Source organism: Oncorhynchus gorbuscha, linkage group LG07 (assembly GCF_021184085.1).
Source record: "Oncorhynchus gorbuscha isolate QuinsamMale2020 ecotype Even-year linkage group LG07, OgorEven_v1.0, whole genome shotgun sequence".
In the NCBI taxonomy this organism is placed as follows: domain Eukaryota; kingdom Metazoa; phylum Chordata; class Actinopteri; order Salmoniformes; family Salmonidae; genus Oncorhynchus; species Oncorhynchus gorbuscha.
In genome coordinates, this window is record NC_060179.1 from 61820840 (window position 1) to 61892928 (window position 72089).

At 45.0% G+C, this 72089-nt stretch overlaps 2 protein-coding genes across 2 annotated transcripts; one reads left to right on the top strand and one right to left on the bottom strand.

The window, feature by feature from the left end:
- Window positions 1–5091: 5091 nt before the first annotated feature.
- On the bottom strand, window positions 5092–37333 carry LOC124040168 (UBA-like domain-containing protein 1). The gene is made up of 3 exons (XM_046357086.1): window positions 37088–37333; window positions 36397–36456; window positions 5092–6303 (listed from the first exon to the last, which is right to left on the bottom strand). Exons 1-3 carry the CDS (start codon window positions 37193–37195, stop codon window positions 5971–5973), a joined length of 501 nt encoding a protein of 166 aa, XP_046213042.1. The 5' UTR covers window positions 37196–37333; the 3' UTR covers window positions 5092–5970.
- A 22369-nt stretch (window positions 37334–59702) lies between these two features.
- LOC124039311 (forkhead box protein J1-B-like) lies at window positions 59703–63825 on the top strand. The gene is made up of 3 exons (XM_046355255.1): window positions 59703–60001; window positions 60184–60845; window positions 61743–63825. Exons 2-3 carry the CDS (start codon window positions 60255–60257, stop codon window positions 62586–62588), a joined length of 1437 nt encoding a protein of 478 aa, XP_046211211.1. The 5' UTR covers window positions 59703–60001; window positions 60184–60254; the 3' UTR covers window positions 62589–63825.
- Window positions 63826–72089: the final 8264 nt, after the last annotated feature.

Sequence of the window (72089 nt, forward strand, 5' to 3'; positions counted from 1 at the left end):
GTTAAGAAAAAACAACAGACATTTACACCTCAGGTGCTGACTGGTTGCACCCTCTATAAACACAGTTCTGGTTATTTGACCCTGCTGGTCGTCTATGAACATTTGATCATCTTGAAGACTGGTCTGGCCTTAATAGCCATGTAGTCTTACAATCTCCACCCGGCACAGCCAGAAGAGCGCTGACCACCCCTTCGAGTCTGGTTCCTCTCCAGGTTTTGTTCTAGCTACTGTGCTTCTACATTTGCATTGCTTGCCGTTTGGGGATTTAGGCTGGGTATCTGTGTGACAACTGCTGATATAAAAAGGGCTTTATAAAAATAGATTTGATTGATACTCTCCCTTTATCTCTCCTGCCTGGCTGGCCTACTCAGCCTATGATGAAATTACCCCTAGGACACCAAGGTCCGTTTTGAGTTTCCCACCCTAGGATTAGGGTTGGGTAGGCTGATCCTAGATCTGTGGTGAAGGGCAATTTGCGCCTGAAACGGCTATCTCAGTGTGGTCCAGTGCCAGCTCCAGTGAAAGCGTACACTAAAGTCCAGCACTCCTGACTGGAGTGGTTGGACTCGAAGGCTGCTTTCTAATATTGGTGGCCTTGCAAATGGTTTGCCCGCTGAATAAGAGAAGCCTATGTATGAAACTCTGACTTTGTCATTATTAGATTATATGCAATTTTCCTGTAAGCGTTGCTATAAGGTTTTAGTCTAACATTGGATATGCTGTATTGAGTTTCTGTGAGCAGTGTGCTACTGTGCTGTGTAATGTGGTTGGCTGTGTCATGGAAAATCTACACCATAGCCTACTCTTCTATAGCAACCAACTAAACAGGTACCCAACCTGGGTGGTCTGGTCTGCGTGACTCAGTACCGTGTTAGCACGCTGAGCTAAAGCCTTGATGTTAGTCTTCGGGTCTCATTATCATGCGAGTGTATTTTGGCCAACTGCCTCCACTGCACCATACTGTACCAGGCTGTGCTGTTCGGTGGTGCTCTAAACACAACAGTGTGTGTGTGTTATGGTGTGTGTGTGTGTGAACGAGACAGAATACTCTGGGTACTGTTAGTCAGGCTGGGTCCCATGCCTGCTCCCACAGGCTCAGAGCCGCAGCCCAGTGCCAAGTTGGCAGTGCTTTGAATCACTCACACACACACAACGCTGTGTTGGGAAGGGCAGGGCTCACAGGAATCAAAGGCGCTCTCACTCATTTCCTGCTGAGGAGTGTGAAGCAAGCAGCGGTGAGCTGAGGACAAACTCAAAACTCAGTGACCTCACCGTTACTATGACGATAGGACGGATGTGTTTGTGTGTGTCTGTTTATGAGTGTGCGTCTCGTGTGTATGTGTGTGTGTGTTGGAAACAGCTGGTGTTTGTGTTTACATGTACAACTCTTTTATTCTGGGAGGTAAAAGGAGGGATGGCTGCCTTCTTGATCAAACCCTCTATTACATCAAATGACGCTCTCTCTCCTACTCTTTAATCTATTCTCTGTCGGACTCCACACCTTCCCTTTTTATGTGTCATTCTTTCCGTCTGTTGGATCAGTTGTATCTCATCCAATACTTACAGCTCAGCGTTGCTACAGTAGGTATGTATGTGGCTCCTTCTAATAAGGTGGTAGTGAGGAAGAAAAACTCACACAAACGGATCTCGGGAAACCCTGAACCTAATCTTGTACGTTACCAGCCTGTCACGAGAGCCTACACACGTCCACACACATCCCCTCCCCCTCCCCACAGCATTGATGACCTCACATGCAGGAGAGCCTAAACATAATCATCAGTGCCCAGTCAGCGTAGTTGTCAGACCAGTATTGAGGGAAAAGCAGGCGGTAGCCTACTGGTTAAACGGGAGTTAGGAGTCTTTCTGTCTGACACTGGTCTGGTGGATTAAATGCCTTTTCCACGCTTGAGTAGCCAGGCGTGATAATTAGGATTCATCCATCTTCTCTGTGTTACTGTTAACACATTTCGGTTCACCCAAGCTGACTCTCCTCCAACTCTTTTCTCTATCTATACTGAACAACATTATAAACACAACATGTAAAGTGTTGGTTTCATGAGCTGAAATAAAAGATCCCAGAAATGTTCCATACCCACTAAAAGTGTATTTCTCTCAAATTCTGTGCACAAATTTGCATCAAATCAAATGTTATTTGTCACATACACATGGTTAGCAGATGTTAATGCAAGTGTAGTGAAATGCTTGTGCTTCTAGTTCTGACAGTGTAGTAATATCTAACAAGTAATCAAACAAGTTCCGAACAACAACCTAATACACACAAATCTAAAGAGGTGAATGAGAATATGTACATATAAGTATATGGATGAGCGGCCAAGCGGCATAGGCAAGGTGCAATAGATGATATAAAATACAGTATATACATGTGATATGAGTAATGTAAGATATGTAAACATGATTAAAGTGGCATTATTTAGAGTGCATTGTATAAAGTGACTAGTGATCCATTTATTAAAGTGGCCAGTGATTGGGTCTCAATGTAGGCAGCAGCCTCTCTGAGTTAGTGATGGCTGTTTAGCAGTCTGATGACCTTGAGATAGAAGCTGTTTTTCAATCTCTCGGTCCAGCTTTGATGCACCTGTACTGACCTCGCCTTCTGGATGGTAGTGGTGTGAACAGGCAGTGGCTCGGGTGGTTGATATCCTTGATGATCTTTTTGGCCTTCCTGTGACATCGGGTGCTGTATGGAGGGCAGGTAATTTGCCCCCGGTGATGCTTTGTTGAGCATTTCTCCTATGCCAAGATACTCCATCCACCTGACAGCTGTGGCATATCAAGAATCTGATGAAACAGCATGATAATTACACAGGTGCACCTTGTACTGGGGACAATAAAAGGTCACTCTAAAATGTGCAGTTTTGTCACACAACACAATTCTACAGATGTCTCAAGTTTTGAGAGAACGTGCAATTGGCATGCTGACTACAGGAATGTTTACCAGAGTTGTTGCCAGATGTTAATTTCTACCATAACCCGCCTCTAACGTTGTTTTAGAGAATTCGGCAGTACGTCCAACTGAACTAAGTACCGCAGACCGTGTGTAACCATGCCAGCCCAGGACCTCCATATCCGGCTTCTTCACCTGTGTGACTAGGGTGGGCATTCTATGTTCATTTTCTATGTTTTGGATTTCTGTGTTTGGCCGGGTGTGGTTCTCAATCAGAGGCATCTGTCTTTCGTTGTCTCTGATTAAGAACCATACTTAGGTAGCCTGTTTTCCCAGTTAGTTGTGGGTGGTTATTTTCTGTTTAGTGTTTGTTGCACCTGTCAGAACTGTTTCGGCTATTCTTTTTGTTATTTTGTAATCAGTGTTCAGTCAAAATAAATAATATGAACACGTACCACCCTGCACCTTAGTCTTCACCTTCTTCTAATGAATGCCGTGACACTGTGGGATCGTCTGAGACCAGCCACCTGAACAGCTGATGAAACTCAGGAGTATTTCTGTCTGTAATAAATCCCTCTTTGTGGGGAAAAAACTCATTCTGATTGGCTGGACCTGACACCCCAGTGGGTGGGCATATGCCCTCCCAGGCCCACCCATGGCTGTGCCACTGCCCAGTTATGTGAAATCCATAGAATAGGGCCTAAATGAAATTATTTCAATTGACTGATTCCCTTCTATGAACTGTAAATTAGTAAAATCTTGAAATTGTTGCATTTATATTTTTGTTCAGTATATATCAATCTCTCTACCCCTCTCGTCTCTAAATCTCCATCTCTCTTTCACCCACCAGCTAGAGTAAATTCAGTCACAACTAAAGAGACATACATCATACCTTGGAAGGTCAACATACAATATTTATTTAGGAACACAAAAAATGATAAGTTAATTATCAGGTAGTCCACAAATATTGTGGAAATGGTATATCAATACAGTCATACAGGGGGAAACCATCCCGAGACGCCCGGATTCAAACAAAATGGTGGATAAGGGATGAACTGAAACATTATTTTAGTCAATTTAAAGATGTTTTACTCATAATCATTATTATATTGTCCAAATAAGTTATTCCTAGTTTATTTATTTCTTCCTAAAAAAAAATATATATATATATTTCTAGCTAGGTTTTATTTTATATACTTTATTCAATTTAAATAACCCAATGACAACAGAACTGAATGGGGCCGACCCTGCATGTGAATATTGCCTTGAATCAATGCCTTTCATAGCCTGCTATAGGCAGGACCACGGTGCACGGGATGCCCAGTTGTATAATACTGCAATACAAATGATACGCCAGAGGGAATGGAAAACACCATGTAGACCGTCATTGTGAATAAGAATTTGTTCTTAACTGACGTGCCTAGTAAAATAAACGTTGAAATGTAGTATCCCCTACCCCCACAGCCAGAAACACATCTCGGTTTCATGTACGTTTGCTACAAAAAAACAGTATACATTATGAGCACATCATGCAAAGTGGCAAGTTCTGCTTTACAAATAGTATAGTAGTCTGTTTTTTCTGTAGATATTATTTTTCCCTCACCGATCAGCTCTTCCCAAACACAACCTAGAGAAACCCCGCCCACTCCCAAATCCCACCCACCAAGAAAAAAAAACATATTAAACTATAATATATCAAACCATGATTTTTATATAATACCCAAATCTGCAGAAACCTTGCAGTGGACAGTTCTATCTTCCAGACCAGGTTAATAGCAAAGCATCACCCCTCGTTGGAAAGAAAAGCTATAGCAGTGAACAATATTATCGTCAACATGAGCAAATACCAGAGCTGAAAAATCACAATTGGTTTAAAAAAAAAGTTCTGTGTTGTCAAACAGTTGAGAATCCCTGATAGGCTGAAAGAAGTCAGGTGACGACTAGGTGAGGTAAGAAGAGTCCCACCTTACGATGGGTAATGAAAACTAGGTCGCTGTTTCTTCTGCTCTGCTGTGCGTGTTTGTGTGAGATGGTAACACACTGCACACAAACACGTTCGTGATGAGTAGAGTATAAACACTGTACTGCCAGATCCCCTCTCTCCATGCAGTGCACACACTCTTTATACCATGTTCTATAAACATGCTGCCAGTCCCCTCTCTCCATGCAGTGCACACTCTTTATACCATGTTCCTAGTAGAGTATAAACACTGTACTGCCAGATCCCCTCTCTCCATGCAGTGCACACACTCTTTATACCATGTTCCTAGTAGAGTATAAACACTGTACTGCCAGATCCCCTCTCTCCATGCAGTGCACACACTCTTTATACCATGTTCCTAGTAGAGTATAAACACTGTACTGCCAGATCCCCTCTCTCCATGCAGTGCACACACTCTTTATAACATGTTCCTAGTAGAGTATAAACACTGTACTGCCAGATCCCCTCTCTCCATGCAGTGCACACACTCTTTATAACATGTTCCTAGTAGAGTATAAACACTGTACTGCCAGATCCCCTCTCTCCATGCAGTGCACACACTCTTTATAACATGTTCCTAGTATAGTATAAACACTGTACTGCCAGATCCCCTCTCTCCATGCAGTGCACACACTCTTTATAACATGTTCATAGTAGAGAAAAAAACACTTGGACAGATGAAAAGAAAAGAGAGAGCAGAAACAGTTGCTGCCTTTTAAGTCCTTGTCTCAGAAAACATCAGAAGTATAATCCTTGGACTTGAAGATTTTTTGTTCCATACATTTCTCTTATCTATGCATTTACTGAGAATATTTTTTTCTAAACAAAGATTTCAGTTGCTCTCTTTCTTATTACTAAGTGTGTGTACTTCTTTAAAAAAAAGTTTGATTTCTTATTTGCATTGTTTCCACTTCTTGAATTGTCCACGTTTAGTACTTGCTTGGTTTTTCTTGGTTTGTGTAGCTGTCTCTATCTCCACCCTACCATCCTCAAATGGAAAGAGACACACCTTCACTTTCCTCTTCTCATCCGTCTCCTCTACCCCCCCCCCTCCCCCACCCCAGGGCCGTCTAGTCCTGGCCCCTCATCTCTCGGCCTCCATGGCCACACTCGCCTTCTGTTCGGTGGCTGGGTGCTGGTGGGGGTTAACGGTGACCCCCGTGGGCCAGACTGCGGGGTTGGAGGGGGGCTGCGAAGGGGGCTGCCCCTGAGTCCAGAGTCCCTGACCCTGTGGGCCACTCATGGGCATGGGGAGTGGGGGCACGCCCCAGCAACCGTGTGGAGGAGGGGGAGAGGTGGCCATGGAGGCCATGGGGCTGCTGGAGGTGAAGCTCTCTGAGGCCTTCAGCCGGGAGAACATGGTGAGGGCATCAGGGAAGTTGGGCGGGGTGGCCGGTGTGTTGGCTGGGGTGCACATCTGGAGGAGAGAGATGGAGAGAGAGATTTTAGGGGGCGAGAAGACGTACGGAGGAGCACATCCATATACATCACACAATGTGATATCATTATCATTATCACACTTATCACTATACGTTTCACACTATCACTGCCGTGCATCCAGTTTGTTTCACACCATCACTACATCCAGGATGAGGATGCCTGTATATCTAAGCCTGTATAAGGTCCGTCCAAAACAGAGAGGGAAAGGTCGGGGGATCCTGTCCTCTCTCTCCCTGAGGATCCTGATGACATTCCTCTCCTCCTCTCTGTTCCTCCTCTTTGTTTTGTTCCTAACAACGTTTTTTGTTGTTGTTTTTTTGTACACATTACAAATATCAGGCACAAATATTCATTCTACAAATGATCAGCAATCAACAACTTACATCACTAAATCAAACACGTCCAACACAAAACAAAGCCCACCGGTAAAAACAACAGACTCCAAACACATGATCTCATAATGATTCAAGAAGATGTCATTATTTTTGTTAAGTAGGGATAATGTGTTAACTAGATGATTCAATTAAATCAATTATTTGTCATTTTGGTATAGAATTCTGGAATTGTTGATTGTGTATTTGTGTATTGATTGTGTATTTGGCAACAAGAACGTAAAAAAAATAATTTCAATAGTCTTGTCATCATCGCAATAGTAGCATAGTATAACCTTCATGTCAAAAACATGGGTAGTTGTCTAGAAGTTGCAAGGTTTTCCCAGAAATCTATCACAGACTTACACTCATACAGTAGAACCTAGTGTGTCAGATTTTCACCTTTTTTTTGCAGATAACACATATCAACATCGACAAATTTGGACAACATGGAATTACATGGATACTTATGTAAAATCTTAGGAGAGCATTTCCTTAAGTTTGTTTGGTATACAGTATTTGTAAGGCATCGACCAACATGTTACAATATTTTGTTTTACCTCGAGGCATAAATTGGTTCTTTGAATGGAAATGTGTCTTATGTATTTGTTACAAGATTTCTCAAGTAAGCCCATGCCTTCCAGACTGAGTTCTGGATAAGCTGTGATCACCATCAAAGCTAATATTATTTTTCATTAGAGCAATTAGACCACTTGGAATGGCTTTGATCACATAAATATACACTCTGAAAGGTATTGTAAACTCATTCAGTGTTATATTTCCCTATTAACAAGGTGACCCTGCGTGACCTCACATCATGTTAGCAGATCACCTGATTGTCACGGTGCCATCTGTGATAGTAGCTCCTTCAGTGACGACGATGGTGGTGTGGGTGAGGACAACAATGTCAGAAAGAACTCCCCCCTATCCAGCCAAAAACAACATGGACCAACCAACCAGCACCTCCCTGCAGGTCAGAAGCCAGGTCAGGTAGATTTAAACACTTCTTTCAGAACACACTCCTCAAAAGTGTTGAGGCAAAAACAAAAAGGATCTCACTCCAAGAGGCCTGGTTGGTCCAGGGCCAGTTTCCTTTACTCCACATAGATAGGCCTATTATTATAGACCTACTGTTTATAGCTGACCTCAACAACAAGCTGTTACACAGGCAGCCCCATAGACCTACTGTCTACGTCTGAAGGAGGGCTCAAAACTGGGGTGCCAGTTAAATATTTTTTTGTTGGTAAAATGTGTTTTTGTTTCACTTTTTCTTTATGATGCAGGTTTATTCAAACAGCAATGGGTACGCAACAATGGGCATGCAGACCAGGTTTATTCAAACAGCAATGGATACGCAACAATGGGCATGCAGACCAGGTTTATTCAAACAGCAATGGGTACGCAACAATGGGCATGCAGACCAGGTTTATTCAAACAGCAATGGGTACGCAACAATGGGCATGCAGACCAGGTTTTCAAAAAGTTTGGTCCGAAGTCTTGGTTAAATCTTTGCGACGCTCAATTCAGTTATCATGTGCTGTTTGAATGAACATTTCTAAATGCTTTCTCAAAAACACTTCCCAATTACAGTCCATTTTGATGGCAAGGTAGGCCTGCTTACCTGGCAGAATGATATCATGATGATTTGTATCAATTGTGGGGCATTTGGTTTGCTAACTCTGCCATCACACATTGTACAGTACGAAAACACCGCTAGCTAAACAAGGTCTCTAGCTACAATTGAATTAAAAGGGCACTCTACATGTTTCCCGACCTTAAAAGTGGTCTCCTTAAGCATTGTTGTGGATTTAGATCATCCAGATTTAGTAATTTTTCTATTAAAAAAGTGTGATTTTGAGACCGAATACCTCATAAACCTAGAAAAATGTTACTTCAAAAACTGAATTTATGAAAAGATCAAACACATTTTAAGAGCTCTACAACTGTAGTGTCTGTTTAAAAACGCTAACAATAACACCCTTTTTGAGATTGTGCAATCAATGTAATTGTGATACTGTCAAGTTAAAATGTAATTATTAGTGTATGGAGGGTAGGTCATTATAGGCTACTATAGCACTCAGATTAAAGATAACATTTAAATTATGCACGCATCATCCGCTTTCCCCGGCAAGTATTATTTACATGAGTCATTATTATCCTGGTTCTGTATGGAATGCAGATACATTATGAGACAGTTATTGTTGCCAAGTAGCGGTGAAAAAATGGTGCGACCAAATCATGTGCTGGTGCTATCAACTGAAAAGGTTTGTCTAAAGACCTGGAACTACAACTAGACATTATTACACAGCCTTTAACTCCCAACAGCAGGTAAACAAGGTCCAAAGAACAAAAGTAGTGTACGAAAAGCCCAACGCATGATGAATGCTCATTTTGAGAATGTGTCATGTATGCATCCAGATTTAGCCCCGATGAACGGCATGATATGAAGGGTGAGCATGTCTCTGTTGCCCTCTAACAGGAAGTGCTGTGTCATGTCTCCGGTCTATTTCCTGTCCTATGTGTAAAGAGACACCCTGCAGCGAGAGGTAACTTCCTGTCCTTCATGGTTACCCCCTCTACTTCCTCCCTATTCACTCTACTCAGATATCTAACACAGCCACCGTTAAATGGACCACCCCAGATTGTTTTACTGCTGAGCTCACATATGCCCTTCACACGCACACGCACACGCACACACACACACACACACACACACACACACACACACACACACACACACACACACACACACACACACACACACACACACACGCACACGCACACGCACACGCACACGAGCTGGAACGATGAACCGAACAATGTATGACACCGGCCATACCGATTATTTTTGCTGATATTTTTAGTAGCCTATACTAGAGAAATGTGAAGTTTGACATTTATCAAGTTTGCTAACATGGATGATTGTTAATGGGACAATTGATTGCTACAACCATCAAATTACTAGAAAAAACTGTGATGTACATTAATAAATGTATCATTCTATTTATCGTTATCGCATCAATTCAGAGAATTTATCGCAATATGTATTTTGGTCCATATCGCCCAGCTCTAACGCACGCACACAACAGGACAGAGTGATTATGTATTGCTCCATTGGGAAAATGATCTGTTCTCAGTGTAGACAGCACACTGTAGAGGTCTAGTCTCTGTGCCCTCAACCTAGCAGTCATTGTCTAGGTGCTGCTTTTGTTTATCCAAAAAAAACGAAGCAGGCCTAGCCTAGATGTTTTCGGTGCAGTCCCAAACAATGTCAATATGTCCTAAGATGAAGCACATGCTCAGAGAAACTATATGTACAGTTTATTCCCACATATCAGTGGTAGCCAGGCAGCACACACAGGCTAGGACTGTGCAGACTGCAGCATTAAGGGCCTGCTGTAAAGCCATAGTAGCTTGATTAGGCTGGCAGCAGATTAAAACTAGGAGGTGTCTGTCTGTGAAGGACACAGTCAGGTAATACTTCAAAAGGCTGCTGGGACAGTGGGTGTGGGCAAAGCATCAAATCCGATTGGCTGAGGTGACTGGGGCCAGTGCATTTAAAATGAGAAAAGCACATTCATGCATGCGCATTTGGGGAAGGGAAAGGCATACCTAGTCAGCTGCATAACAATGCATTCAATGGAAAAGTGTCTTCCACATTTAACCCAACCCCTCAGAAGCCATTTTTTTCATTCAATCAGGGGGAAATGGATGTTACTTAAACTAAGCGAAATGCATGTTACCAATCGCAGCATTCATTATTTAGAGAACTGGTGAAAATTTGTTCTAGGAGTGTGTTCTAAACACGGAAAACACTGAGGCGTTGCCTTGGGGATGGTCCGTTGCTATGAGGAAGACAGACCTGGTGGTGATGGATAGGACTAGAGCAAGCTTAGACACATCTGTCATTAACTTTCTACAGATCTGTTTACTGAGTACAGTTTACTGTGGACTCCAATCTGACGTTTCACCCTGCACTGCTCTAGACATGCCTGCCTGTCTGTCTGTCCAACCAGCCCTCCACTTTGGTGAAGCTTAAGCCTCAGTCGCTCACTCCTCACTGCTCTCTCTGTGCTTCTCCTTGCAAGACTGATGAGCAGTCATTTCCAGTCTGACCGACAACATTCCTGAGTAAAACCCTGTTTACAGGGAGCAATTTGTATTGAATTTGAAAGGAGAAGCAGATATTCCTCCCTATAACTATCCAGCCTGCATTCATAGACTGGAGGGGTTCAAACGTTACCCCTCTGCCTTGAAACGTCAGATGAATGCTGCAGCCCTGCATATGATTCAACCACATGTTACAGGTCTCTGTCTCTCCTTTTGGTAGCTGTTTCATGTCATCACCTGCAGACAGATCCATTAGTTTAACTAGATAACCACAAAGCTCTGGGTAGAAGTTGCCCTTAGGCACAGACCTAGGATCAGTTTACCCTCCCCGAATCCTAATGCTAATCATTAGGGGGAAAACATCAAACTGACCATAGATCAGTGTCTAGGAGTAACTTCACCTTTCACCATCATTATCTTTCCCGCCACCCACATTTCTGCTATTTTTTTGTTTTATTTAACCTTTATTTAACTAGGCAAGTCAGTTAAGAACAAATTCGTATTTACAATGCCGGCCTACCCCAGCCAAACCCGCAATTGGCACAATTGGCCCAGCGTCGTCCGTGTTTGGCCGGGGTAGGCCGTCATTGTAAATACGAATTTGTTCTTAACTGACTTGCCTAGTTAAATAAAGGTTAAATAAAACATTTTAAAAAATCAATCCTAACCCGGACGACGCTGGGCTAATTGTGCGCCACCCTACGGGACTCCCAATCACGGCCAGTTGTGACACAGCAAGGAATCAAATCAAATTGTATTTGTCACATGCACCGAATACCTTACAGTGAACTGCTTACTTACAAGCCCTTAACCAACAATGCAGTTAAGAAAAATACATGTTAAGTGAAAAAAATAAAAGTAAAAAATAATTAAAGAGCAGCAGTTAAATAACAATAGCGAGGCTATATACAGGGGGTACCGGTACAGAGTCAATGTGGAGGCTATATACAGGGGGTACCGGTACAGAGTCAATGTGGAGGCTATATACAGGGGGTACCGGTACAGAGTCAATGTGGAGGCTATATACAGGGGGTACCGGTACAGAGTCAATGTGGAGGCTATATACAGGGGGTACCGGTACAGAGTCAATGTGGAGGCTATATACAGGGGGTACCGGGAGTCAATGTGGAGGCTATATACAGGGGTACCGGTACAGAGTCAATGTGGAGGCTATATACAGGGGGTACAGAGTCAATGTGGAGGCTACAGAGTCAATGTGGAGGCTATATACAGGGGGTACCGGTACAGAGTCAATGTGGAGGCTATATACAGGGGGTACCGGTACAGAGTCAATGTGGAGGCTATATACAGGGGGTACCGGTACAGAGTCAATGTGGAGGCTATATACAGGGGGTACCGGTACAGAGTCAATGTGGAGGCTATATACAGGGGGTACCGGTACAGAGTCAATGTGGAGGCTATATACAGGGGGTACCGGTACAGAGTCAATGTGGAGGCGATATACAGGGGGTACCGGTACAGAGTCAATGTGGAGGCTATATACAGGGGGTACCGGTACAGAGTCAATGTGGAGGCGATATACAGGGGGTACCGGTACAGAGTCAATGGGAGGCGATATACAGGGGTACCGGTACAGAGTCAATGTGGAGGCTATATACAGGGGGTACCGGTACAGAGTCAATGTGGAGGCTATATACAGGGGGTACCGGTACAGAGTCAATGTGGAGGCTATATACAGGGGGTACCGGTACAGAGTCAATGTGGAGGCTATATACAGGGGGTACCGGTACAGAGTCAATGTGGAGGCTATATACAAGGGGTACCGGTACAGAGTCAATGTGGAGGCTATATACAGGGGGTACCGGTACAGAGTCAATGTGGAGGCTATATACAGGGGGTACCGGTACAGAGTCAATGTGGAGGCTATATACAGGGGTACCGGTACAGAGTCAATGTGGAGGCTATATACAGGGGGTACCGGTACAGAGTCAATGTGGAGGCTATATACAGGGGGTAGTCAGAGTCAATGTGGAGGCTATGTGGAGGCTATATACAGGGGGTACCGGTACAGAGTCAATGTGGAGGCTATATACAGGCTATATACAGGGGGTACCGGTACAGAGTCAATGTGGAGGCTATATACAGGGGGTACCGGTACAGAGTCAATGTGGAGGCTATATACAGGGGGTATATACAGGGGTACCGGTACAGAGTCAATGTGGAGGCTATATACAGGGGGTACCGGTACAGAGTCAATGTGGAGGCTATATACAGGGGGTACCGGTACAGAGTCAATGTGGAGGCTATATACAGGGGGTACCGGTACAGAGTCAATGTGGAGGCTATATACAGGGGTACCGGTACAGAGTCAATGTGGAGGCTATATACAGGGGGTACCGGTACAGAGTCAATGTGGAGGCTATATACAGGGGGTACCGGTACAGAGTCAATGTGGAGGCTATATACAGGGGGTACCGGTACAGAGTCAATGTGGAGGCTATATACAGGGGGTACCGGTACAGAGTCAATGTGGAAGCTATATACAGGGGGTACCGGTACAGAGTCAATGTGGAGGCTATATACAGGGGGTACCGGTACAGAGTCAATATGGAGGCTATATACAGGGGGTACCGGTACAGAGTCAATGTGGAGGCTATATACAGGGGGTACAGGTACAGAGTCAATGTGCGGGGGCACCAGTTAGTCAAGGTAATATGTACATGAATGTAGGTAGAGTTAAAGTGACTTTGTTGTCCTTAAGCCATTTTGCCAACTTTGGAAGTATGCTTGGTAGGTATCCCAGGTATCCTGTGTGTGTGTGTGTATGTATCCTGTGTTCTTTCCTCTCCTTCTCCCCTCACAGGTGAAAATCATCACTCCCCAATCAGTCACCAATCAATCATCAATCAGAAGACACACCTCCTCCTGTTTCCTACCCAATCACAGTTGCTTTCCCTTGATTTAAAAACCCTGTCAGTTGTTTGCTCTGCAGCTCAATCGCTCTGTAAATGCCATATGTCTGTAGAGTGCTGGTTCACTCGCTCTTACTATGTCTCGCTCTTTATGTATTGAGCTATATTTTGGTTTAGTACCTCCATATCACTTTGTCCTATTGTTTTTGGTTATTGTGTTTGAGTGTTTGTTTGATGGTGGGAAAAGGGGGAAAGAAGACAAGTCGCCCATGGGCATACACTACCCGTAGGTGAACTTGTTAAATACACTAGTTAGACCTGGGTGGACCACCCACTGTATTTTTGGTTAATTAGCTGTTGTTGAAATAGGCTGGTCTAGCTTAGGGGTGTTTTTGGATGCTTATTGTTTCTTTCCTTGGGTCCAGCTCAGACCTTCACAAGGTCCTTTGCTGTTGTTCTGGGATTGAGTTGAACATACTTTGGTGTGAAAAGTGCATCTCCAGGAGACAGAACGTGTCTCCTTCCTGAGCGTTATGACGGCTGCGTGGTCCCATGGTGTTTATACTTGCATACTATTCCTTGTACAGATGAACGTGGTACCTTCAGGCATTTGGAAATTGATCCCAAGGATGAACCAGACTTGTGGAGGTCTACAATTGTTTTCTGAGGTCTTGGCTGATTTCCCCATGATGTCAAGAAAAGAGGCACTGAGTTTGAAGGTAGGCCTTGAAATACATCCACAGGTCATATATCCCATTCATATTACCTTACGTACATATTCTTTATCCCCTTACACTGTGTATAAGACAGTAGTTTTGGAATTGTTAGTTAGATTACTTGTTGGTTATCACTGCATTGTCGGAACTAGAAGCACAAGCATTTCGCTACACTCGCATTAACATCTGCTAACCATGTGTATGTGACAAATAAAATTTGATTTGAGGTACACCCACTTGACTCAAATGATGTCAATTAGCCTAACAAACTTCTAAAGCCATGATGACATTTTCTGGAATTTTCTAAGCTATTTAAAGGCACAGTCAACTTAGTGTATGTAAACTTCTGACCCGCTGGAATCGTGATACAGTGAAATAGTCTGTAAACAATTGTTGGAAAAATTACTTGTCATGCTAGATGTCCTAACTGACTTGCCAAAACTATAGTTTGTTCACAAGACATTTGTGGAGTGGTTGAAAAATGAGTTTATGACTACAACATAAGTGTTTGTAAACTTCCAACTTCAACTGTATGTACGTACGGTCACAGTGGGGACGACATCATCGATGCACTTACTAAGCCAGACTGATGTGGTGTACTCCTCAATGCCAACTGATGAATCCCGGAACATATTCCAGTCTGCTAGCAAAACAGTCCTGTAGCTTAGCATCTGCTTCATCTGACCACTTTTTGACCGAGTCACTGGTGCTTCCTGCTTAAGTTTTTGCTTTTAAGCCGGAATTAGGAGGATAGAATTATGGTCAGATTTGCCAAATGGAGAGCTTTGTCGAACCAGGGTCTGTAGTGACGCCTCTAGCACTGAGATGCAGTGCCTTAGACCGCTGCTCCACTAGGGAGCAATGTCGTGTTCACATGCTAGTTGGAACTAGGAAACTGACATTTCTCTTCTTGCTAACTGGTTGTACTTTTACACGTGCCACTTTTAATTGGTTGTAGTTTTACACTTGCAACGTTCAATTAGGAGATTTCAGAGATTCGTAGTTCCGATTAGCACTAACACGGCATGAATCCCTGTCCAATGAATTCCCTCGCTCAATAAATAAATATTCAAACAATTTGCAAGAGCCTTGCAATAAGCAGTGGAATGTGCAGCAGCATAATGGAGAATGGTGCAGGGTTGTTAAAGAGTTCTGTTCCAAAGTCATTGCCCTGTGTTGTGACTAGAGGTCGACCGATTATGATTTTTCAACACCGATGCCGATTATTGGAGGACCAAAAAAAAGCCGATGCCGATTTTTATATTGTAATAATGACAATTACAACAATACGGAATGAACAATGAACACTTATTTGAACTTAATATAATAAATCAATAAAATCAATTTAGTCTCAAATAAATAATGAAACTTGTTCAATTTGGTTTAAATAATGCAAAAAGAATACTTGAAGAAAGTAAAAGTGCAATATGTGCCATGTAAAAAAAGCTAATGTTTAAGTTCCTTGCTCAGAACATACGAAAGCTGGTGGTTCATTTTAACATGAGTCTTCAATATTCCCAGGCAAGAAGTTTTAGGTTGTAGTTATTATAGGACTATTTATCTCTATACCGTTATTATTTCATATACCTTTTGACTATTGGATGTTCTAACAGGTACTTTAGTATTGCCAGCCTAATCTCGGGAGTTGATAGGCTTGAAGTCATGAACAGCGCTGTGAAGCAAGCATTGCGAAGAGCTGCTGGCAAACAGAGTGCTGTCTGAATGAATGCTTACGAGCCTGCTGCTGCCTACCACTGCTCTGTCAGACCAGACTTATTTATAATATAATAACACACAAAAAAACTAGCCTTGGGTCATTAATATGGTAAAATCCATTTAGAAAACAAAATGTTTATTCTTTCAGTGAAATACGGAACCTTTCCGTATTTTATCTAACGGGTGGCATCCATCAGTCTAAATATTCCTGTTACATTGCACAACCTTCAATGTTATGTCATAATTATGTAAAATTCTGGCAAATTAGTTCGCAATGAGCCAGGCGGCCCAAACTGTTGCATATACCCTGACTCTGCGTGCAATGAACACAAGAGATGTGACAATTTCCCTAGTTTAATTTTGCCTGCTAACTTGAATTTCTTAACTAAATATGCAGGTTTAAAAAAAATATATCCTTCTGTGTTTTGATTTTAAGAAAGGCATTGATGTTTATGGTTCAGTACACATTGGTGCAACGACAGTGCTTTTTTTTTCTCGAATGCGCTTGTTAAATCAGCCATTTGGCGAAGTAGGCTGTTATTCAATGATAAATCAACAGGCACTGCATGGATTATATGCAATGCAGGACAAGCTAGATAAACTAGTAATATCATCAACCGTGTGTAGTTAACTAGTTTTGTTAAGATTAGATAAGTGTAATGCTAGCTAGCACCTTACCTTGGCTCCTTGCTGCACTCGCATAATAGGTAGTCAGCCTGCCACGCAGTCTCCTCATGGAGTGCAATGTAATCGGCCAAGATCGGTGTCCAAACATGCAGATTACCGATTGTTATGAAAAGTTGAAATCGTCCCTAATTAATCGGCCATTCCGATTAATCGGTCGACCTCTAGTTGTGACAGAGTCATTGACTGAAGCAGGATGGTCTGTTTGAGTGGGCGATACATCTTCTCAACAGAGTAGCTTCTGCTCCTTGTCTCCTCTCCTTCATCAGCACTGCTTTCACCTGTCCAGTCCTTTCAGGTCAGTGCAATTACAGGAAAGGAGATAAGCAATATAATTAACCTTAGACTATTGGGATGCTTCCTCTGACTATCAGGAACCCTTAGGGCTAGGTGACTAGGATGTCCTGTAGTTCATATAATATTATGGTAGTTAATGTAATTACATGGTTGGTAATGGAATAATTGATGATTCTCTGTGTACCACCGTAAAACGACAGACAACCTGATAAGACATGATGATGTACAGACTGGCAACGGTGTCTGAATGATAGAAACGAGAGAGACATGAGAGAGAACGGTATAGAGATAGGGAGGAGAGTACTGTATCTGTTAAATGTTTAAAGTAGGAGTGTTCAGTTCTACTACGCAGCACATTTGCAGTGTTCTTTGTTCACACTGCAGCTCTGACAATCATACTGCTTATGATCATATGCAAACAACAAAAATCGTATATTAAACATTCATGAAAATACGTGTCGTACATGATTTAAAAGCTTAACACAAGCATTACGTACATCTTCTAGCCAAGCAGAGGTGTCACAAGTCAGAAATAGCGATAAAATAAATCACTTACCTTTGAAGATCTTCATCTGGTTGCAAACACAAGGGTCCCAGCTACATAACAAATGGTCCTTTTGTTCGATAAAGTCCTTTATATCCCAAAAAAGTCTGTTTCATTGGCGCGCTTGACTCAGGAATTCACCGGTTTCCCTCGTTCAAAATGCATACAAATGAATTCCGTAAGTTACCAATTAACTTCTTCCAAACATATCAATGTTCCTAATCAATCCTCAGGTACCCTAATATGTAAATGAATGATACAATTTAAGACGGAGAATCCCAGAGACAATTACTGGAGATAAATAATGAAGTACGCGCCCTCACCAGAATGCGCAACAAACACTACCGCCAAAATGGGAGCCACTTACTAAACTACTTCTAGCTAATTTTTCAAAAAACAAGCCTGAAACTCTTTCTAAAGACTTGACATCTAGTGGAAGTCCTAGGAACTGCAATCAGAGGTATTCCTTTTATATTACGTGGACAACCATAGTAACCAAGGGTGAGCTGAACAAAACAAATTCTGGATGGATTGTCCTCTGGTTTCGCTTGCCATATCAGTTCTGTTATACTCAGACATTATTTTAATAGTTTTGGAAACTTTAGAGTTTGCTATCCAATACTACCCATTATATGCATAGCCTAGCTTCTGGGCCTCAGTAACAGGCAGATTACTTTGGGCACCTCATTCATCCAAACTTCTGAATACTGCCCCTAGCCCGAAGAAGTTCAACTGTAATTTTTCTCTTGGTTTTCCGTTAAAACAATACAAAAACTTCATAAAATTCCACATCAATTCACAATGCAGCTGTGCTGCTGCCAGCAACGGTTTGGGACTTACAGAATTGCACCTAAACAACTAACTACGCCTTTAACTTCTCAAAGTATTGACTTTGCTACTGCTGCTGTTCTTTCTCTGCCATTCTTCCAACTGTTAACGACAATGACGTAGTGGTGGAGAGTCGACTCCAAAATAATTGATTCCTTGACTCCTTACACATCGACTCCCGGTGTCGACTCCCATTTCGACTCCCAGGACTCCTAAGATTTTATATTTTTGGAAGAGAGGAGATTGATTAGTTGCCATAATTCAGAGAACAGAAACACTCGCATCTTCCATTGCGAGCTAACTAGGGGCTCAGTATAGGCAGGTCAGCCACCAGGCAGACAGTCAGCACCTACGCCTATCTATTGGTAATCAAAAGCTGTATCACTCAATGGAATGCTGCATCTCACAATTTCTTGGCTTGCAATGTCTCGCAACTTCAGTAAAGCTGGGCCTATCATCAATGGAAAAACCTAGGATATTCTACACGGAACAAACCAACGACCGAACACTCACTCGCATTAATTAGCAAAGATAAAGAGAACGGCAAGCCAGTGCAAGGTAGAGAGAGGAGGGGGTAGACTGTGCATTCGGAAAGTATTCAGACATTTTGTTACGTTACAGCCTTATTCTAAAATATATTCAATTGTTTTTTTTTTCCTCATCAATCTACACACAATACCCCGTAATGACAAAGCAAATACTGTTTTTTTGGAAATTGGAGCAACTGTACTATACCCTTTTATTCGGTACTTTGATGCACATTTGGCAGCAATTACAGTAGAGTATGACGCTACAAGCTTGGCACACCTGTATTTAGGGAGTTTCTCCCATTCTTCTCTGCAGATCCTCTCAAGCTCTATCAGGATGGATGGGGAGCATCGCTGCACAGCTATTTTCAGATCTCTCCTGAGATTTTCGATCTGGTTCTAGTCTGGGCTCTGGCTGGGCCACTCAAGGACATTCAGAGACTTGTCCCAAAGCTATTCCTGCATTGTCTTGGCTGTGTACTTAGGGTTGTCCTGTTGGAAGGCAAACCTTCACCCCAGTCTGGGGTCCTGAGCACTCTGGAGCAGGTTTTCATCAAGGATCTCTCTGTACTTCACTCTGTTCATCTTTCCCTTGATCCTGACTAGTCTCCCAGTCCCTGGCGCTGAAACACATCCCGACAGCATGATACTGCCACCACCATGCTTCACCTTAGGGATGGTGCCAGGTTTCCTCCAGACGTGAAGCTTGGCATTCAGGCCAAAGAGTTCCATCTTGGTTTCATCAGACCAGAGAATATTGTTTCTCATGGTCTGAGAGTCTGTTAGGTGCATTCTGGCAAACTCCAAGTGGGCTGTTATGTGCCTTTTACTGAGGAGTGGCTTCCGTCTATCCACTCTACTATAAAGGCCTGATTGGTGGAGTGCTGCAGAGATGGTTGTCCTTCTGGAAGGTTCTCCCATCTCCACAGAGGAACTCTGGAGCTCTGTCAGAGTGACCATCGGGTTCTTGGTCACCTTCCTGATCAAAGCCCTTCTCCCCCGATTGCTCGGTTAGGCCGGGCGGCCAGCTCTAGAAAGAGTCTTGGTTTTTCCAAACTTATTCCCCTTAAGATTGATGGAGGCCACTGTATTCTAGGGGACCTTTTCTAGTACCCTTCCCCAGATCCTCGACACAATCCTGTCTCGGAGCTCTACGGACAATTCTTTCGACCTCATGGCTTGGTTTTTGCTCTGACATGCACTGTCAATTGTGGGACCTTATATAGACAGGTGTGTGCCTTTCCAAATCATGTCCAATCAATTGAATTTTCCACAGGTGGACTTCAAGGTTCAAGGTTTCTGCCCTAGCACTACACAGCTGATTCAAATAATCAACAAGCTTTGATCATATGAACCAGCTGTGTAGTGTTACATCAACTAAACGTGCACCACTTGGGGTCCCGAGGACCGAGTTTGGGAAACGCTGGTTTAAACGTTCACACCCCTAACATGCTGACCAGTCCGGACACGTCGCAAATTCAATTTAGAAATCCATGTTATTCAATTATTGCACCCACACTGCTCGCACGGGCCAACGAGCGTCTGCGACACCAAGGGCTAAAATAGAATTCCTTCCTATTTGATGCAGATCGCGCTGAAAGTCCTGCCTCTCCCATCTCCTCAATGGTTTATAGAAGCAGGTACCCATGTGCCATCTCCTCATTGGTTATACCCACGTGGGTGACTGAAAGACTAACTGTTTTGCCGGTAGTCGTGGTAATACAATGAACGTTTAGATGCGATCACCATATGAGTTAAACAATGAAAAGGCCTGGAAGGAGGAGAGATGACTAGAAACGATTCGGTTGGCCGTTTTTATGTGTGGATGAATTGTTGGAGTAGAAGTCCTTGTGCATTTCAGGTAAAATAACAACTCAATGTTTATATCCCAGGACAAATTAGCTAGCAACAGGATAAATTAACACTAACTAGCTAAATTGCCATACATGTTTAATGATTTTTGACCTGTCTCCAAATTAATGTCATTGATTCAGAGTTTGTTTTGATATTTTTACCTGCGTGTCGTGATCGTGTTTGGTGTGGGGGGGGGGAATCTATGTATGCACAATAGCGCAAGATGGCGCACGTGCGCAGCCGGTTTGGGTTCCGTGTGATTAGAACCTGAGTCAACGTGAGAAACGGCCTATAGATTCATTGCTAGTTAGCCTAAATACCCTGGTAAGTCAGTCAGTCAGGCCTGTAGAACTGATATTCAGCAACACAGTCTGGGATTTTCCATGATCCTTCACAGACACTGTCAGCTGACCCAATGAACACTCACAGTTACAGGTTGGGAAAAGTGTGTGTGTGTGTGAAACCAAAGAGAACACCACTGCTAATGAACACATCTGCGCCTCGCATTCCCCCACATGTCTTCAGTCACTGTGTCGCCTGAGCCAGCCAGCCTGCCTGCGTGTGTGTGTGCCTGTGTGTAGGTGTGGTTAGCCAGGCCCAGTGTTCTCGGAAGCGGTGCTCTTGGAAACACGCAGGGCAGCATGCTGGAACATGCTGAGCTCAGGCCAAGGCTCTTCTGATGTGGCTGACTGCCTGGCACTGTGAAAGGCACAAGGAAATACTATACACACTGTGTGGCCTGAATCACAAGATGGCGCCGTGTGTGTAGGTAATAATGTTTCTCGCATTATTACCTACAGTCCTAAATAACTTTTGGATATCAGATCGCCGGTCACTCTCCAGCATTGTGTCACTCTCCAGCATTGTGGTCACTCTCCAGCATTGTGGTCACTCACCAGAAATGTGACTTTCCTGAATTGGATCCCATGTTCTTACCCCCAACCAGCGAGGTTCTCTGTACATAGCACGGACAGGAAGAAAGAACTCTCCGGGAAAAAGAAAGGTGGAGGTGTATGTTTTATGATTAACTACTCATGGTGTGATTGTGGTAATGTACAGGAACTCAAGTCCTTTTGTTCTCCAATGTGAGTAAGACATTTAAGTGTGTTAACCCTCGCAAGACTGCAGGCCCAGCCAGACTGTATCCCTAGCCGCATCCTCAGAACATGTGCAGACCAGCTGGCTGGAGTGTTCAGACATTTTCAATCTCCCCATAACCCAGTTCATTGTCCCCACCTGCTTCAAGATGTCCACTACTGTTCCTGTACCCAAGAAAGCGAAGGTAACTGAAATAAATGACTATGGCCCTGGAGCACTCACTTCTGTCATCATGAAGTGCTTTGAGTCTAGTTAAGGATCATATCACCTACACCTTGCTCAGCCCTCTCCTGTACTCCCTGTTCACCCATGACTGCGTGGCCACGCACATCTCCATCATCATGTTTGCAGACAACACAACAGTGGTAGGCCTGATTACCAATAACTACGAGACAGCCTAGAGGGAGGTGAGTTCCCTGGCGGAGTGGTGCCAGGAAAATAACCTCTCCCTCAATGTCAACAAAATGAAGAAGCTGATTGCTGTCTCCTGAAGTCGACAGAGGGAGCACGCACCCATCCACATTGACAGGGCAGCTGTGGAGAGGGTGAAAAGATTCCAAGTTCCTTGGCGTGCACATCACTGACAACCTGAAATGGTCCATCCACACAGACAGTGTGTTGAAGAAGGAGCAACAGTGCCTCTTTAACCTCAGGAGGTTGAAGAAATTTGTCTTGGCCCCTAAGAACATAAACTTCAACAGATGCACCATTGAGAGCATCCTGTCGGGCTGAATCACTGCCTGGTACAGCATGTGCACCGTCCGCAACCGCAGGGGACTCCAGAGGGTGGTACAGTCAGCCCAACGCATCACCTGGGGCACACTGCCTGCCCTCTAGGACATCTACAGCACTCGGTGTCACAGGAAGGCCAAAAAGATCAAAGACCTCAGTCATGTAGAAGGTGGAGACATTAGAGAAGCCGTTTTCTCGGTCCAAGTTTTGATGCACCTATCTCCAGGCCATCAGACTGTTAAATACCTTGCCCTGAGCTTTAGTCAATGCTGGTTGCCGGTACTCTACCATACACCTTAGACTGCTGCCCTATGTACATTGTCATTGAACACTGGTCACTTTTTAATAATGTTTGCATACTGTTTAACCCACTTCATATGTACAGTGGGGCAAAAGGTATTTAGTCAGCCACCAATTGTGCAAGTTCTCCCACTTAAAAAGATGAGGCCTGTAATTTATCATAGGTACACTTCCCAGCCTGGTGCAGGTCTACAATTTTGTTTCTGGTGTCCTTTGACAGCTCTTTGGTCTTGGCCATAGTGGAGTTTGGAGTGTGACTGTTTGAGGTTGTGGACAGGTGTCTTTTATACTGATAACAAGTTCAAACAGGTGCCATTAATACAGGTAATGAGTGGAGGACCGAGGAGCCTCTTAAAGAAGTTACAGGTCTGTGAGAGCCAGAAATCTTGCTTGTTTGTAGGTGACCAAATATTTATTTCCCACCATAATTTGCAAATAAATTCATTAAATCCTACAATGTGATTTTCTGGATTCCTTTTTTCATTTTGTCTGTCATAGTTGAAGTGAACCTATGAAAATTACAGGCCTCTCATCTTTTTAAGTGGGAGAACTTGCACAATTGGTGGCTGACTAAATACTTTTTTGCCCCACTGTATATACTGTATTCTAGTCGAGGCTCATCCTATATAACTACTGCTGTACACCTTTTCTATTCATAGACTGTCCACAATATCTATACACACACACACACACACCATAATATGTGTACAAAACATTAGGAACACCTTCCCAATATTGAGTTGCACCCACTTTTGCCCTCAGAACAGCCTCAATTCATTGGGGCATGAGACTACAAAGTGACAAAAGTGTTCCACAGGGATGCTGACCCATGTTGACTCCAATACTTCCCAGTGGTTGTGTCAAGTTGGCTGGATGCCCGTTGGGTGGTGGACCATTCTTGATACGCACGGGAAACTGTTGAGCATGGGGGGGGGGTTGCAGGTATTACTGTACTGTTGGAGCTAGGAACACCCGCAATAACATCTGAAAGATTTGTACACAACCAATATTTAATTTCATTTAAACAGCTGTAGGCCTAGGCTTTGGAACTATGAGCAAGAACACACAGTCATACACTCACACAAACTTGGGGCACATTGCACATTCTCAATACGGGAAAAATACATTGGATTTCAGTTAATTCCAATGAAAAAGTGTAACTTGTTTCACCAGCCAGACAGACTGCCATAGACACAATGCTGATCTGTGTTACCAACTGAAAAGAATGATCTCTTTTCTCCAAATAATTCATCATCGTTACCCTGTTATTACCCTATTCTACCCTGCTGGAAAACTAAGTGCTCCCCCTTTCTCTTCCTCCTTTTCTCCAGTCCTTATTTCTTCCCACTGTTGCTACCTCACTTCTCTCCCTTCTTCCCTCCTGCCCTGGTGATGAACTGACCATGGGCCAGGCAGACAAAGGGATAGGACAATTTCTCTCCCTTCTTCCCTCCTGCCCTGGTGATGAACTGACCATGGGCCAGGCAGACAGAAAGGGATAGGACAATTTATCTCCCTGCAGCCATTGCAACAGTACAGTCAGCCATGTTGTGGTGATTTATGACTGTGATTGTGCATCTCTTACCATCTGACACACAACCAGTTCTAGCGTAATGGAGACTTCAAAATACAGTTTGTGTGCTCTTGTTCTTCTATCCTCGAGGGGACCTAAAATCCCCCAAAGTCCCCACGACAGGGTTTCCGTTAGGAAAATGTGGCGCAGGACATTTGACCAGCTGCATTTTCATTTACCGGACCCATAGGCATTGGGTTCGTAACCTGATTAGGGCGTCCACCCACGGTGCTCAGAATGACAAATCACATTTAGTTGATAGTAATTCAAGTTAACAGAACATGCAATGTGTGGCCCTTCTTACCTAATTCTGATGCACACTTTGATGTTAAAATGACTGTCCACATTTACTTTTCCTCAGCCAACAAGACGAGTAACTAACAGCAAAATCACTAGCCTATGCTAATCTACTATCCAACATAGTAGAAATGTTTACCTAATCTGTTGGTCAAGAAGAAATGGCCTATTCCAAACAGACTCTGGGACAGTTGTGGGACGATAGATCCCAAATTCATACAACCAGTAGGCCTAGGCTACATTAAAAAAGTTCAAAGCAATGAGTTTGATGCAACAGATCAGAAAGTTTAGCTTAAAATGTTGATAAACTATTTCTTCACATTTTAAATCGCAGCAATACACACAAGGCCGTAAGCAACTCGCGACTGTTAGTTCCATAATGCAATTAGCTGGAAAACTGTGTCAACGGCACATGCGAGCGGTTTCATGTGACAGACATGAAAATATCCATTAGAAATTTAGAAAGCTCGAGCATGGGCTGCTTATATGACTAGGATTGTGCCTTTGGCTACTGGACAATGAAAGTTGATATAAAAAGAATTGCCTCCACGGATTGGCTAAGCTACTTTGAAGCAAGGTAAGACATGGCTCATAATATGTAGTAAAACGTTCCGGTTTCAAATAATGAAGTGTATGTTTTCAAAATGCATACTGCCTCCAGCTCACTGCAAAGTGGTGTGTGACGAGCTGATGAAGGCTGCCTTCCATTGCCAATGCATTTGCTGTTTGAGATGCTGCAGAAGCAGCTCTCATGCTGTCTGACAGATTTGCACTCAAAGGCTCTGTATCTGTATGCTGTACGTGTGTGATAAATAAGATGCATAACGAATATACTGTACACACACTAACGGTTTTGACTTGAGGTTATTCTTGATAGGGGTGCCAGGTAGGTTGTGCCTACCAGAGAAAACATTGGTTTCTCCTTTTGGTTTGGGAGGGAATTAGTCCCATCTGGTCCGTCAAGTCTACACCAATACAAAGGACTCATGTAAAAGTCAGGATGGACATACTGTCACGACTCCCGCCAAAGTGGGCTCCTCTCCTTGTTGTTCGGGCGGCGATCGACGTCACCGGCTTTCTAGCCATCGCCGCTCCATTTTTCATCTATCCATTTGTTTTGTCTTGTTCCATACACACCTGGTTTTCATTCCCTATCACACTGAATGTATTTAGTCCTCTGTTCCCCTCCGTGTCTTTGTGTGAAATAGTTTTGATGTTATGTGGGTATTGTTACGCGCCAGACTTTTGTTTATGTTCCGTGTTTTGGGCACGTTATATGTGCTTTCGTTTGGACCGGAATAAAAAGTGTGCCTGTTAACTACACTCTGCTCTCCTGCACCTGACTTCGCCTCCAGTACACACACTTTTCATAAACCCTTAAAACATTGAAAATAACTTCAAAACAACTATTCTTTTGCGTGGGTTGTATTACCAACATAAATGATTACACACATAATAACAAATAATGAGTTCTGGATCCTCCAGAAAGGTTCTGTACCACTAAATGTGAATGTATGAACCTATAGTCTAAGCATAACCAGTCAAATGTATTTACATTGACTATTATTTACATGAATTAAAGAATTCTTTTGCAATGGGATAACTTCTTCTCCAGAGAATTGGCTGGTGCCAGTTTTATTTATCGGCTTCTCAAAAATAAAATATAGACAAAATGCCTGCTATTACCGGCTAACGTAAACCCTGCTCCACAAGGATAGTAAAACAAGAATTCTACCTGGTGGGGACATTTCCCACGTCCCCACGAGGACAAAGGATATTGTAAGATTAGGGTTTAGGTTTAGGGCTATATTTGAGGTTAGGGTTAAAATTACAGTTAGGGTATTTTATTAAGGTCCCCAATTAGCCGGGGCCAAGGCAGCTACTACTCTTCCTGGGGTCCAAACAGGAAACTAAACACAACAAATAAAATATACATAACACTACATAAATGAAAAATACAATGCAAAATATATAAAAATGCCTGCCTCTTCACAGTCCCTGTTGTGCCGTAAGGTGTTCTTTATCCGTTTTTTAAAATCGTATTTTATTTTTGCCTAGAATTTAATTTAAGGTGCTCCAGAGTTGAACTATCATTCATCTTTGTTTGGGGTTACGGTTAGTGTTAGGGAAAATAGGATTTTTAATGGAAATCCATTTTAGGTCCCCACAAAGATAGAAAAACAAGTGTGTGTGTGTGTGTGTGTGTGTGTGTGTTAATTATTGACCGTCTGCTTTGCTGGAGAGGGGTACTGAAAGCAACGTCTCTGATCTATACCTCTATCTGGGCCTTACAACTGTAGTAAAGTAAATGAACCATCATGTGACCTGGGAAGAGGAAGCGGATTGACTTCCACTACATCACATGAGACCCATGTGACCGATAACTAACCTAGACAGCCAGCTACACTAACAACCAGGAAGTACAGTTTATAAAGGCTAATACAACATAAGCCTGTGGATTTGACTACCAGGGGAAATTACTCACTCAAACACAAATCTACAGTGTGCAGATATGGATGTCATTGTTCATTCATGTCTGGTGTGATATTGTAGGTCTAGGGCAGGTCTAGATGATCAATGAACAAACCAATAGGCTCCATATGTCATTTTGAGGTCAAATGAACCACTCTTTACAATGCTGGCATTCACAGTCGCTGGCTAACTATCGTCTGGGTACAGTGACGTAGTCAAGGAAGGATTGGACAGCAGAGCATGTTAAGAGTAGTTGAAAGATTATTTCCTGGCACTATGCATACTCTGAGGTTGTGAGGGAGGGGATGGGGGAGGGAGAGGGATGGATGGAGGAATAGTTTCTGGTAAGTATATGCATGTGATTTTGTTTCTCGTGTAAATATAAATAGCGTTCGCATTAATGCGCACGTGCACATACATACACACACACACTTCACTGAGTCAGTGGCTTCACCACCTCCCATTTCAGAAAGTCTCCCAGCTCATACACCCAGAGACCGACACTATGGCCTCTGTCGAGGCTCTACCAAAACATAGCCAGATAGGCTGCAGACACAGAGCTAACTAACTAGCCCCTGCTGCTCTGAAAGAGTCCATTTTGGGGAAGCCTGAGCCTGGCTTCCTGTTGGAATGTGTTGCGGTGGCACTGTTTGTATGGGCAGAGAGTGTGTGGAGAGGGAAACCGCTGAGGGGAGAGCCGACGAGACACAACAAAAAGGCAAATCTAAACATGGCCGAGCACAGGCCGGCTGAGTCAGGAGGGGCAGGGGCAGTGTTAATTTTGGTAGCTATTTTAGATTTTGTTTAAAATCTAACAATACCTTTTTAGTTTTAGTCACATTTTTGTCATTTCATCCTTCTTTAGTTTTAGTTATATAGAGCTTCTAATGTGATCAAAGCAAAAATATCCTACATGAAAGTAAAAGAGAGTAAACATTGTTTCTAGTTGAGGTTAGTTACAAGGGCCCAGGCATCGCATCAGTTCAAAAGACTGCCTGAGAGCTGTGCGGGGAAGCTGGGCAGATCAGCTCAATCATACCGCGCAACTGAAAGATGTAAATCCTGCCCATGAGGAGACTGCATTAAATATTCTGCATTCCTGCTTAGGACTGGACAAACCAGATGAAAAGAAGCTTCACGTCAAATGAAATGTCCATTAGACTCACGTGGAATTCTCATCTCATCACATGTTCATCAACTAAAATAGTCATTTGTAATAGTTATTGTGTTTTTTTACAGGGCATCGTGTCTCGTTATCGTCATAGTTAAAGTAAAAAAAAAAAAGCTTATTGACGAGTATTGTTCGTCCGAGTTATTGCTGATGAAATGAACACTGGGCCAGGGGGAAGAGACAGCCATGGCAGGGGGAGCAGAAGGGCAGCAGGGGAGCAGAAGGGCAGGGGGAGCAGGGAGCAGAAGGGCAGGGGCAGGGGGAGCAGAAGGAGCTGGAGGGCAGGCAGGGCAGGAGGAGCAGGTAGGGCAGGAGGAGCCATGGGCAGGGGGAGCAGGCAGGGCAGGGGGAGCAGGCAGGGCAGGGGGAGCAGGCAGGGCAGGGGGAGCAGGCAGGGCAGGGGGAGCAGGCAGGGCAGGGGGAGCAGGCAGGGCAGGGGGAGCAGGCAGGGCGAGTAGGAAGGGCAGTGGGAGCAGAAGGGCAGGGGGAGTAGGTAGGGCAGGGGGAGTAGGAAGGGCAGGGGGAGTAGGAAGGGCAGGGGGAGTAGGAGGAGCAGGGGGAGTAGGAGGAGCAGGCAGGGCAGGGGGTGTAGGAAGGGCAGGGGGAGCAGGAAGGGCAGGGGGAGCAGGAAGGGCAGGGGGAGCAGGGGGGCAGGGGGAGCAGGGAGGGCAGGGGGAGCAGGGGAAGCTTCACGTCAAATGAAATGTCCATTAGACTCACGTGGAATTCTCATCTCATCACATGTTAGTCATTTGTAATAGTTATTGTGTTTTTTTACAGGGCATCGTGTCTCGTTATCGTCATAGTTAAAGTAAAAAAAAAAAAAAGCTTATTGACGAGTATTGTTCGTCCGAGTTATTGCTGATGAAATGAACACTGGGCCAGGGGAAGAGACAGCCATGGCAGGGGGAGCAGAAGGGCAGGGGGAGCAGAAGGGCAGGGGGAGCAGAAGGGCAGGGGGAGCAGAAGGAGCAGACAGGGCAGGGGGAGCAGAAGGAGCTGGAGGAGCAGGCAGGGCAGGAGGAGCAGGTAGGGCAGGAGGAGCAGGTAGGGCAGGGGGAGCAGGTAGGGCAGGGGGAGCAGGCAGGGCAGGGGGAGCAGGCAGGGCAGGGGGAGCAGGAAGGGCAGGGGGAGCAGGCAGGGCAGGGGGAGCAGGCAGGGCAGGGGGAGCAGGCAGGGCAGGGGGAGCAGGCAGGGCAGGGGGAGCAGGCAGGGCAGGGGGAGCAGGCAGGGCAGGGGGAGTAGGTAGGGCAGGGGGAGTAGGAAGGGCAGGGGGAGTAGGAGGAGCAGGGGGAGTAGGAGGAGCAGGCAGGGCAGGGGGTGTAGGAAGGGCAGGGGGAGCAGGAAGGGCAGGGGGAGCAGGAAGGGCAGGGGGAGCAGGGGGGCAGGGGGAGCAGGGAGGGCAGGGGGAGCAGGGGAAGCTTCACGTCAAATGAAATATCCATTAGACTCACGTGGAATTCTCATCTCATCACATGTTAGTAGTCATTTGTAATAGTTATTGTGTTTTTTTACAGGGCATAGTGTCTCGTTATCGTCATAGTTAAAGTTTTTTAAAAAAAAAGGTTATTGACGAGTATTGTTCGTCCGAGTTATTGCTGATGAAATGAACACTGGGCCAGGGGGAAGAGACAGCCATGGCAGGGGGAGCAGGCAGGGCAGGGGGAGCAGGAAGGGCAGGGGGAGTAGGAGGAGCAGGGGGAGTAGGAGGAGCAGGCAGGGCAGGGGGTGCAGGAAGGGCAGGGGGAGCAGGTAGGGCAGGGAGGGCAGGGGGAGCTAGAGGGGCAGGGGGAGCAGGAAGGGCAGGGGGAGTAGGGAGGGCAGGGGGAGCAGGCAGGGCAGGGGGAGCAGGAGGAGCAGGGGGAGTAGGAGGAGCAGGGAGGGCAGGGGGAGTAGGGAGGGCAGGTGGAGTAGGAAGGGCAGGGGGAGCAGGGACTAGAAGGTCTGTACTTCTACTAATGGTTAAGGTTAGGATTTAGGGAGGGAAAGCTGATCCTACTTAGGCCCGTTACTCATGCAAGCTCCTCACTGAGTGGTTGGCTCCTAACTCCACCATGGCTAGGCTAACTCTCACTTTAATGACAGACACAATGCTTGTCCCTAGGCCCTTTATATCAATATGAACAGGCTCAGAGAAGAGAAAGTACACATTAAAGAGTCTGCTTTCACGGCCTTTAGTCTTTGTGTTGTCAATTAGAGGATCCTTCATTAGTATTCTACCCATAGCCACATGACTCGTTTGAAGCCTGTCATGCTCTCTAAAAAAACATTGTGTACAAAACACAAGCACACATACCATCCCTTTCCCTCTCTGACACACACACCTCAAATACGTGTCTGTGCAAAGATGAACGTTTGTTTATGTTGTGCCAGGGAACGGGCAGGGCTTTGCAGCACTCCTCTGGCTTTATTCTTTGCTAGGCTAAATCTACCATGTTTCACAACCTAATGCAAGAAGAAAGAGGGGAGCTGCATTCTGCTACTGGAGATGGTTGATATTAAATTGGTCATCTGTGGCTGAAAAGACTCATGGGTAGAATGTGTTGATTCTAGGGTAAATCCTAATACAATTTAGACTTGATAAGGAGAATATTTTATAGCATATTCTGGAACAGTTATCATCTCATCATACTGAGGATGATGAACATTTTATGGGAATTCATGAGCATAGACTAAAGAAACGTATGGCGCTGAGCTTTTCCCTGCATCCATCAGGTTGTCAATCACAATAAAATGTGCCAGTCGGAGGAAATACTGAAGCAAAGTGGATTAAGTCTCTATAGCCAAGCTACGCTGATAAGCTCCAGGGAGTTGGCATTGGCAATGGCTGCAGCCTGCCATGAAGTAGACTAACACACACACACTGGGATTTTTCTGCCATTAAAATCCTTGGGCGGGCGTTTTTTTCCAAGTCACCTAAGTCCAAACAGTGAAATTCATTTTTGGGATGGAAAAAAGCTTTCAGTGTAAACTTCAATTACTAAAACCAGATTTTAAAAAGTATGTAGAAAAGATCATGTACAATTGTAAATTCCAAAAATAATGAATTTAGCAGTAAATCTAGAACACAGCAATTAGCCATGGAAAATGCATAGAATTGAAGAAAATTAGCTTTAAAACGACAACATTTTCTCTCAATGGCATAATGTGTGGAATTGCAGGAAATTTGCATTAGAACTGCAAAAATGTATCTCAGCTCCATATGTACAATTGCAGGAAATTGGCTTAAAAATTGAAAAATGTCTACACTGCCAAGATGGGGGCCTATAAAATTATCTCTTACATTCAGCTGCGCAGGTGGGCCGATCGCTCACCTTGCCATGCCCAACACCTAAGCCCCTTTTTGATCCATGCTTCGTAAACAGCAGGTGTAGACTAACATTACATAATGGTCCTTTTCCAACGATGCAAAGTTAAAAATAAAGATATGTAAACAGACATAGTGACACAAGGATCTAATACACAGTGAATAATGAACAACAACGAGTAAAAATAACATATAAATGGAGTATCAGTACCAAGTTGATGTGCAGTGGTATGATGTAACTATGTACATATAGGTAGGGGTAGAGTAGGCAACATGATAGATAATCGAAAGAAGCAGCAGCCTGTAAGGGTGAGTGTGTGGCGTCAGTATGCATGTGTGTGCATGTTATGCGTGTGTGGGCTAGTGCTGTGCGATGAACCAAAATGTCATTTTTTTGTGAGCTCAAAGTACTGTTTCTCTAGAGAGAAATCAAATAATTCACAATAGAAAGTCAAGAACTATGTGGGACGCTGGGCTGAAGGGAGATGTCATTTTTACTGAGCAAATATTCAAAAAGGTTTTGCGCAGAAACGTGGTACCACAATGACCATAATCCATTGCGCCTGTTCTTTCCGGCTCGAACAAAAATGGATACACTTTTATGCCAGCTGCATTAGGTTAGATAAGCACAGATCGCATAGACCGCATGAGAGGGGAATGTACACAACACAACAAGGAGAGAGGGAATAGAGACAGTTTGTGAAAGTATGCCTTGTCTACTTTGAAGAACTAGGTTAGCCTAAAACTACAGTATTTGGAGCACAGAGATAATGCTGTTTGGCTGGCTGGCTGCTACTGCCTGAGCAGAGATGAGGACTTTAAGGAATTAAAAATATTAAAGTAATTCAACAAAATATAGTTATTTCCTATTTTTCTATTGACGTCTAACCAATGTGGACTTGACAGAGACAATGGAATATGTTCAATGTTTTGACAATTGAATGTTCACTATTTTTGGCTTTGGAATTTTCCTAAAAAATAGGGATGTCGATATTTTTGGCCGATACCGATATCCAATATTTTCCTTGCCAAAAAAGCTGATACCGATAACCGATATTTTAAATTCTTGAGTCCTTTCAAGCATTCTAGTATAGTTCTATCGTTGAAACACACACACATACATACACACACCGACCCAAAAATTATTTTGTTGGCATTTACAGTACGTATGTCCCCATTACCAGTAAAACATAATCAAAACATATTTATTTCACTTACTTGCTGTGCTGTTTCGTTTGCTCAGTGATTTTTGATCAGTTGTTTCATTCTCAACCAGTTTTTCATCATACATGTCAAGCAGTGAAGTTTCAGCTCTGTCTGTCCATGACCTCTTCTGTCGTGGGTCCTCTTCCTCGGTGCGCACAGTCACAGTGTCTGTTTCCATATTGTCCAGCTGTGTCTAAGATTTCACATAACCCTGTTTCTTGTCTGCATCGAAGTAGCGGTCCTTGTACCTATCATTCAGCATGATGGCGACGTCGTAAAGAGGCTCAGAGGGAAGGCCACCGAATCGCTTGTTCACAGCCTCTAGAGTACTTTTGTAAGTTTTAACCCCACGGTCTGTCTGCAGTTTTGTTGAGCAGGTGTTTCAATGCCATGACTGAGGGTATCACGTCTGCTGCAGACGCAGTTGATGAGCTTATTTCTGGAGTCAGTTGATCGAATGGAGCTAGGAGTGTGTCCATGTTTCAAACATGTTCTCAAATGCCATTGAAATGGCATCAGCTGTATGAGAACAAGCACATTCTTAAGCACGCAATACGGCTTTCCTCAGTACGAAATCCTCGTTGAACCACTGTGCTGTCAGACTCAGAATGCTCATGGGGCTGACATCGCTGGTCCAATGTCAGTTGTGAAGCTAATAGCAGTGAAGCCCATAGCAAGTAGCTCATGGATGTGGTTTCAACAATATTGTGTAACTCCGGTAGGGCAACATCTGAAAAATAGCGCCTACTTGGTAGTGTGTGCCGGGGCTTGAGGTGCTCGACCAGTCGGCAAAAGCCAACATCATCCACAATAGAGAACGGTTGATTGTCAAGGGCAATGCATTTTCTTGGCATTAATGGCTTTCGCATTTGAGTTGTCTCGCTGAAATGTTCTTACTCTTTCAAATGACTGTTCAACTTGAACTTGTTTAGTTGTTGGAAGTGTTTGCTTAGTTTTCTTCTGCTTTAGTTCTAAGTAGTCTCTGAACGTCTGGGGATGATGCACGTTCAAATGACTAATTTAGGTTTGTGGTATTGAAATATTTCACTTTCTCCCCTCTGGAAATAATAGCAGCACCAACGTTGCATATGGCCTTTCTGTTATCTTCCTTTGAAACGTCATAATAGATCCACACAGCAGACATTGTGGACTAGGTTAGGAATGCTGTGTTGCACGTGTAGCGCTCTATTTTTCGTGGCGTCATTGCGTCATCTACCTACGTTATACAGGTATGCACATCAGCGTTAAACTAGACATCGGGCTAATGCCGATGTTGACATTTTTAGCTAATATCGTCCGATTCCGATATGCTTACCGATATATCGTGCATCCCTAATAAAACATCTCTAAAATCCTTTAAAGTCATTATTTCATAATGCATTTAATGTTCCACAAAAAAAATGTAAACCAAAATTGAAAACTATTCTTATTTTTTTCTTAAATAATCGAACCAAAACCAAACCAACCTCAAAAAGCACGAATCACTCAGCACTAGTGTGTGTGTGTGTGTGTGTGTGTTGGGGTATCAGTGTAAGTATGTGTGAGTGTGTGGGTAGAGTCCAGCATGTAGTCCACATAGCCCACCTATAATTTAGCCCAAACAACTACCTCTTTCCCAACTGTATTTAATTTATTTATTTATTTTGCTCCTTTGCACCCCATTATTTATATTTCTACTTTGCACATTCTTCCATTGCAAAATTACCATTCCAGTGTTTTACTTGCTATATTGTATTTACCCTGCCACCATGGCCTTTTTTGCCTTTACCTCCCTTCTCACCTCATTTGCTCACATTGTATATAGACTTGTTTATACTGTATTATTGACTGTATGTTTGTTTTACTCCATGTGTAACTCTGTGTCGTTGCATCTGTCGAACTGCTTTGCTTTATCTTGGCCAGGTCGCAATTGTAAATGAGAACTTGTTCTCAACTTGCCTACCTGGTTAAATAAAGGTGAAATAAAGTGAAATAAAATGTAGAGTCAGTGCAAGAGAGTTAATGCAAAAAAGGGTCAATGCAGGTAGTCTGGGTAGCCATTTGATTGGCTATATAGCAGTCTTGTTTAGAAGTCTTACACAGGACTACACAGAGACAGAGAGCAAGCTGTTTTGTATTGAAATTGAAAAGTTCTTTATTCTGTCTCTATGGACAGAGCGATATGAAATACCCTCCACTGATATGATACAGGCTACTGTACACAAAGACGTGTGTGCAACCCAGGTTCACCCATATCCGAGCCTATGTTGACTTACTAAATTAAAGTCATTTCAGGTGACACACATGTAGGCTAAATAAAGGTTGGAGGGTAGACATATAGTTTCTGCACAGCTAACAGATATTATCAGCTCTTGATTTTAATCGCTCCTACTGGGTTTTATTTACAATCACAAAAGCTGCAGGTAAAACACTATATTCTCCAGCTCGAACAATGTTGTATGAATACACTGTACTATGAGCAACATGCACCCACATAAAACGTATCTGAAACCAATCATTGCATGCAAAGACCGGCATGAACACTAAACTGTCCACTCGTATGGTGAGGCCACCTGACACGAGAGAATCTGGACAGACACATGAATGGGTTTCCGCTCAGCTCCAAACTGATCAACATTTCCCCAAATCCTTTATTTAGCCTATATGTGTGTTCCAGAATGCAGCTGTTGCTAGATGCTGCCATGCCATGCAGCTCAACACAAAGGTTTATGTGCCACTGAGTAGGCAATCCAGGGCGTGCAAAACCATAACAAGTGTTCTATAATATTCAGGCACTGTTGACAGACTGACTGCCAATTGTATGCTTGATATTTTGTTTACACTATTCCTAAAACATCACAGCTGCACTACTTTATGTATGTAATACCATTATAGCAACTCATAATGATGTAATAAAATAGGCAGACAAATGGAATACAACATCAGCCTTCGTTTAACGGGAAATATACATTTTCCCCAGAAACATAAGGACATGGTGTTTGGGGCACACAGAATGTGGAATCCGTTCACGTGTATCCACCACAGTGCAGTGCACATATATCACGGACATCTTCTTCGAATCCACCTTCAACATCACTCTTTCCATTCCAAAATCATCAACATTCTAATCGAACGCAGGCTGTGCTGGCTGAACCAAACGTGGCTGCTGCTGCTAAACGCGTGTGTTTATTTATGGGAACCCCGACTCCACAACATGGCCGAGATGTGCTTTGTTATTGTTGCTAGTTCATCATCATTATGGGGTCTTTACGCATCGTTTTCTAAGTCATTCGTGAACTAAGAGAAGGCGTATCGGTACTATTGACACAGTTAGTAATAATATTGTAATAACACCATCACATTAAAAAAGATTAGGGTGAAGAGTTGACTGCATTCTAATAGTGCCCATACTCACCATCTGATGATGGTGACCGTATGGAATATTCGTTTCTTGAAAAAAGGCACTGAGGGCAGTCTAAAACATACAAAAATAAAATATAAGTTGATCAATTATATTTAGCCTTTACTACATAGAAAATGTATTTAAAAAATAAATATATACAAATACAAATTGTGTAGAGAATTATGTAATATAGGTAATACAACAGTTCTGTGTTTACAAAGCATTCAGCACATAAACAATGGAGCTGAATCAAATTTGATGTGAAACATATATTCCACTGTTCAGACTAAACAATCACCTGCAGACAATACAAACGAACATTTATCTTCATTGCATAATAGCATTTTCTAGCCTCACCTAGCCGCTGCATGGGAACAGGATTAGCTATAGCGAGTACATTTAATCTCTAGAGTCAATTCTAACGGGTAAACTTTTCCCAGTCGAGCCTTACTTCATGGATATTTATAACATACATAAATACAACATAACAATTATATATAACACAAATAAATCGACGCTAGAAGTTGAGTTTAAAAGTGTTGATACTGATCTCTATTTTCTAATGTTCTTATGCAACATCAAATGTCAGCCATGATAATAACGAACATCGCAGCACAGTCAAAACTAAAAGTACTGTCTGTCACAATGGCAGTCAGACATAAACATTAGCTAGCCATCTCGCTGCTGATCGTAAACCCCTTACCTCAAATTGCCAATGTGCCGCTTGCAAAAGCTGCTTCGCCTGATCTGCCGCACAACCTGCTGTCAAGACGAACTGGTTTATCATTACTTGGTGTTTGAGTTCCTCCATTTTGCGACGATGCTTTATTCCTACTCACGGCTCGTAGTGTTGTGTCTGGACTTCGTTTTCGTGGTTTTCGTCCTCTCTTTTCTGTCTCAGTCATCCACCATTACAACCGGTTGAGCAAACACAAATATTTACTGTAAGAGCGCTGATCAGTAGCGTAAGTAGCGCCCCCTTGAGTGACACCAGCCGGTAGCCAATCAAGACAGAGCGGTGCAAATGGGACATGTATGCCACAAAGCTCTGGCCACAACACGAGCGCCGCTGATGAAATGATTCCATTCTCTCGAATCACAAGACAAGATGGTCAGTACAGTGCAAAAAAAATATGGAAAAGATTGGAATTTAGACCGTTCACATGTTCATGAAAATATAATATAGAACAATTATATTAAGTAATATCAGATATGAGAGGATTACCATGTTCCCCAAAATAAGGATGTCTTCTTTTTATTTGTTTTGGACCACAAGTCCCGTGAGCCAACGCTTTGTTTGTGCATTTCTAGCACATACAGTGGTCCTAGGGGACTGAATTTTGTGAATGACGGCTACCCCTGTCCAATTCCCATACGCGCTGTGTTGCTATCTGGCCAAATATGGTAAACAAATCTACCACCACCAATTACATTTCACGGAGTTACATTATCGACAGTCTCGCGGCGGGTGTATTTAAAGTACATTCAGACGCGTCATGTCTGCGCAGTGAGGTCAATATTGCAGCCAAAACCACACAGCGCAAGCTATATTACCAATATACATTCACTACATAATTTATGGCATGTTTATAAACAATGTGTTTAATATCCTGCTGTCATTTGAAATTAATCTCTCAGTGTTTTGTGCTATGAATAATTTGTGTTTATAATATGTGTTTCCACTGGCCTACTGTTTTTTTCTCTCTGTCATTCACCATGCAACTCATAAGAATACCCAATTAACAACAGTCCCTGTTGCCTGTACTTAAAATGGCATTAATGGGGATTGCAGGGTGAAAGGAAAATAGCACTGTAGCCACAGGGAGTAGACTGTGTGTATATAGAACCCTCAATACCATCAATAAACTGCCAAGGATTGTGGGAAACTGGACACTGTGAGCATCCTGTTATTGGCCGTGTGTGTGTGTGTGTGTGTGTGTGTGTGTGTGTGTGTGTGTGTGTGTGTGTGTGTGTGTGTGTGTGTGTGTGTGTGTGTGTGTGTGTGTGTGTGTGTGTGTGTGTGTGTGTGTGTGTGTGTGTGTGTGTGTGTGTGTGAGCACGATTTAGGCTTTGGAAATAGAGACACCTGCTGGTGAAATGGTCCCTTTGAGCAGTGCATAGGTCAGAGATCAAAATCAAATAGATTTCCTATCACTGTATAGCTATCCTTAGAGCACAGCCAAATCGCAAAATGATAGTTTTGGACTCTCTATGAATATGGAAAATGTTGCCTCTTTTAGTACTGTAATTCCCTTTTTGTTTGATCTGCTTACCTTTATGAAGACCCTTTGATGACATCATAATTAGACCAAACACCCTGGCATGATTTCAGTTTCCTGAAAGAAAGTGGGCTAGACGTCATGCAGGACTAGGTGCATAATGATAGATTATAAGACATTCCCGATTACAATAGACCCCTGTCTGTACACTGTACACATACTGTATGCAATAGGCCTCTCTTGAGAAACATTGCTGCTGCCTCTCACAGCAATAAGAACAGCTGGTCAAACATTTACCCTGTTTCACCAGGGCCCTTTGTGAATGAACTGAAACTAACCTGGAAGCATTTTGAAACCATGTGATGCCTCCTTCCTTCCGTGACAGACAGCAGCATGTGACAGCTGGATTGGTTTATCTCAGTTTTTAAATGCAGTGATGCGACCCACTTCTCCTTTGACCCAGCATTCAGAGTTCTACTTTGCCCCAGATCTGTACAGGCAGCTAGGCCTACTTATTATGAACCCCCTCTGCTATCCAGTCTTATACAGTCCTGGATGGTGCATGGACCAAAGGCTCCTTAGTACATGAATGTCCACTATTATCCCACCACTGCCACCAATGTAACAAATGAGGGGGAACAGCCAGCTCGGGGTTCCAACCATCCTGTTCTGTGTCATAAGGTCCAGACTTCTTGGGAGAGGCATTAGTATAGGATTCTAAGTCCAACATACAAAGATTCAAAGAAACTACATCAGAGGCTAAATTAGGTGAAAGTGCAAAGATTGTGTATGTTGTGTAACCAGTCCAGGGATTATGAAAGGGAAACTGCCATAGAGTGTACACATGGTCCAGGGATGAGCAACAGGGTTACAGGACAGGTCACTGTAAAGCCGTCAAATGCATGAGGGAGAGTTGGGTCAGGTCAGGTTATGATCCGTAATCTGTGTGAACCTCTAGAAAATGCCTGATCTATCGCTGGCTCTGGTCTGGGGCCATCTGTTTGAAGGTGCTGAAACCACCATAGGGAGCATCTCAATAGTCTAGTGGGGTTTCCTCTGCTCATACCCTATACTTAATTTGCATTGATTTACATGCACGTACAGTGCATTTGGAAAGTATTCAAATCTATTCCCTTTTTCCACATTTTGTTACGTTACAGCCTCATTCTAAAATGGATTAAATACATTTTTTTCCTCATCAATCTACACACAATACCCCATAATGACAAAGCAAAAACATATATTTTTTAAATGTTTGCCAATTTATTCAAACTAAAAACAGACATACATTTAGAAACACAGTCTTCCTAGAGCTGGCCACCCAACCTGAGGAATTGGTGGAGAAGGGCCTTGGTCAAGGAAGTCACCAAGAACCCGATGGTCACTCTGACAGAGTTCCTATGTGGAAATGGGAGAACCTTCCAGAAGGACAACCATCTCTGCAGTACTCCAACAATCAGGCATTTATGGTAGAGTGGACAGACAGAAACCATTCCTCAGTAAAAGGCACATGTCAACCCGCTTGGAGTTTGCCAAAAGATGGAACTCTTTGGCTTGAATGCCAAGTGTCACGTCTAGAGGAAACCTGGTACAATCCCTACACTGAATCATGGTGGTGGCAGCATCATGCTGTGGGGATGTTTTTCAGCACCAGGGACTGAGAGACTAGTCAGGATCGAGGGAAAGATGAACGGAGTAAAGTGCCGAGAGATCCTTGATGAAAACCTGCTCCAGAGCGCTCAGGACCCCAGACTGGGGTGAAGGTTTACCTTCCAACAGGACAACGACCCTAATCACACTGCCAAGACAATGCAGGAGTGGCTTTGAGACAAGTCTCTGAGTGGCTCAGCCAGACCCCAGACTTGAACCCATTTGAACATCTCTGGAGAGACCTGAAAATAGCTGTGCAGCGACACTCCCCATCCAACCTGATGACAGAGCTTTAGAGGATTTGCAGAGCTTTAGAGGATTTGCAGAGAAGAATGGGGGAAACTCCCCAAATACAGGTGTGCCAAGCTTGTAGCGTCATACCCAATTAGACTCGAGGCTGTAATCGCTGCCAAAGGCGCTTCAACAAAGTACTGAGTAAAGGGTCTGAATACTTATGTAAATGTGATATTTCAGATATCTTTTTTTATACATTTGAAAAATGTTCTAAAAACCAGTTTGGGGTATTATGTGTAGATTGATGAGGGGGAAAAAACATTTAATCCATTTTAAAATAAGGCTGTAACATAACCAGTGGTGTATAGTATTTCAGTATAAATACTTTAAAGTACTACATAAGTAGTTTTGGGGGGTATCTGTACATTACTTTGCTATTTATATTTTTGACTACTTTTACTTTTACTTCACTACATTCCTGAAGAAAATAATATACTTTTTACTCCATACATTTTCCCTGACTCCAAAAAGTACCAGTTACATTTTAAATGCTTAGCAGGACAAGTAAATGGTCACGTACATCCCTGGCCATCTCTGCTTCCTCTGATCTGATGGACTCACTAAACACAAATGCTTTGTTTGTAAATGATGCCTGAGTGTTGGAGTGTGACCCTGGCTATCCATAAATTAAAAAACAACAAGAAATGGTGCCGTCTGGTTTGCTTAATATAAGGAATTTTAAATGATTTATACCTAAGTATATTTTAGCAATTACATTTACTTTTGATATTTAATTATATTTCAAACCAAATACTTTGAGACTTTTACTCAAGTAGTATTTTACTGGGTGACTTTCACTTTTACTTTAGTAATTTTCTATTAAGGTATCTTTACTTTTACTCAAGAATTACATGTGGGTACTTTTTCCACCACTGAACGTACCAAAATTTGGAAAAAGTCAAGGGGTCTGAATACTTTCCGAATGCACTGTACAAACCAGGAATTTTCTTTCACCTGTCCAGTTCTTTCATATCAATACAGATTGATTCAGCTCTCTGGGTAGAGGTGCATTATCTTAATTGGATCACCCTGTTGCAGGAGAACTGTCCTGCAATGCAGGAAATATAATACTTGAAGTTTATTTGAGGTTTTAAAAGGCTCCTGCAGTTTGTATTTTCCACTTTGAAATTTTAGACTTAGTCTTCCCTTACGAAATATGTATCAAGCCCGACAAAAATGTACATGAATTATAATCCACATAATAATTCACATTTCCTGTCTCTGCAAGATTATTTTCCTGCTGTAGCAATCTGGCTCAAATTTAAATAATCTGTAGGTAGGCCTACTGGAAGTGAGTCTCAGCTGCAGTACACTTTATTTTCACAGAGTGGCAGTGCATCTCTATGAGTGGAGCTGATGTAGTTTTCAATAGGCAATAGATGGAAACAGGGTTTTCCTCTGTTTTTTGTAAACGTATCAGTATCACTACATTCATAACAACCTCAGCACTACAAAATTTATATTCCATCAAATAAGCCACTTTTTTTTTAACCATAATTCGGCACTCTCATTGACCACGCTTGGTGAGCGAAAAATAATAATAATAACCCCACATGCTGTAGAAGACAGATGTTGGGCCCAGTTATCCCTCTTGCTTCATGTCTTCCTGTCTGGTGTGACAAATAAATGATTTACTATAGCTCTCACCTTGGGCCAATCAGTGTAATCTTGTAAATGCCGGATCTCTATGGCAAGACGCATCATTTACCCAAGTTTGTTCAAAATCGGGCCAGTGCTGTCTGAGATATCGTGTGTGACTAATGTACGAACTGACAGACTGCTCCACAATTCCCTCGCAGATTTCATTGTGGGGGACAATAATAACAAGGGGAATAAATACACAATGAGTAACGTGGCTACAGTATATACACCTGGTACCAGTGTGCAGGGGAATGAGGTAGAGGTACTGTAGATACAGTTGTAGTCTGAAGTTTACATACACTTTAGCCAAGTACATTTAAACTCAATTCCTGACATTTAATCCTAGTAAATATTCCCTGTTTTAGGTCAGTTAGTATCGCCATTTTATTTTAAGAATGTGAAGTGTCAGAATTATAGTAGAGAGAATTATTTCTTTCAGTTTTTATTTCTTTCATCACATTCCCAGTGGGTCAGAAGTTTACATACACTCAATTAGTATTTGGTAGCATTGTCTTTAAATTGTTTAATTTTGAGTCAAATGTTTCAGGTAGCCTTCCATAATCTTCCCACAATAAGATGGGTGACTGATTCAGGTTTGTAGGCCTCCTTGCTCGCACTCACCTTTTCAGTTCTGCCCACATATTTTCTATACGGTTGAGGTCAGGGCTTCGTGATGGCCAGTCCAATACCTTGACTTTGTTGTTCTTAAGCCATTTTGACACAACTTTGGAAGTATGCGTGGGGTCATTGTTTATTTGAAAGACCCATTTCCGACCAAGCTTTAACTTCCTGACTGATGTCTTGTGATGTTGCTTGAATATATCCACATAAATTTCCTTCCTCATGATGCCATCTATTTTGTGAAGTGCACCAGTCCCTCCTGCAGCAAAGCACCTCCACAACATGATGCTGCCACCCTCATGCTTCAGGGTTGGGATGGTGTTCTTCGGCTTGCAAACTTCCCCCTTTTTCCTCCAAACATAAAAATGGTCATTATGGCTAAACAGTTCTATTTTTATTTCATCAGACCAGAGGACATTTCTTCAAAAAGTATGACATTTGTCCCCATGTGAAGTTGCAAACTGTAGTCTTGCTTTTTTATGGCGGGTTTGGAGCAGTGGCTTCTTTCTTGCTGAGCGGCCTTTCAGGTTATGTCGATATAGGATCTGTTTTACTGTGGATATAGATACTTTTGTACCTGTTTCCTCCAGCATCTTCTTTGCTGTTGTTCTGGGATTGAGTTGCACTCTTTGCACTAAAGTACATTAATCTCCAGGAGACAGAACACGTCTCCTTTCTGAGCGGTATAACGGCTGCGTGGTTCCATGGCGTTTATACTTGCATACTGTTGTTTGTATAGGTAAACGTGCTACCTTCAGGTGTTTGGAAATTGCTCCCAATGATGAACCAGATTTGTGGATGTCTACAATTTTTTGGATGATTTCTTTTGTTTTCCACATGATATCAAGCAAAGAGACACTGCGTTTGAAGGTAGGTCTTGAAATAGATCCACAGGTACACCTCCAATTGACTCAAATTATGTCAATTAGTGTCATGTTCTGTCCATCGTTCGTATGTGTTTTCCTTGTTTTAGTGTTGGTCAGGACGTGAGCTGGGTGGGCATTCTATGTTGTGTGTCTGGTTTGTCTATTTCTATGTTTGGCCTGATATGGTTCTCAATCAGAGGCAGGTGTTAGTCATTGTCTCTGATTGGGAACCATATTTAGGTAGCCTGTTTTGTGTTGGGTTTTGTGGGTGATTGTTCCTGTCTCTGTGTTTTGCACCAGACAGGGCTGTTTTTGGTTTTCCATGTTCATTGTTTTGTAGTGTTCATGTTTATCCGTTTTTGATTAAACATGAATCAATATAACCACGCTGCGTTTTGGTCCTCCTCTACTTCACCACAGGAAAACCCTGACAGAATCACCCACCAACCAAGGACCAAGCGGCGTGGTAACGGGCAACGGCAAAAGCAGCAGCAGGAGAAGGAACAGAGGCAGCAGCAACAGGAGCAGCAGCAGCAGCAGTGGGAGATGCTGCATTATTTGGATAAATGGACTTGGGAGGAGATCCTTGATGGAGAAGGACCCTGGGCAGAGCCATGGATGGAATTGGAGCTGTCGGTGAAGCAGAGTGCTGAGTCTGAGAGTGTGGAGGATGTATTGGACAGAGTAGAAAGAAAGCTGTTGGTTTGGCATAGTACGCACGGCATACCAGTGCCAGCACCACGCATCAGGCCTACAGTGCGTCCCGCCTGTCCAGCGCTGCTGGAGCCTTCCTCCTCTCCAGCGCAGCCAGAGTCTCCCGCCTGTCCGGCGCTGTCAGAGCTACCGCCCCTAATGCCAGAGGCGCCAGAGCCCCTCATTCCAGAGGCGCCAGAGCCCCTCATTCCAGAGGCACCAGTGCTCCTCAGTCCAGCGCTACCAGAGCCTTTTTCTCCTGTCTGCCCAGCGCCGCCAGTGCCGCCAGTCAAATCAAATCAAATCAAATTTTATTTGTCACATACACATGGTTAGCAGATGTTAATGCGAGTGTAGCGAAATGCTTGTGCTTCTAGTTCCGACAATGCAGTGATAACCAACAAGTAATCTAACTAACAATTCCAAAACTACTGTCTTATACACAGTGTAAGGGGATAAGGAACATGTACATAAGGATATATGAATGAGTGATGGTACAGAGCAGCATACAGTAGATGGTATCGAGTACAGTATATACATATGAGATGAGTATGTAGACAAAGTAAACAAAGTGGCATAGTTAAAGTGGCTAGTGATACATGTGTTACATAAGGATGCAGTCGATGTTGTAGAGTACAGTATATACATATGTATATGAGATGAATAATGTAGGGTAAGTAACATTATATAAGGTAGCATTGTTTAAAGTGGCTAGTGATATATTTACATCATTTCCCATCAATTCCCATTATTAAAATGGCTGGAGTTGGGTCAGTGTCAATGACAGTGTGTTGGCAGCAGCCACTCAATGTTAGTGGTGGCTATTTAACAGTCTGATGGCCTTGAGATAGAAGCTGTTTTTCAGTCTCTCGGTCCCAGCTTTGATGCACCTGTACTGACCTCGCCTTCTGGATGATAGCGGGGTGAACAGGCAGTGGTTCGGGTGGTTGATGTCCTTGATGATCTTTATGGCCTTCCTGTAACAACGGGTGGTGTAGGTGTCCTGGAGGGCAGGTAGTTTGCCCCGGTGATGCGTTGTGCAGTCCTCACTACCCTCTGGAGAGCCTTACGGTTGAGGGCGGAGCAGTTGCCGTACCAGGCGGTGATACAGCCCGCCAGGATGCTCTCGATTGTGCATCTGTAGAAGTTTGTGAGTGCTTTTGGTGACAAGCCGAATTTCTTCAGCCTCCTGAGGTTGAATAGGCGCTGCGCGCCTCTTCACGCTGTCAGTGTGAGTGGACCAATTCAGTTTGTCTGTGATGTGTATGCCGAGGAACTTAAAACTAGCTACCCTCTCCACTACTGTTCCATCGATGTGGATAGGGGTGTTCCCTCTGCTGTTTCCTGAAGTCCACAATCATCTCCTTAGTTTTGTTGACGTTGAGTGTGAGGTTATTTTCCTGACACCACACTCAAGGGCCCTCACCTCCTCCCTGTAGGCCGTCTCGTCGTTGTTGGTAATCAAGCCTACCACTGTTGTGTCTCCGCAAACTTGATGATTGAGTTGGAGGCGTGCGTGGCCAGCGTCGTGGGTGAACAGGGAGTACAGGAGAGGGCTCAGAGCTGCCCTTGTGGGGCCCCGTGTTGAGGATCAGCGGGGAGGAGATGTTGTTGCCTACCCTCACCACCTGCGCCGTCAGGAAGTCCAGCCCAGTTGCACTCGAGACCCAGGGTCTCGAGCTTGATGGCGTCTGCCCTGCGCCGGCTGAGCTACCAGTCTGTCCAGCTCCGCCAGTGCCGCCAGTCTGTCCAGCTCCGCCAGTGCCGCCAGTCTGTCCAGCTCCGCCAGTGCCGCCAGTCTGCCCAGCGCCGTCTGAGCTACCAGTCTGCCCAGCGCCGTCTGAGCTACCAGTCTGCCCAGCGCCGTCTGAGCTACCAGTCTGCCCAGCGCCGTCTGAGCTACCAGTCTGCCCAGCGCCGTCTGAGCTGCCAGTCTGCCCAGCGCCGTCTGAGCTGCCAGTCTGCCCAGCGCCGTCTGAGCTGCCAGTCTGCCCAGCGCCGTCTGAGCTGCCAGTCTGCCCAGCGCCGTCTGAGCTGCCAGTCTGCCCAGCGCCGTCTGAGCTGCCAGTCTGCCCAGCGCCGTCTGAGCTGCCAGTCTGCCCAGCGCCGTCTGAGCCGCCAGTCTGCCCAGCGCCGTCTGAGCCGCCAGTCTGCCCAGCGCCGCCAGTGCCGCCAGTCTGCCCAGCGCCGCCAGTCTGCCCAGCGCCGCCAGTGCCGCCAGTCTGCCCAGCGCCGCCAGTGCCGCCAGTCTGCCCAGCGCCGCCAGTGCCGCCAGTCTGCCCAGCGCCGCCAGTCTGCCCAGCGCCGCCAGTCTGCCCAGCGCCGCCAGTGCCGCCAGTCTGCCCAGCGCCGCCAGTGCCGCCAGTCTGCCCAGCGCCGCCAGTGCCGCCAGTCTGCCCAGCGCCGCCAGTGCCGCCAGTCTGCCCAGCGCCGCCAGTCTGCCCAGCGCCGCCAGTCTGCCCAGCGCCGCCAGTGCCGCCAGTCTGCCCAGCGCCGTCTGAGCCACCCGTCTGCCCAGCGCCGTCTGAGCTACCAGTCTGCCCAGCGCCGCCAGTCTGCCCAGCGCCGCAAGTGACGCCAGTCTGCCCAGCGCCGCAAGTGACGCCAGTCTGCCCAGCGCCGCAAGTGACGCCAGTCTGCCCAGCGCCGCAAGTGCCGCCAGTCTGCCCAGCGCAGCCAGTGCCGCCAGTCAGCCAGGATCCGCCAGTCTGCCAGGATCCGCCAGTCTGCCAGGATCCGCCAGTCTGCCAGGATCCGCCAGTCTGCCAGGATCCGCCAGAACGGCCAGGATCCGCCAGTCTGCCAGGATCCGCCAGAACGGCCAGGATCCGCCAGAACTGCCAGGATCCGCCAGAACTGCCAGGATCCGCCAGAACTGCCAGGATCCGCCAGAACTGCCAGGATCCGCCAGAACTGCCAGGATCCGCCAGAACTGCCAGGATCCGCCAGAACTGCCAGGATCCGCCAGGAACTGCCAGGATCCGCCAGGATCTGCCAGTCGGCCAGGATCCGCCAGTCAGCCAGGATCAGTTAGATCCGCCAGTCTGCCAGGATCCGCCAGTCTGCCAGGATCCGCCAGTCTGCCAGGATCCGCCAGTCTGCCAGGATCCGCCAGTCTGCCAGGATCCGCCAGTCTGCCAGGATCCGCCAGAACTGCCAGTCGGCCAGGATCTGCCAGTCGGCCAGGATCTGCCAGTCGGCCAGGATCTGCCAGTCGGCCAGGATCTGCCAGTCGGCCAGGATCCGCCAGTCGGCCAGGATCTGCCAGTCAGCCAGGATCAGTTAGATCCGCCATTCAGCCAGGATCCGCCAGAAGTGCCAGTCAGCCAGGATCTGCCCGAACTGCCAGTCGGCCAGGATCTGCCAGTCGGCCAGGATCTGCCAGTCGGCCAGGATCAGTTAGATCCGCCATTCAGCCAGGATCCGCCAGTCTGCCAGGATCCACCAGTCAGCCAGGATCCGCCAGAAGTGCCAGTCAGCTAGGATCTGCCGGAACCACCAGCCAGCCAGGATCTGGTAGATCCATCAACCTGCCTGAGCTTCCCCTCGGTCCCGAGCTTCCCCTCGGTCCCGAGCTTCCCCTCGGTCCCGAGCTACCTCAGTCCAGTGGGGCCCATTGTTAGGTTTCCTAGGCCAAGGTTAGCGGCGAGGGTTGCCACTCAAGGGACACTAAGGAGGTGGACTAAGACAATTACGGAGTGGGGTCCACGTCCAGCGCCAGAGCCGCCACTGAGGAGAGATGCCCACCCAGACCCTCCCCTATAGGTTTAGGCTGTGCGTTCGGAGTCCGCACCTTGGGGGGGGTCCTGTCACGTTCTGTCCATAGTTCGTATGTGTTTTCCTTGTTTTAGTGTTGGTCAGGACGTGAGCTGGGTGGGCATTCTATGTTGTGTGTCTGGTTTGTCTATTTCTATGTTTGGCCTGATATAGTTCTCAATCAGAGGCAGGTGTTAGTCATTGTCTCTGATTGGGAACCATATTTAGGTAGCCTGTTTTGTGTTGGGTTTTGTGGGTGATTGTTCCTGTCTCTGTGTTTTGCACCAGACAGGGTTGTTTTTGGTTTTCCATGTTCATTGTTTTGTAGTGTTCATGTTTATCCGTTTTTGATTAAACATGAGTCAATATAACCACGCTGCGTTTTGGTCCTCCTCTACTTCACCACAGGAAAACCCTGACAATTAGCCTATCAGAAGCTTCTAAAGCCATGACATCATTTTCTGGAATTTTCCAAGCTATTTAAAGGCGCAGTCAATTTTGTGTACGTAGACTTCTGACCCACTGGAATTGTGATACAGTGAATTATAAGTGAAATAATCTGTCTGTAAATAATTGTTAGAAAATTACTTGTGTCATGCACGAAGTAGATGTCCTAACCGACTTGCCAAAACTATAGTTTGTTAACAAGAAATTTGTGGAGTGGTTGAAAAATATGTTTTAATGACTCCAGCCTAAGTGTATGTAAACTTCTGACTTCAACTGTATGTGTGACTAGGCAACATAATAGATAATAAACAGTAGCAGCAGCGTATGTGGTGAGTCAATAGAGTAAGTTAAAAAAGGGTCAATTCAGATAGTCAGGGTAGCTATTTGGTTAACTATTTAGCAGTCTTATGGCTTAGGGGTAGAAGCTGTTCAAGGTCGTGTTGGTTCCAGACTTGGTGCATGGTTCCGTTTGCCGTGCGGTAGCAGAAAGAACATTCTATGAGATGGTTGGCTGGAGTCTTTGACAATTTTTAGGTTCTTCCTTTGACACTACCAGGTATAGAGGTCCTGGATGGCACAGAGTTTGGCCCCAGTGATGTACTCGGCCGTACACACTACCCTCTGTAGCACCTTGTGCTCGAATGCCAAGCAGTTGCCATACCAAGCGGTGATGCAGCCAGTCAAGATGCTGTCTCCGGTGCAGCTGTAGAGCTTTTTGAGGATCTGAGGAAATTGTCAGACGATGCGGACCATTGTGCGGCCTGCTGGTGAGGCTGCTGGCAATCTGAAGTACCAGGGCCAGAGAGTGCACATCTACCTGGATGTCTCTGCTGAACTGATGAAAGACGGCATCGTTCAACAAAGTGCGTACCCACCTGCGGGATACAAAAGTCAGATATGGGCTGCTATTTCCCTGCAGGCTGATTGTCCCTTTCCGGGACATCACAATATCTTTCAGAGACTCCTAAGACACCGAGAATCACTATGGTATTCAAACCAATTCTTGGCCCAATGAGCAACAGCTCCGTCCATCTCCAGTCTGATAATTTGGACATTAGCCTAGCTCCACTTCCAGTCTGATGGAAATATGTATTTTATTTTTGGGTGCTCTCATTTGTGGGTTATCCAGCGTCTTAAGATTCAAGTAGGCCTAGGCTACAACCAGTGGTGACCCGTCATTCAGGGCCGAATGGGCTGAGTGTCACAAGTTCGAGTTCGTGTTTCCCCTTCCCGGGCAGGTGGAGCTCGGCGGTTGTCGTCACCAGCCTATTAGCTGCCACTGATTGTTTTTCCTCCCCCTCCTTGTATGTTTAGTGGTAGCACCTGTTTATGTTAATTAGTTTGTCTTTATTAGTCAGCCGGCCCGCCTGGTTGTTGTGTGGGATTATTTCATTGTAACCTTCGGCTCTGTTGTAAAGGTACGTGTTAGTGCCTGGTCGTGTATTTTTCCATTGTATTTTTTGATTCCCTGTGTTTTGGGAACGTAACTTTTGTGAACACCCTGTGGTGCGTTGGTGCTATTAAAAGACGCACAGCATTGAACTCTGTCTCCTGCATTTGACTTCACACCCACGACACCCGGAGCATTACAGAATCCCGCACCTAAAAAATCTAATGGAGTCAGCAGGAGCAGCAGCCAACCCTCTCCCATCGATGGAGGAACGGGTTCTCCACCACACCACCATCCTCCATCGGATCGGATCCGCGATGGATCAAGTGATGGAGAGAATGGACAGATGGGAGAGGAAGGGTCTCCTCTCTCCACCTTCGGCACCCACGGTTCCCGACTCCCCATCTCCCGACTCCAGCACCCTCCGTTTGACGCTACCGAGGGCTTATGATGGAGGGGCGGCGGGTTGCCAGGGGTTTTTGCTTCAGCTGGAGCTATACCTGGCCACCATCTGACCCACTCCCTCAGGAGCAGAGAGGGTGAGTGTCCTCATCTCCTGCCTCACGGGTCGTGCTCTGGAGAGGGCCAACGCAGTCTGGAATGGCCCAGACTCAGCGCGGGAGCACTACACAGAGTTTTCCTGCCGCTTCCGTGCCGTGTTTGATCACCCTCTAGACGGCCGAGCGGTGGGAGAACGACTATTTCATCTCAGGCAGGAGAAGAGGAGCGCCCAGGATTACGCGCTGGAGTTCCGGACCTTGGCAGCCGGATCTGGGTGGAACGACAGGGCCCTTATGGACCACTACAGATGTAGTCTCCGAGAGGACGTCCGCCGGGAGCTAGCGTGTTGGGACACCACTCTGTCACTGGATCAACTGATTGACATGTCCATTCGACTGGATAATCTGCTGGCTGCCCGCGGGCGTTCAGAGAGGGTTCTGTGCGTTCCACCACCCAGCCCCTCCGCTCCCATTCCAATGGAGTTGGGAGGGGCTGCGCCGAGGGGTACCGGAGGAGGAGGCCTTCCCTGCACCAACTGTGGTCGGAGAGGACACGCGTCTGATCGGTGCTGGGGGGGTCCGTCTGGGAGTAGAGATGGCAGGCGGAACGCTTCTTGGTCACCCTAGATGAGTCAGCATCAAACTCACCCAGAACCCCTTGTTGGCCACATGTTTGTCTTAACCTTTTTCCTTCACTTTTTCCCCTCTTCCCAGCATAGGGCGCAAGTCGATTCAGGAGCAGCTGGGAACTTTATGGATCGCGGACTCGCCCTTAAGTTAGGGGTTCCGCTGGTGCCGATAGATTCTCCTTTCGCCGTGCACTCCCTAGATAGCCGGCCATTAGGGTCAGGGATGGTCAGGGAGACCACGGTCCCACTGGACATGGTGACGCAGGGGAATCATAGGGAGCGTATCAGTTTCTTTATTATTGATTCGCCTGCGTTTCCAGTGGTGCTAGGGACTCCCTGGCTGGCCCGGCACAATCCTAAAATTTTGTGGAGACTGGGTTCTCCAGGGGTGGTCAGAGGAGTGTTCTGGAAGGTGTTTGGGAGTTTCCATCGGTGCCACGTCGGTGGAGAGTCCAGACCAGGGTTCCACGGTGTGCATTCCCCCCGAGTATGCCGATTTGGCAATCGCTTTCAGTAAAGTGAAAGCGACTAAATTACCACCTTATCGACCGGGAAGGGATTGTAAGATAGATCTCCAGGTAGACGCTGCGCTTCCCAAGAGTCACGTGTACCCGCTGTCCCAGGAGGAGACGTTGGCAATGGAGATATATGTCACGGAGTCGCTGGGACAGGGGTACATTCGGCCCTCCAAATTCACCTGTCTCCTCAAGTTTCTTTTTTGTGAGGAAAAAGGAGGGAGGTTTGCGTCCGTGTATCGATTATAGAGGTCTAAACGCCATCACAGTGGGGTATAGTTACCCTCTACCTCTCATCTCTACGGCGGTGGAATCGTTCCATGGAGCGCAGTTCTTCACAAAACTGGATCTCAGGAGCGCGTATAGTCTGGTGTATATTCGGAAGGGAGACGGTGGAAAACCGCATTTAGTACTACATCCGGCCACTATGAGTACCTCGTCATGCCGTATGGGTTAAAAAATGCTCCAGACGTTTTTCAATCTTTTGTAGACGAGATTCTCAGGGACCTGTGCGGGCAGGGAGTGGTTGTTTATATTGATGACATTCTGATCTACTCGGCCACTCACACCGCGCATGTGTCTTTGGTGCGCAAGGTGCTTGGTAGACTGCTGGAGCATGACCTATACGTCAAAGCTGAGAAATGCGTGTTCTCTAAATGAGCCGTCTCTTTTCTGGGATATCGCATTTCCACCTCGGGGGTAGTGAAGGAGGGTGACCGCATTAGGGCCGTGCGTAATTGGCCGATTCCGACCACGGTAAAGGAAGTGCAGCGGTTTTTGGGTTTTGCCAACTACTACCGGAGGTTTATCCGGGGTTTTGGCCAGATAGCGGCTCCCATTACCTCACTGCTGAAGGGGGGGCCGGTGCGTTTGCAGTGGTCAGCAGAGGCGGACGGAGCATTCAACAAGTTGAAGGCGCTGTTCACTGATGCGCCCGTGTTGGCGCATCCGGAACCCTCTCTATAGCATTCATAGTGGAGGTGGACGCATCCGAGGCTGGGGTGGGTGCCGTGCTATCACAGCGCTCGGGTACGCCACCAAAACTCCGCCCCTGCGCTTTCTTCTCAAGGAAGCTCAGCCCAGCGGAGCGTAACTATGATGTGGGGGACCGGGAGTTGCTAGCGGTGGTGTGGAGACACTGGCTTGAGGGGGCTAAGCACCCTTTTCTCATCTGGACTGACCACCAGAATCTGGAGTATATTCGGGCAGCTAGGAGACTTAACCCACGTCCAGCAAGGTGGGCCATGTTCTTCACCCGTTTCCGGTTTACTTTGTCTTATAGACCGGGCTCCCAGAACGTGAAGGCTGACGCACTGTCACGCCTTTACGACACGGAGGATGGGTCCACCGAACCTACTCCCATCCTTCCCACCTCAAAGCTGGTAGCCCCAGTGGTATGGGAGGTGGACTCGGACATCGAGCGGGCGTTACGGTCTGAACCCGCGCCTCCCCAGTGTCCAGCGGGGCGAACGTACGTGCCGCTTGGTGTTCGGGACAAACTGATTCGGTGGGCTCATGTCCTACCCTCCTCGGGTCACCCTGGGGTGACGAGGACAGTGGGGAGCCTTCAGGGGAGGTATTGGTGGCCTACGTTGGCTAAGGACGTTAAGGGTTATGTCTCCTCCTGTTCAGTGTGCGCTCAGAGTAAGGCTCCTAGGCACCTTCTTAGAGGGAAGCTACAACTCCTCCCCGTTCCACAGCGGCCATGGTCACATCTGTCCATAGATTTCCTGACCGATCTTCCGCCGTCTCAGGGGAACACCACGGTTCTAGTGATTGTGGATCGGTTCTCTAAGTCCTGCCGTCTCCTCCCGTTGCCCGGTATCCCTACAGCCCTACAGACTGCGGAGGCATTATTCACCCATGTCTTTCAGCACTACGGGGTGCCGGAGGACATCGTTTCTGATCGGGGCCCCCAATTCACGTCTCGGGTATGGAGAGCGTTCATGGAACGTTTGGGGGTCTCTGTCAGCCTGACCTCCGGTTATCAACCCGAGAGTAATGGGCAGGTGGGGAGAATGAACCAGGAGGTGGGTAGGTTTCTGTGGTCGTATTGCCAGGATCGGCCAGGGGAGTGGGCACGATACATTCCCTGGCTGAGATAGCTCAGAACTCATTACGCCACTCCTCTACTAATGTGTCCCCTTTTCAGTGTGTGTTGGGGTACCAGCCGGTCCTAGCACCATGGCATCCGAGCCAGACCGAGGCTCCTGCCGTGGAGGAATGGGTACAGCGCTCCAAGGAGACCTGGAGGGCCGTCCAGGATTCTCTATGACAAGCGAGTGGACGGCAGAAGAGGAGTGCTGACCGCCACCGCAGTGAGGCCCCCGTGTTTGTACCGGGGGACAGGGTCTGGCTCTCGACCCTGAAACCTACCTCTCCGCTTGCCCTGCCGGAAGCTGGGTCCGCAGTGTGTAGGGCCCTTTAAAGTCCTGAGGAGAATAAACGAGGTGTGTTATCGATTACAACTCCCTTCCTATTATCGTATTAACCCCTCGTTTCATGTGTCTCTCCTCAGGCCGGTGGTAGCTGGTCCCCTGCAGGACAGTGAGGTGCCGGAGGCCCCCCCCTCTGGACATCGAGGGGTCCCCGGCGTACACGATCCGGGCCATTCTGGACTCGGGACGCCGGGTGAGGGGCCTGCAGTACCTCGTGGACTGGGAGGGGTACGGTCCGGAGGAGAGGTGCTGGGTACCGGTGAGGGACATCTTGGATCCATCCATGTTGAGGGATTTCCATCGCCTCCATCCGGATCGCCCTGCGCCTCGTCCTCCGGGGCGACCTCGAGGCCGGTGTCGGCCCGCTGCGGGAGCCGCACGTCGGGGGGGGGGGGGGGGGGTACTGTCGCGAGTTCGACCGAGGGTGTTTCCCCTTCCCGGGCGGGTGGAGCTTGGCGGTCGTCGTCACCGGGCCTATTAGCTGCCACTGATTGTTTTTCCTCCCCCTCCTTGTATGTTTAGTGGTAGCACCTGTTTATGTTAATTAGTTTGTGTTTATTAGTCAGCCGGCCCGCCTGGTTGTTGTGCGGGATTATTTCATTGTAACCTTCGGCTCTGTTGTAAAGGTACGTGTTACTGTAGCTCAGTTGGTAGAGCATGGCGCTTGTAACGCCAGGGTAGTGGGTTCGATCCCCGGGACCACCCATACGTAGAATGTATGCACACATGACTGTAAGTCGCTTTGGATAAAAGCGTCTGCTAAATGGCATATATTATTTATTATTATTAGTCCATTGTATTTTTTGATTCCCTGTGTTTTGGGAACGTAACTTTTGTGAACACCCTGTGGTGCGTTGGTGCTATTAAAGGACGCACAGCATTGAACTCTGTCTCCTGCATTTGACTTCACACCCACGACACCCGGAGCATTACACTGAGCCTGCTATTGCATGTTATTTTTAAATCAATACGTGTCACATATAATGTAAAAAATTATGTTAAAAAATATATATTGAGTTAATAAAGCTGCATAATACAGACAGCCTAGCTCTGTGCTTTCTGTGGTGGAGTGCCAGCCAGCAGAAAATACAGAGCATAGGGGTTGGTACATCTCTAGTTGCACTGTGATTGGCTCAGTGTTCTGTGTTCTGTCACATTACCTCACCACAATATCTACAGGGAGAGCTAGAAAGTTTAAGCCCCCTTGGGTGCTGCCATAGATTTACATTTAGAAGCTCAAGGTCATTGGCCACAGATAAAACTAACATAGCGGTGCTCATCGGCCATTGGACATAAACATAACCCAACAAGTACGAAATCGAAATTCAACAATGAGTTGTTTGGAAGGAATCAGTGGCTAACTGCAAGCATTGCAAAGCAATCACTGTTTTGCTTCCCCTGCTATTCAGTGGAGAGGGTGTGTGGTCCAAGTCTGGGTTTTATTAGTCTATTTTCCACGTTAAAAGGATAAACATTCAACCCCATGGGCCAGAAAAGGTTGAATACATTGGCCATGCTGTCAATCCAGCATGACTTTTTGAGCGTTCACAACAACTGGAAACTCGGATCAGGAAAATGTCAGATTTCAGGGAGTTCAAGACAGCTGGGGAAGAAATGTGCTCCGACTGGGAATATACATTTTGAATGATCATCCAACTCGGAATTCCAAGTCGGGAACTCGGACGTCTTTCTAGAGCTCCGACCTGAAGATCACTGATGTCGTGATTCGACCTTGTTTTTTTTTCAAAGTTCCCAGTTGTCTTGAAAGCCCCATAAATCCAGAGAATGCCAGACTTTGATGATCAAGTATCATGACGAAATTTGACCAGAAGTAGGACTGCCGCACCACCTTCCTGTACAAGAGAGTACAACACAATGGTGAGTCCAAAAATGTCTTGTATGCTGCTGCATAAATGATGTAATATGCCAGGGAGATATGTATACTGTAGCTAAGAAAGTAATACTAACTGTATGTTGTGTAGTAAGCTGTTAGTAGCCCATGTGCCTCACCCTAATAATTTGGTCCCTTTCCCCCTCATAACTTAGCCTACTGTTCTAATTTGGTGGTGCACATGTAGCATATAGCCTGTTTAGAGAAATGTAATCATCGATTGTTGTAGGAGCTTTCATTGTCTGCTTATATGCCTCCTTTATATATCCTACAGTTCTGACTTGGTGTACAAGGAGAATACTGTAAGAACAGTCCATGTTCTGAATTCTGTCCCTGTACATTTTAAAAGTGCTGGACAAATAGTTATGTTGACTATGTTAGTCTTAGCTGCGCTGTTAGGCAGGTGTAGCGGTGGTAAGGATTCACTCAAAGGTGCTAAAAAGAAAGCTCTGCTGTTGGGACAGCTTTATACAGGCCCTAACAATTTGTGCGCACAATTTATCACATTATAGTGCAATTCATGTATTGTGTAGTGTTGTGTTGTGTAGTGGCTTTGCTGTCATACAGCTAAAATAAAATGGAGTTTGCCCAACCAAGATTTACATGCTAAAATCGCCACTGGCTGTTCGGCCAAAATGCTTCACAGATGCTTTTTCTTTTGTTGTATTAGCTAATTAAGCTAATGACCTATCAGACGATAGATCTAATTATTCTGTAGATTCAATCTGAGTCTGTTGATAGGGCCAAATGATCAACAAGCTATTTCTATTTTTTGGGTGCTATTATTATCATTTTTTGGGGCCGTAATGAACAATCAATTCTCTGGTTATGGACATTGCGCAGCTCTGTGGAATCAAGCAGAGCAGACCACTCCGACTAGTTCTAATTTACTGAGATTTGGTCTAATAATTGAGACTTGATGTGTTTGAAAGGATGATCTGCCAAGAATGAAATAATTTTGTTTTGTTTGGAGCCCTGTTAAGTATATGGTTATAACAATCGAAATCATCTATGCCTATACAATATCTAGTAGCATTTCACTTTTGCTAATTGGCCGTTATACAAATGGGGTGGGAGTGAACTGGGAAAGTAAATTGACAATTTTCCTCTGCCGAGTTAAAAAAAACATTTAATTAAGCCATGCAGGCGCTGCTCATTGGGATGCTTCGTAAGAACACTGACATAAATGAACATCTCAAGCAGGCAGCCTAAGATCAGCATTTGTGCATAATGTTTTTTGTATTCGCTAATAATATAGCACTTAAATAAAATGAAAATGTTTTTATTTAGACGGCTAATTTCTTTACTAATTAATGTTCCGCATTAGAAGACGGATGCTAAGCACCTTGTTATGCCACAACCCTGCATCTGTACAGGGGGGGCATTCTTAGGGAGCTGCAATTGTGAGGGGGGGGGACTTTTTTCCCCTCAAGTCTTATCTTTCCTGTGTTTATTATGTCACTCCTAAGATGATTATGAATTTGAAAAAGAAATGCTCAAATACAACTTTGTGAGCCATAATGTCAATGGTTTGGATAGCACTTTGAAAAATACAAAAATATGGTGTTATTTGAATAAAAAGAGAGTAGACCGCTTTTCTACAAGAGACTAATCTCTTACCACCTGCTCATGAGCAACTTTGATCTGGATGGGTTGAAAGTTTCCTATTCCTCTTTTACATCCGACACTAGAGGTGCTGCCATCCTGATTAGACAAAATATGTATTTTTCCCCAGAATAAATTAAGTCTGAGGTCATTTTACTAAACTGCTACTTCCCTAATCATGATGACCTCAAGTGTGTGGGGGGGGGATTTTATTTGTATTTTGGATGCCATTTTTGATAAATCATCGACTAATGTCCAATCATTGTCCAATATGTCTATAGTACTTGTCCATATCACTCAATGTTTGGGACTTCAAGAAGTATGGAGCTCAACATCCTAATGAAAGGCTATTTTTTACTCTAGTGTACACAAATCCTATTCAACAATACATTTGTTCTTTGTTCCATAAAACTTTTTTCTCCAAGTTTTCAAATTGTGTTTAGTATCCTAGAATCCTATCTGGCCAATCTGTCCTGTTTATTGCAATTGAATTTGCCGAACCTCCTTTGACACCTAAGTCTTGGAAATTCAACATATCACTACTAGTAAATCATGAATGTATTGATTTTGTTCATTTGAAGTGCACGGGAACACAGCAGTATGCCTTGAAAGGTCTGGGATACCCTGAAAGTGTACTTCAGAGGGAACATCATAGCATTAGCTTCTTCTCTAAAAAGGGCTTCTTCTCACAGCGTTGCGCTGTGCATAAAAACAGCCCTTAGACATGGTATACTGGCCATATACCACTACCCTTCAAGCTTTATTGCTTAATCAAATCCTCTGTTCTCATCGAACTGATTAATGAAAATGTTCATATTTGAAGTCTCTTTGGCACATGACATGGAGTACAGGGGCTGGATTAGCTAAAGAGACTGGTACCCAGGGTAACTAACTGCCTTCCATTTTTGAAGACATGTATTTTCATTGTTAGAGAGGCCACTTGAGTATCTGGTCAATGTCAAGGATAATCAGTCATCACACACGAACACATTTCAGTTATCTCCATTTCGTTGGGGATTCCATGTTTACTGTTCCCTTTTATTTCTATGTATCTTTCTCTCTGCATTGTTGGGAAGGGCTGTAAGTAGGCTAAGCACTTCCCTTTAGTTTACCTGTTGTTTACAAAGCAGGTAACAAATAACATTTGAATTGTACAACTTGAGTCATTTTGGATTTGATTTCAAAACCATTATGTTGTTTGAAGACTAATATTCATGGCATGTAAATGAAACTAAACAATTCAGATTCCTATGCTTTATTATAGTTTTATGCACTTGGGAGTTTCTTAGGAATTTCTTCTCATATTTCCCTCTGCAGGTGAATGGAGCTATTTGATAGTTTACAGTAAATAAGGGGTTAGTTATTAAATGTGGACTAAATGTATGGAATATTGAGGGTAAAATGCAGTACAAGCGCGGGACATGTGGCGCGACGTTTCAGCGCTCCACGGGAGGACTGTCGCGCCAAATCGCTCTCAACGAGTTATGGATGACGTTTGGGGTCGGGACAACAATAGCCTTTAGGAAAGAAGAACGAGATGGCCAAGTGTTGTTGATTTTGTGGTATTTTTTGTATTCCGATATTTAACCTTAAAGGGGCAATAAATTCATTTAAACTACAAGAAAGCGTTTTCCCCGCCCCTGTTTCGGTAAAAAGCTTGGGCAGAGAAATGAAACCACTCTCAAATTCATAGACAGAGCTATGGATGCAAGGACTGACCATCCATGATATCACAATGATAGTTTGAACCATGTTCTGAGGCCATATAGTGTTTGTTAACATTTAGTTTGTTTACCAACATTGGAGTAAAACAAGCTTATATTTCTGGTTCTGAGGGGCTACTACAGTTGAACTAAGCTCGTGAGGCATGTATGTATATCATTTTAGAATTCATTGGTAGACCTACATACCATTTATACGTCCAGCAATTGATATAACAACTTCAGATGATTAGCCCCTTTAACATAGGCTAGCCTACTGTGGATATAATTATGCGTATGCTGCATCGATTCCGAGGTTGAATATGCAGTTCAGCGTGCTCCTCATATCCCCATGAACGTCAGCAGTGTCTGACAAGCCAAGTGAAACCTGGAGAGAAAGGAACCAGCCAATCAGAGACGTTCAATACGTTTAAAGGGCTTGTGGGCAGTCTCTCCACCTTTATTATGAGCATCCCAAAAACCTTCCAGCACACAGACTTTTTCATGTATCATTCCGTAAAGCAACTGTCCGGGAATTAAATAATTAGGATTATGCAAAAACGACTGAAATGGATGAAATAATCTGATGGATTTTTAAATTAACAGCTGGATCCTACTTTGGTGAGCCTCCCCCTCTACTCTTGTTGCGCATAGGATAGTGCTTCGCTGAAGTCCTTTGGGAATAGAGCACAGGGACGGATCGACAGACGGTTGCAACAGGTGCAAACTGTTCCCGAGCATCATCGCTGACCTGTCATCGAGGTAAGGATATATATATATCTTCTGTACTATGATAATTTTTATTACATTTTCGAATCACGTTTTGACACGTTGTCATGTTGAGCCAAATAGTCCAATTTTTTAATCGTGTGTTTTTAATACTGTAATGGGGTAGTGGATCAAATTAGAATTTGTATGTGTTTTTCAATATTTGTTTTGTGCAGGACATCTCATTGAACAGTCCTACAAAATTTTCACATTTTTGCGGGTGACGGTCTCGTGCGTCACGCTCAGAATGCCTGTCCTGATGAGTCCGGAGATCGCCTCCAAGTTTAAGGAGAAATGTCTGAAATTACAGCCGGAGAACCAGGACACCGCAGCCGGGTCAGTGCACCTGGACGACAGCCTGACCAGCCTCCACTGGCTTCAGAACTTCTCCATCCTCAGCACTAACTCAGAAAGATCCACCGGCACCGGCTCCGGTTGCCCCTCACAGCACCTGGTCTCCTACCACCAGCGCCTGTACCCCCCGGGCACCGACTCCCCGTCTAGCCCTCCAGCAGGGGACACGGCCGCTACCGGGATGCCTCTCTGCCTCGGGAGCCCCGTTACCTCTGGCAGTAACTCCACCGATGCGCGTTTGGTGAATTATCCACACCACCAAACCACAACCTACCCTCACCTCAACCACCACATCACGCAGATCATCCCACCAGAGGAGATTGACTTTAAAACGAACCCGAAAGTCAAACCGCCTTATTCCTATGCCTCTCTCATCTGTATGGCCATGCAGGCCAGCAAGAAGCCCAAGGTGACTCTTTCCACCATCTATAACTGGATCACAGACAACTTCTGCTACTACAGACATGCTGAGCCCAGCTGGCAGGTAAATGACCCCGCTCTCCTCTGTCTCTCTATTATTGATTAGCTAAATGGTGACAGGGGGAGAAGAGAGGGGGAGAAGAGAGGGAGAGAAGAGAGGGAGAGAAGAGAGGGAGAGAAGAGAGGGAGAGAAGAGAGGGAGAGAAGAGAGGGAGAGAAGAGAGGGAGAGAAGAGAGGGAGAGAAGAAGGTTTGCCACATGCATATTAAACCTGTTGTTTGGTTATAAGAATATTAATGCACTTATACAACATACATTTAAAACCCATTTATCCTATTATTTCTCATAATCATCTAGTCTAACAGTAACTTACACTGTATTCTATTATGTATGACACAGCTTGACTAGCCTAGTCATATTCATTTTGATTTACATTTCAAATCACAGAACATCTCTGCAATTTCTACCCTCCAAGAAATCTCTGTCAGGCTTCTTTCTCAGGGGGCCAAGCACAAGTGCTATACTGCTCCAGGGAGGTGTGTGTGTGTGTGTGTGTGTGTGTGTGTGTGTGTGTGTGTGTGTGTGTGTGTGTGTGTGTGTGTGTGTGTGTGTGTGTGTGTGTGTGTGTGTGTGTGTGTGTGTGTGTGTGTGTGTGTGTGTGTGTGTGTGTGTGTGTGTGTGTGTGTGTGTTAATGAGGATCCCTGTGAGAGCTCCCTTGGCAGCCAAGCGCGGCTGATCATGTTTGAAATGCACAGAACTCTACACTAGAAAGCCTCATTAGGTGCATTTGCTTTCCTACACAAACAACAACAATACCTCCTCCGCCTCTTCCTTAAATGCCTTTATCTACCTCTTTCTCCCTCTCTATTTGACACACACACCATTCATACATTATATTAAATTAAATACACATTTAACATGGATTTAACACATTTGTTTCTTCCCCCCTCGCCCTCTCAGAACTCTATCCGCCATAACCTCTCGCTCAACAAGTGCTTCATGAAAGTTCCACGGCAGAAGGATGAACCAGGGAAAGGAGGCTTCTGGCAGATCGACCCTCAGTACGCTGACATGTTCGTCAACGGAGTCTTCAAGAGAAGGAGAATGTCCTCCAGCCACTACAACACCCACAGGCAGAGCAAGCTCCTACACAACCAGGAAACTGGCTACCACAGAGCCACTCAGCAGGGCCAAGATGGCTACCACTACCAAGGAGCTGGAGCCGGCAACCAGCGTAAACAACCTTCTCCAAGTCAAAACAGCAAGATGGCGGGGACACCCAAATCCCCACTGTTAGCCACAGAGGCCCACAGCGCAGATGTAGTTCTGAGGGGAGACTTTGACCTTGCATCTGCGTTTGACGATGTCCTCAGTGGAAACTGCAGTACATTCGAAGACCTGGACATCAACACTGCTCTGAGCTCCCTGGGCTGCGAGCTGGATCTGACCCTGCAGGAGAGGCACTCTGTCGGGCTGGGGAGGTGGTGTGGAGAGGGGGACAACCAGACCCAGACCCATGACTCTTATGGCTACATGGAGCTGGGTGGCTCAGTGGGATGTAATAGTAGTAACATAGGGAACCTTTACATTCAACAACAGCAGCTGAACCAGGATCAGTTGTTACAGACCCACCTGCACCAGTTTGAGGAGGTGACTCTGTTCCCAGAGCAGCAGGAGGTGCACCCCTGGGAGGAGATGAAGGAGGAAGTGCAGGCCATCCCTCAGACTCTGGATCAGGGCTTTGGTCTGTGTGAAGGGTTCTTCTCAGAGATACAACCCTGGGAGAGGGCTGAGGCCTACCTGTGACAAACCAACCACTGTTGAACCAATGCTTACGCCACGACTTCCTTATAGTAAATTCTGGGACAGGGGATTCAGGAGACTGCTGGTCATTCATGTCCTGTCCATGCAGTTCTTTCAGACTATGGTTAAAGACTGGGTTGTTGTGGTTTGAAGGAGCATGTTGTATTTGTTTCACAAGACAATGAAACACTATTGGTCTTACCTTCTGCTATGTGCTCCACACTCCAAACAGATATGCACTCTGTTGGCTTGTGGGGCAGACCTACATACAGACGACTATTTTTCTACATTAGCCTCATGAAATCTTATATACATAAAATGTATTTTTTTCTTGTTTGTTTTTTGCATTATGTTTTTGAGAGATCTATGCTGTATGTTTATGACTTTATGAAGATCTATATATCTGGTTTGATCGCTGACTAGAGAAGTCAATGAAGTCAAATGCAGTACTTAGTGTTGGGTCATAGTCAAACCTATTGATCCAATTTCAATGTGTTTTTCAAGTAATCAATTTAATATATATATATATATATATATATATATATTGATTAGAGTCTACGATAAGATCCTAGATGGCCATGTGTCGTGGGTCATAGGCTATGGCAAAGCAGAAAGAGGGACAGAAATGAACTGAAATGCCTCAATCAGAATACCCAAGCATATGCACTTTGAGTGACAACAGGTATGTTTGAGGATAGAAAATATTTCTGCTGTGCATCAGAATGCTATTTTCCCTTGTTCCATAAAACATGCAATGTCACAGATTCAGCGTGCACACACCACTATTTGACAGCAACACCACAGCCTTCGTAGGCACTGACGGTTTTGTTCAAGTTTTCCATTTTTCTGCCAATCTTACATTTGATTGAACTCTATTAATGAGTATGTTCAGGATATACTGGGGAAATCTGAATTCTCTCACTGGGTGATTGGCTTCCATTTTGTGATAATGATTACTGATTTTTGATTGATTACGTCAAACCACGATAAATATATAAATTAACAACAATGGACTGTTTTTGAAAGGATGATTAATTTAAAAATGGTATGTTGTTTGGGAAAACGGATGAACCAATGACAAGGCTTGTGCTCTAGAAAGGTTTGATTTTCTTGAGTCAATTGTGAAGATCAGATCAACCTTTATACAGTGTCTTCAATGTCATTCTGTTGTTTTTATTTGTACTCTTATAAGTTGTTAAAAATGCAATCATGCCTCAATGCAATAAATGTTGTCAATTTAGATGTTTTATCTCATTCGTTTGCATGTGAAAGTCAAAGATGCAATCCATTGGTCAGTAAGGCTCAAGAACAGCTTGTTCATAGATGAGAAGATACAGAATATCTCATTCTTGGTCAGGCCCAGACTAGCCTGGTCTCTCAGAATTGCAACATCACATTGAACAAATACCTATAACTCTGTAAGGTCTCTGCCAGAATCGTAGGTCGATGCGATCTGGCCAGGATCAGTGCTAGGCTATGCTATGAGCTGGTGAATAGAGGTTGAACAGGATTATGTACAGGTGGAAAGTTTATAGAATATAATGTGAAAGGAAACCCTGCTCTCTCAGTTCAGATGCTAAACAAAGAAATCTCTTGCAGTTGGAGCATGACGAATGGCATATGGGTTATTTTCTATTTCCAGTTGTCTCATTTTGCTGTAATTCTTTCATTTGAAAGGTTAATGTCTCTCAGCAGTTATGTCGATCAAGTCTATATCCAGAGAACATTCTCTCAAACCAGGTTGGTTTGAACTAAGAGCAACAGTTTTCAAGGATATTACGTCTGCGCCACACACACATGGTTTCTCCCTTCAAATCTCTTTTTAATTGAAAAAGCCAAAAAAGGGGAGAAAAATGTGGATTATCCAATCCTATTGGTTCTCCCTCCCTGCAGTTGGAGGTCGGGAGTAAAGATCTTTTGGGATCAGCCAAATAACTCAGATTCCTAGAAACAGCAGGGACTGTGCAAAGAGACAGAATCGTGAGGTTACGTGATTTCACAATTTCCTGAGAGCTGATGATAACTATGCTATATCAGTTACACACCAGCCTGTACCAGTTATTATGGTTCAGTCTCCCAGGAGTCCTGCTTATTCTAATGATAATGATGGTGGTGAGGGTGTGTGTGTGCCTTGATGTGTGTCTATGTGTATGTATGTGTGTGTGTATGGGGGGGTTTGTAAATGTGTGTGTGTGTGTGTGAGGTTTAAATATTGGCCCCCATGTTTGAATAGATAACCTTATCTCTATGGAGGCAGGATTCTGCAGCTCTATTCACCCTGGCTCTGAGACCAGCGCTGCCCAGCACGCGGACGCTGTGACTACAAGACCAGGAACAAGACTCGCCTGTCACAGTGGGCTAATGCTACGCTACTTTATAGCTTCTCTGGCACTGTGTGTGTGTGTTTTTATAGCCCCCCCTGGCAATCCATGGACAAACCCGGATTAGCGGGCTGCATACAGACCGCCCTAACACATACAGGACAGGAGGAGGGAATTTGAAAAGTGGAGGGGAGTGGCTAAGATAGGAAATACACCTCAACGATCTTTCTAATAGGTTTATGTTTATGTATGACATGTAAATTAGGTTCCATTTGTTCCATTTGACAATATTTGCTCTTTTCATCCATGTGCTTTGCTGTGTTCCTGTGATACAATGATTTACATTATGAAAGACCGTGCACTTACAATGTCGTTGTGTCCAAAATTGTAGTCCGAGTATGTGTGTGTCCGTGCGTGCGTGCGTGTGTGTGTGTGTGTGTGTGTGTGCCTACATGTCCATGTGTCTGTCTGTCCAGAACACATTACATGTTAAAGCTCTCAGCAGCCTGTGTTGAATGGGGTTTAGGGATGTTATTTTTAAACTAAACCCAAAAGCTTTCCAGAAGCAATGAACCATTCTGTCTATGTGACTATGATTTACATGGGCTGTGTCTTATAACTCCTTCTTCGGTCAAAGACGACAACCACCCATCCTAAATGGACCCCTAGCTATTCTAGGCACCTGAACTATAGGATATAGACGATGGAAGCAAAATGGTGAAAAAAACACCAACTAGTATAGTAGGAGTCAAGGTGAAACTATTAACACATTATGAATATACCTATGTCTACTCAAGTGCCTAGCAGTTAGGGACTGGGGGTCGATTTGGAATTGGGTACCACCATTGAACTGCTGTATAGTAGTAATTATGGGGTTATCTATATGCTGCAGAACCGAGAGCTTGATGGGAAACGGAGACATTACATTTATTTTCATGAATCTCATGAATAGCTTATAGTGCTCGCTCATTGTAGAAGATCCTCTCTGTCTATCAAATTGTATAAAGTATCAGTCCAGTCAGGTCTCACAACTGGCCTCTAGTCTGATGAGGCAGTGCAATGTGTATGATGGAGTTGGTATATGCCATAGTGATGTGTGCATTGGTGGTTTGTATTTTTTGAGTGTGTGAACTGGTGTTCGCTCAGGAAAAATTTCCACTATTTTCCAGGGAGTCCCCAGGACTGTTTTCCAGAGGGTATTGGTGTGTGTTGCCTCTGCCCATGTCAGTGAAAGGCATTCCTTTCTGTTCCCTGTGGTCACTATGATCTTTGGGTACTATGGGACTAAACTGGCTGCTCAGGGGAGAGAAGGGAGGGGGGCCTATGAGACTACAGGCTGCTGGCTTTAGAGAGGAGGCCAGCCAGAGGCCAGCATGTCTGGGGTGGGTAAACTGGGCACAGGCGTGGGGGACAAGAGGGACCAGAGGGACTCAGTCCTCCTGGACCTCTGCCACACACACTGCCCCATGCCAAACACACACACTGCCCCATGCCAAACACACACTGCCCCATGCCAAACACACACACTGCCCCATGCCAAGCAGCAGAGCAGAGAACAAGTCTGTGCCCAGACTGTCCCGTATTGTGTCTGCTGTATAGTTTCTTCGTTCTCCACTCCTCAGACATACATCTCCTGGGAGGTTTTCTCTCGCTCGCTGTCCCTCTGGAATTCAGATTCTCAATCTTTTCATGGAATGAACTCTGCACTACAAAACTACCAAAGCAACCAACATTCTAAATGAAGGAATAATGTAATACTAAACAGGTAGACCATGAGAACGGATGTAGATGGGCTTTGACTGGAGAGTGTAGCAGTAGCAGACGGGTCAAATCGCCTTCCTTGAGACACTTCTTTTGGTTTTTCACAGAGATACACTGTCAACCATGGTTAGATTGTCATGATGGAGATCGTCATGTTGGAGATTGTCATAGTGGAGACTGTCATAGTGGAGACTGTCATAGTGGCACCAATTTGTAAGTCGCTCTGGATAAGAGCGTCTGCTAAATGACTTAAATGTTAAATGTGGAGACTGTCATAGTAGAGATTGCCATAGTAGAGATTGCCACAGTGGAGACTGTCATAGTGGAGATTGTCATAGTAGAGATTGTCATGGTGGAGATTGTCATAGTGGAGAAAGTCATGGTGGATATTATCAAGACAATGAAATTAATGCTTGTATAATACTTCTTGAGACTCTTGCAACAACAACAAAAAATTCAGTAGAATGTGTGTATGTGTGGGACTCCCGAGTGGCGCAGCGGTCTAAGGCACTGCATCTCAGTGTAAATGGCGTCACTGCAGTCCCTGGTTCGTATCCAGGCTGCATCACATCTGGCTGTGATTGGGACTCACATAGGGCGGTGTACAATTGGCCCAGCGTTGTCCGGGGTCGGCCGTCATTGTAAGTAAGAATTTGTTCTTAAATGACTAGTTCAATAAAGGTTCAATGTGTGTGCCTGTATTTCTATATACCAAATGTGTTATCCTCTTGAAGGACCTACACTGAGCCTCTCACTCCCTGCCATCCACACACACTCCATTCTCTCTCTCAGACTATACATACACTGCCTAGGGCTCTTATTTGATTGGCTGGGCTTTGCTTTGTCAAGCCTGGCATCTAGCACACCAAGAGAGCTACGGTCCACCTTATACTGGGCTCTGCCTACACACACACATACACATCGCAGGCATGTAACACACATACATACATACATACACAATCCATCATCATCAGTAGCATAAGCAGCGCTCCTAACAAAAAACAGGCCAGTCTAAATCATTTACATCTCTCTGACCCTGATCATGACCTCTATGATCTCACTCCATTGTTGGGAAAGCACCTCTGATTACATAAGGGTGACTGTGTGGTGTGTAACTCTATCTGTCAGGCCTTAGTTAAACTAATCCCCTGCTATGCTAGTTAAATATGCATGAACTGACTGGTCACCTGTGTGGGGTGTGATTCGGCCATTATGCCAAACATCAGGTGTCTTCCCTCAACTTGCCTTATAGTGACCACATCAACATGGTCATGGTAGAATATGTTTTTGAAGAGCTTGTTTGCAGGACTATGGTTGCATGATGACAAACCTGGCTGAGCTGAATTAGATGTGTAAGCTATGACAGGTAGAGCCTGCCTGAGAGAGCACACACAGACACTCATGCACACACACACACATTATGTACAAACACACGCACCCATGGACACACACACACACACACACACACACACACACACACACACACACACACACACACACACACACACACACACACACACACACACACACACACACACACACACACACACACACACACACACACACACACACACACTCTCACACAAGGGGTTAATTAAAACTGATTGGGTCTTGTGGGACCAAACCTACCCCTGACAGGTAAGGTATCAGTGTGTGTGTGTGTGTGTGTGTGTGTGTGTGTGTGTGTGTGTGTGTGTGTGTGTGTGTGTGTGTGTGTGTGTGTGTGTGTGTGTGTCTGTAAGCTAAGCAGTGCCTCCCCCTCCCCAAGTGCAGTGCTTCTCAGTGAGACAGGCATGAAGCTGCAGGGAGGCAGGAATTGGTTCCAGAGTGTTCCAGTGTTCCAGAGTGTAGGCCTAATCAGCAGTCGTGCATTAGCATTCTGAAGTGACTCTGAAGAGCATGGTGCACCTCTCTGGATCCTTCTGGGACTGCTGGGGGTAAAGACACAGCATCTAGAGCCCACGAGCACTACATTAGGCCTATCACTCTGCATAAACGCAGACAGGAAGACGTACAGAAACACACACACAACACACACACACGCACACACAGACATGAGATGCACACACACGAATACCCACACATACACAACGAGCGAAATCCATACAGACAAGCAAATGAAGAACATTGTCTTTTACTGTCTGTGCCAAGATAATGGTGTGTTCATATTAGCATGTTATGTTCTGCTCTGTCACAGGCTGGTTAGAGCTACGTGCTGTTTGTTCATGTCAGCTAAGCAAAGCAATGTTCTATAGCAGCAGCATGGCAGGGCCAGGGGACAGCCACTAACAGTACACACCTCCCTGTGCTCTGCCAGCAGGCTAGAACAGTCAAATTGGCCCCTAAAGAACAGACAGAGCCATGGTAGAGATCTCCACCGAGGCTGGATGCGAACGCAAGAGAGAGGAGAGCGAGAGAAACAGGGGGGAGAGAGAGGGGTGTTGAGGAGCCATAAGAGCTTGTTCGATGTGCAGGGGGAGAGGGATAGGAGAGAGAGAGCAGAGAGGAGAGAGATAATGAGATACGAGAGAAGAGATAGAGAAGAGAGAGTGGGAAAAGAGAAAAATATGTTTTGTTGTCACATCCCTCGGAAGCACATAGAGGTGCAGTGAAATGTGTTGTTTTACAGGGTCAGCTAATTGTACGGCACCCCACTGTAGCAAATTAGGAGAACACCCCCCCCCTCAGAAAAATAATATAACATTTCATTGTATTTTTCTTATAGGAACTCAGCCTGGCTTTAATTACTTTTGAAAGTTTTAATAGTAGAATGCACAAGGTACAATTTTGATTTTGGTTAGTGCATCATCAGTTCCTCTTGTCATGTCAGTCATTGCATACATTAGAGAGCTATTTATAACTTGTCAGAAATGTTCAGATCAAGTAGCCCATGACAGCAAATTTTATATTTTATTTAGGTTTTTTAGCCCAAAGATATTGTTGTAATTTTTTAGTCACTGAAATATTACATGAATACACATTAGACATGGCAAAATGTATACTGCAAGAAAATGTGCCTTAAAACAGCAAAATGTTCTTTGCACCCCATGACAAAATGTGTAGAATTGCAGGACATAAGCTTTAAACCTGCTCAATTTTCTCCACCAACAAGAAGGGCGTGAACAGACGTGGCGCGAACATGATTTTTCCCAATACTGGAAGAGGGGCCAGAGTGAAAAATAACACTTGATCCATAGGACTCCAAAAGGACTTTATTCTGATTCAGTATCAAAGACTCCTGTGGTAGTCCAGTCTTTTTGTCAATCTCACAGTGAGTGTCCCTGAGTTTACGCTGACAAAAATAAAAAGCAATGTGTGTGTGTGTGTGTGGTGAGGTGTGGTGTGTGTCTCTTGCTCTCTCTTCCTAGTCCCACTCTTGTATCTCTCTGACATTTGGATCCACACAATCTCCCATTCAGGCGAAGAGAAGAGAAGAAATAGAAAATGAGATCAAAAGAGAGGAGAGACAAGTGTTTTCTCCCTAATGCCAGACCTGGGCCAGACCCAGGCCAACTCTGCTGTCATAGGGAGCTTATTATGCTAGACCACAGACACCCTGGGTGACACTGCCAATCAACCCAGGCAAACAGAGGAGAGAAGAGTGGGAGGGAGGAGAGATGAGAGCGGAGGAGGGAGGGCATGTGTTTGTTAAGTGCATGTAGTCTGTGGCTTTGTGGGCAATCAATGCTGCCTTACTGGACAGTGTGAAAGGATCCTGCTGAGCGGGTGTAACTGCGTTTGTGTGTGTGTCCAGTTTGGCCAGTAGGGCTGTGTTTTCAGTGCAGACATGTACCATTGATTTGGTCGCTTTCTGTGTATCAGTGATTTGGTCCAGTGCACATTGGGGTGAGGGGTGTGAATTCATTAGCGGTGGTAATTACAGGATCCCTCTCTACAGTAATAATGTGTCATTAAACCCCCTCAGCCTCCCACATTGCCAATTAAGATCAGAGGGGGAGAGGTTAAATACCAACCCACAACCTACGAACTGTGTGTATTCGTGCATGTGTGTGGTGTGTGTGTGGTGTATGCGTGTGCCTGTATGTGCGTGCATGGTGTGTGCGTGTGTGTGTGTGTGTTCGTGTCATTGAAGACTCCTCAGAGGAGGAAGGGGAGGACAATCCTCCTCATGGAATTTCATTTTTTATTTAAATAGTGTAACATTAAAAAAGTTATCATAAAACTATACTAAGTATATTCACATGTCACCAAATAATTGATTAAAACAAACTGTTTTGCGATGGTCTACAGTAGCCTCAACAGCACTCTGTAGGGTAGCACCATGGTGTAGCTGGAGAACAGCCAGTTTCTGAGTACATTGACTTCAACACAAAACCTCGGAGGCTCGTGGTTCTCACCCCCTTCCATATAAATAAAATAAAATCCAATCAAATGTTATTGGTCACATACACATGGTTAGCAGATGTTAATGTGAGTGTAGTGAAATGCTTGTGCTTCTAGTTCTGACAGTGCAGTAATATCTAACAATTCCCCAACAACCACCTAATTAATACACACATCTAAAGGGTGAATGAGAATATGTACATATAAGTATATGGATGAGCGATGGCCGAGCGGCATAGGCAAGGTGCAATAGATGGTATAAATGCAGTATATACATGTGATATGAGTAATGTAAGATATGCAAACATTATTCAAGTTATTTAGTGGCATTGTATAAAGTAACTAGTGATCAGTTTATTAAAGTGGCCAGTGATTGGGTCTCAATGTAGGCAGCAGCCTCTCTGAGTTAGTAATTGCTGTTTAGCAGTCTGATGGCCTTGAGATAGAAGCTGTTTTTCAATATCTCGGTCCCAGCTTTGATGCACCTGTACTGACCTCGCCTTCTGGATGATAGCGGGTGTGAACAGGCAGTGGCTCGGGTGGTTGATGTACTAGACACAACATCCAGAGGACGTCCTCCAACCTATCAGAGCTCTTGCAGCATGAACTTGTCATGTTTGTCATTTATTATCATGTCTTGTCCCTGTGCTCCCCATGCTATTCGTTTCCCTCTGCTGGTCTTATTTGGTTCTTTCCCTCCTATCCCTCTCTCTCCCCCTCCCTCTCTCACTCTCTCGCTCTCTCTTCTCTCTATCGTTCCGTTCCTGCTCCCAGCTGTTCCTATTCCCCTAATCATCATTTAGTCTTCCCACACCTGTTCCCGATCCTTTCCCCTGATTAGAGTCCCTATTTATTCCTTTGTGTTCCGTTCCTGTGCGGTCGGTTCCTTGTTTTGTATTCCATGCTGTGATTGCGTTTCGCCCTGTCCTGTCCTGTCGTGTTTTTTGCCGTGATTGTGTATCACCCTGTCCTGTCGTGTTTTGTGCCTTCTTCAGACGCTGCGTGTGAGCAGGTGTCTCAGTCGACTACGGCCTGCGCCTACCCGAAGCGACCTGCAGTCTGTGGCCGCTTCTCCAGT

Bases quoted from the DNA above. Each gene is read 5' to 3' on its own strand.
- LOC124039311 (XM_046355255.1), top strand. From the start codon at position 60,255: ATGCCTGTCCTGATGAGTCCGGAGATCGCCTCCAAGTTTAAGGAGAAA. The intron at 60,846-61,742 runs GTAAATGACCCC...TCGCCCTCTCAG, and splicing joins ATGCTGAGCCCAGCTGGCAG to AACTCTATCCGCCATAACCT.
- LOC124040168 (XM_046357086.1), bottom strand. From the start codon at position 37,195: ATGGAGGAACTCAAACACCAAGTAATGATAAACCAGTTCGTCTTGACA. The intron at 36,457-37,087 runs GTAAGGGGTTTA...TGTATGTTTTAG, and splicing joins CGGCACATTGGCAATTTGAG to ACTGCCCTCAGTGCCTTTTT. The intron at 6,304-36,396 runs GTGAGTATGGGC...TCTCTCCTCCAG, and splicing joins ACGGTCACCATCATCAGATG to ATGTGCACCCCAGCCAACAC.